At 36.3% G+C, this 72,089-nt stretch overlaps 4 protein-coding genes across 9 annotated transcripts in view; all 4 read right to left on the bottom strand.

The window, feature by feature from the left end:
- celsr1b (cadherin EGF LAG seven-pass G-type receptor 1b) overlaps window positions 1-18,831 on the bottom strand; it is a 119,253-nt gene extending 100,422 nt beyond the window's left edge. For both annotated transcript variants that reach the window (XM_056451503.1, XM_056451504.1), the window contains exon 1: window positions 15,145-18,831. In XM_056451503.1, coding sequence (XP_056307478.1) covers window positions 15,145-18,622 — 3,478 coding nt within the window. In that variant the 5' untranslated portion in view covers window positions 18,623-18,831. The remainder of the gene's footprint in view (window positions 1-15,144) is intronic.
- A 7,007-nt stretch (window positions 18,832-25,838) lies between these two features.
- On the bottom strand, window positions 25,839-35,009 carry LOC130219743 (E3 ubiquitin-protein ligase Hakai). Of its 3 annotated transcripts, XM_056452200.1 has the most exons (6): window positions 34,911-35,009; window positions 34,178-34,336; window positions 31,170-31,270; window positions 30,964-31,047; window positions 30,804-30,877; window positions 25,839-26,974 (listed from the first exon to the last, which is right to left on the bottom strand). In XM_056452200.1, exons 1-6 carry the CDS (start codon window positions 34,921-34,923, stop codon window positions 26,023-26,025), a joined length of 1,383 nt encoding a protein of 460 aa, XP_056308175.1. In that variant the 5' UTR covers window positions 34,924-35,009; the 3' UTR covers window positions 25,839-26,022. The 3 variants fall into 3 exon arrangements, with proteins under 3 accessions (XP_056308175.1, XP_056308174.1, XP_056308176.1); XM_056452199.1 differs by lacking the exon at window positions 34,911-35,009 and having other exon boundaries at window positions 34,178-34,364; XM_056452201.1 differs by lacking the exon at window positions 34,911-35,009 and having other exon boundaries at window positions 25,839-26,959; window positions 34,178-34,364.
- Window positions 35,010-35,367: 358 nt separating this feature from the next.
- zgc:101783 (uncharacterized protein LOC447883 homolog) lies at window positions 35,368-43,103 on the bottom strand. 3 transcript variants are annotated; one of them, XM_056452292.1, is made up of 11 exons: window positions 42,933-43,103; window positions 42,557-42,750; window positions 42,446-42,484; window positions 40,148-40,252; window positions 39,448-39,519; window positions 39,124-39,238; window positions 38,967-39,025; window positions 36,370-36,420; window positions 36,180-36,264; window positions 35,964-36,090; window positions 35,368-35,855 (listed from the first exon to the last, which is right to left on the bottom strand). In XM_056452292.1, exons 2-11 carry the CDS (start codon window positions 42,573-42,575, stop codon window positions 35,769-35,771), a joined length of 759 nt encoding a protein of 252 aa, XP_056308267.1. In that variant the 5' UTR covers window positions 42,576-42,750; window positions 42,933-43,103; the 3' UTR covers window positions 35,368-35,768. The 3 variants fall into 3 exon arrangements, with proteins under 3 accessions (XP_056308267.1, XP_056308268.1, XP_056308269.1); XM_056452293.1 differs by lacking the exons at window positions 42,446-42,484; window positions 42,557-42,750; XM_056452294.1 differs by lacking the exons at window positions 42,446-42,484; window positions 42,933-43,103 and having other exon boundaries at window positions 42,557-42,839.
- A 1,751-nt stretch (window positions 43,104-44,854) lies between these two features.
- Window positions 44,855-60,111, bottom strand: LOC130219397 (interferon-induced GTP-binding protein Mx3-like). Its single transcript, XM_056451800.1, has 15 exons — window positions 60,009-60,111; window positions 59,420-59,581; window positions 56,551-56,747; window positions 54,226-54,303; window positions 53,664-53,756; window positions 53,393-53,547; window positions 53,158-53,296; window positions 52,864-53,062; window positions 52,499-52,577; window positions 52,241-52,363; window positions 49,834-49,966; window positions 46,045-46,188; window positions 45,824-45,900; window positions 45,538-45,747; window positions 44,855-45,460 (listed from the first exon to the last, which is right to left on the bottom strand). The coding sequence occupies exons 2-15, from the start codon at window positions 59,482-59,484 to the stop codon at window positions 45,236-45,238; spliced, it is 1,917 nt and encodes a 638-aa protein (XP_056307775.1). The 5' UTR covers window positions 59,485-59,581; window positions 60,009-60,111; the 3' UTR covers window positions 44,855-45,235.
- Between the last annotated feature and the right edge of the window lie 11,978 nt (window positions 60,112-72,089).

Genomic DNA, 72,089 nt, shown 5'->3' with positions numbered 1-72,089 from the left:
TAAGTTTACGGAAAAAAGTGAAAAGCTCTGCAGCGTTTGGATGCGATGTGTTTGTCTGAGGTAATTAGTCTGCTGTTACTGAAATGTGTATATTCCATACAAAGTGTGAAGCAGATTGGTTAGTCGTAATTACATTAATCGCCGTGCGCACGGGACATTTGGAAAAGATGTTTTCAATAGGTGTACCTGGGAAATGCGCGCATCCATTGGAACGACAAACTGACACCCTAAGCTTATTGGCTTTGCTTCTAAAATGCGCACTCAGCAGCCACAGTTTAATAAAACTATTGCGCTTCATACCGAAACTTCACACCGAACTTTTTTTATTATCGATATTGACAATGGTTTCAGGTCAATGAATTCCAATATCGATTTTATCGCCCAGCCCTAGTATAGAGTCCCTATTATTATACTGGGGGACCCACACAGACCGCAGCTTGAGTGCCCCCTTCTGGTCTCACTAGTATCAGTGTTTACAGTACTTGATTTCCCAGACATTATAACTGTGGTCATTTTCAATTGCAAAAGGTGTATTATTGTTAACGTTTTTAACATAATATGATGAAGAATGTTGGACAAAGGAGGAATATTTTTCTCAAGAGGAGATGATGATGAGAGGACAATCAAGTAATTATACCATAATTGTGACTATATCACAAGCAATATCACTGAAGGAAAAAGATGTGACCGAAATCTTCTTAAAAATAATAAATATACCAAAATCTCGATTGAATCTTCAATTTTGTGGAAAAATAAGATAAATTATTAAAGAATGCTACTGTATATGTGTTCATGTTTGTGGTTGACAGACGTCAAGAGTATAAATCTACCACTCAGAGCTTTTTTTTTGCCTTCTCATCTTTGCAATCTGGTGACTTTGTGTGTGTTCTCTCTATCCACCTTTTTATGCCCTATGATTCTTTGCCTGAATTATGGATAATTATGCCTTATTATGGATAAACGCGTCTGGCAAATGCATTCATGTATATGTAAGAGTAAAATTCCTATTATAATATTTAGTAAACCAAACATAAATCAGACAAGGTTGACCAATAATAAAATGTTGCAAAAGTTCACATACAATTGGACCATAAATAAAAATGTTGCTGACAATATGAATATTAAAAGTAATGAAAATGTCGATAAACGTATTCCCACCAGAAAAAAAGGTGTTCAACAAATAGACTCAAAGTTGTCCCAATCTTCTCAAACAGGCCTACAGGTGTGATGTTGGATTCGCTCCAGGAAAAACCTTGTACAAAAGAATGATAAGTCTCTAAAATCTGTCCATATACAATCACATACAAAAAAGAGTGTGATTAATAGTTATTTTATACAAGTGTGGGTGGTCTGAAGCAGAAACTGTATGAACTGTTTTCAGTGCTCGCAGAACAAGAACACAAAGCAAAACACAGTACGATCCTTTATTTCTTTATTTAAACTGGGAATTTTTTTTTAGAAACCACTGCGCGGCAGGAAGTACAGCTTCAGCAAATCCCTCAAAACTGAAACTGAGATTATGACAATAGCAGAATAAACTAAACTGAAATGTTCACAGTTTCACTTGGCAACACAATCCTTTGCAGGACCACTGAACTGTGACGGCGTTTACAGCCTCTGTAAAGAGTAAGTGTCAGGTTCAGTTTTCTTCTCGAACAATCTGAGGATGAAGACAAACAGATTATAACACGGTGTTTTCCAAGGGCAAACGGCCAAACAGTGATTCTGCAATTAATCAATGTGGCTTAAAAACCCTGCAAACGTGCTCAGTGGGAAGCTTAAAGCTTATCATCTTAGGGTGTTTACACAACAACAATACAAAAATTAGAAATTTTTGCATACAGAGGTTACAAAAATTCTCAAAACTGATCCAACGTTTTTCACACTGATCTGTGACAACAACAACAACAAAAAACATACCAGGCCAGTAGATGGTGATATCAATTTTTTTAGTGGTATGATACTTTTTCTTAAAGTTTTTACGATATCGATACCGATTTTTGCTCATTATTTTAAATGTGAATTTAGATTTTTTAAAATAATTTTTATTTTGTTAACCAAATATTTTTTTAATATAGCACAAATTCCACACAAAACTAATTATTTTATTTAAAAAATATAAGGTAGCAAATGTAATCAAAACATTTAGTTACGAAATAATAAATTATTAATTATATACATATATACATATATATATATATATATATATATATATATATATATATATATATATATATATATATATATATATATATAAACTAATAGACAGAATTAATGTGTGTGTATATATATATATATACTGTACATATATACACACATTAATTCTGCAGTTCTGTCTTGTTCTCGAATCTGATTGTCTATCATTTATTCATTTTCTTTTTGGCTTAGTCCCTTTATTCATCTGGGGTCGCCACAGCGGAATGAAACGCCAACTTTTCCAGCATATGTTTTACTCAGCGGATGCCCTTCCAGCAGCAACCCATCACTAGGAAAAATCCATACACACTCAATCAGACACACATTACGGACAATTTTGATTCCCTAATCATACCTGCCAACACTCCCATTTTTCTTGGGAGTCTCCCGTATTTCAGACCTATCTCCCGCCCATCTCCCGGAAAAACTCCCGGAAAACTCACGGAATTCCACCCCACTCCTCAGCTTTTTGGTTCAATCCCCATGCGCACCGAACCCAATGCGCAATCATCTTCATACCTGCTTCCCAATTCGTGCGCATCTTCACCCACGCTCTTCAGTTCGCGCGCACCCCCCGAATAAAATCTCCCCGATTTTATGATCCGAATGTTGGCAGATATGTAGCCAATTCACCTATAGCGCATGTGTTTGGACTTGTGGGGGAAACCGGAGCACCCGGAGGAAACCCACATGAACATGGGGAGAACATGCAAACTCCACACAGAAACGCCAACTGATCCAGCCGAGGCTCGAACCACCAACCTTCTTTCTGTGAGGTGAACGTGCTACCCACTGTGCCACCGGTGCTGATTGGCTAATAGCCTTGCACTCGTACAGCCTCTTCACTCGTCTGTATTACTCTGCCCACATAGAGTGACAGCAGATCAATAAACTCACTACAGTTTGACATATGTTGCTGCTGTTGGACAACATAATGTGATTTTGAGGCTTTTTTAGGTGAGAATGTAGTTGTTTAGATTGCAACTATGCGATTTATTTATAAGGATAGTGCCTATTTTCAATATTTATAGTTTTGGAGACTCAGCGTGTTGGTGGCCCTTACGAAAATCACCTGTTTTGTCATCACTTTAGACATTAAGCTAGAGAATCATTCAAATACTAGTTCTGAAGGGACGTTGGTAAAGTAATAATGGTTTCTGCTGTTCTGACGGTCAGCAGCAGATGTGAATGAAGGGCGGAAGAAAGTAGTTCCTCATACAAAAGGGTTTTTAAAACATCTGAATGGGAACAAGAATGAGAAGAGGGAATCATCAGCCAATAAAAAAAAAAAAACAAGAATCCTTCCCCCACCATTGTTGAGATATCTTGTCAAGATATCCATTCGAGAGACAAGTTTTTAAGCTATTCGTTTTAGATTTATTATGGTAAGGATATCAAGAATGAGTTACAGGACCTTTGGGTCTTGAAATATAATGATAATTTTTGGTAAAATGCACAGGCTTGGCTCTTTATTTTAATAAATAATATGCTCATATAACACATTCATAGCAGAAAATGTCCAATAATGTCCAATTTATATGGTTGACTTTCTGGAAAACATCAATGTAAACGTTCTACTAAACCTTTTCTTGCATCTTCCGTCAAAGAAAGAAATGCATAATAAGTGTTTGAATCAGCACGAGGTTGAGTAACTACTGACAGGATCATTATTTCTAGAAGATCTAATGCGCTAAATATGAAGAGTCATGCGGGGACAGCACAAAAAGCTGAATACAAGCACATCAGACGTATTTGTCTCTTTTCATTCATCTATTCCAAAACAGTCTTGAAAAAGCATGTGGGAACACTGACTCAGACAGCTGATTGGCAGTTGGTTGGTGTAACTGTAGATGACATGGACTGACAAAAAGCATCAGTTAACCAACGGCTAGACACATGTCCAGCTTCACCGGCAGTGGCCACAGCAACATCATTGCTGATGGCTGACCTAAATATGTGCAAAGCCGAGCCAACTGGTGCCCGTCGCACAATAGGCACAGATGAGAGAGGGGCTAGTGAGTGCACGGGGCAATACGGGCAGGGCTCATCTCTCTGGAAAGACATAAATGTTTTTGAGAGCTTACTTCCAGTAGATGACAAAAATTATGATATAAGGTAAAAAAAAATTATATAGTCATAATTATGATGCAGAAAGTCAAAAACATAAAAACATAAGATATAAACTAATAATTCTGCAAAAAAAAATAATTTTAGATATTTATCAATTGCTGATATTTAGTCATAAATATAAGATAAAAGTTCTAAACTGAAATAATAGCTTTTAATGAAAGTCTAAACTATTATTAATAATTATCATATAAAAAAAATTCTATGCTGATATTTGTTTTATAGTCAAGATTATTTCATATTTGTGGCAAAATGGTGTAATTTTGCCAAAAATATTCTTCATTATTTAAATCATATTTAAAATATAAAGAAGTTAATTAACATTTTCATGTTTCATACTGTAAAAATTATGAAAAAAAAATACACAGAATTATTTCCCCAATTTTTGTTTAACGGAGAGAAGATTTTTTTTAACATTTCTAAACATACCAGTTTTAATAACTCATTAATAACTGATTGATTTTATCTTTGCCACGATGACAGTAAATAATATTTGACTAGATATTTTTCAAGACACTTCTATTCAGCTTCAAGTGACATTTAAAGGCTTAACTAGGTTAATTAGGTTAACTAGGCAGGTTAGGGTAATTAAGCAAGTTATTGTATAACGATGGTTTGTTCTGTAGACTATGGAAAAATATAGCTTAAAGGGGCTAATAATTTTGACCTTAAAATGTTTTTAAAAAAATTAAAAACGGCTTTTATTCAAGCCAAAATAAAACAAATAAGACTTTCTCCAAAAGAAAAAATATTATCAGACATACTGTGAAATTTCCTTTGAAATTTGGGAAATATTAAAAAAATAATAATAATGAGTAATAATCATATAAGCCATAGTTTAAAAAAAAACAAAAAAACTCAAAAAAACTTTTTTCCTACTATGAATGTCAGTGGCCACCGGTCACCAACATTCTTTAAAAAAATAAAAATATATATTATTTTGTGTACAACAGAAAATAGAAACTCAAAAATATTTGGAACCACTTGAGGATAAGTAAATTGTGAGAAAATGTTCATTTTTCCCTTTAAATATCTAATGGTATCTGCTGGTGCTAACAAAACACTGCATACTGCAACACCACATATACTCAGTTCTTACAGAAAAACCTCTGTGGTAACTGACAGCATACCAGATTAATATTCCATTTCTATTTTCATTGTTTGCTTGTTTGTCTCTTGCTTGTTCAATGCATCAATTCTCCATTCAAGCCCTACATTCCTTCTTAAGGCCTATTAAAAGCTTTGGCTCTGGTATGGCTTGAGTGGAATGTGGTAAGTTGCACTCAGAGAAGTTAATGAACAAAGCTTCCTTCCACTGAGTGCATGGTCTAAGTGCTTGATAATGGAGACCACACCTCGACCGGCCTCCTCATGAATCTGTTGTGATTCTTGTTAACATCATCGGTGGCAGGTCTGCTTTGATCCCTTCAAGCACATCCATAAAACACAGGGGAGCGCAGTGAAATCAGCCCCGCTAGGTGTGGATTTTATGGGTTGAGCTGTTAATGTTGCCCAAGGCCGAGAAACATGTGAAGGGAGCTTCTGCTTGGTTATTCCTTTGTTTCTATTAGTAGAGGTCTTTGAGGTCTGAAGCACTTATATAAAATATTAATGCCTTATACACTTTAAAAGCCATTATTTAAAAACGCAGATGCCACCAAATATAGTGAGAATCTGAAAACTTCTGCCTTCATTAGTCTCTGCATTAGATGAGCTCATGCAAAGCTCTTCCCAAAACAAGATTGCTTGAGTTTAGTTTAAATCGTGTTACTAAGTAGCAAGGTAACCTGTTAGTTTAAGTACCATATCCTAGTAAGAACACTTTACCATTTTTAATACATTTAGCCAATCTCCAGGTGTGGCAGGAGTAACTTTAGCTTAGCTTAGCATAGATTACTGAATTGGATTAGACCATTAGCATCTTTCTCAAAATTGTTTAAAATAATTTTCTTATTTAAAACTTGACTCTTCTGTAGTTACACTGTGTACTAACACTGAGGAAAAATGAAAAGTTGCAATTTTCCAGGCTAATAGGGCTAGAGCTATGCCCTCATTATGGTGTAATTATCAAGAAACGTTGTTGCCGAACCATACCTGCAGTAATAATCCCCAGAACCAAACCCTACAATTGCACCACCAGTTAGAATCTGCGTAATATAATTGCGCCTGTTGCAGACATGTTACTATAGATTAACATTTTGAATACAAAAATATCGAAACTTATTTTTTTGCTAATGAGAAACTAATCCATTTCAATGATTTATGCTAAGCTAACAGTGAAAGTGCCAAGAGATCGGTTGAATGGATTCAAATATGGTAAAAATTAACTATTTAACTCTAGGGGAGTAGTAAAATATATTTTAAATATATTTTTCTATTTTTAAAATAAAAGTGGAGTGTTCCATTATCTAGTGCTTTATTCTTCGCATACGAGCAGGCACAGCCATTTGAAGCTATTTGAAGCCTTTTTGCTTGAGACTTTCAGTCTCATTCACTTACATTTATTTTTAGACGTTAAAAACAGGTCGTTATGCTGCTCAATGTTGCAAACTGGATTTTTCTTATTATATTAATCTGCTTTGTCTGTATAATCATGAACACACTTGTTTGTAGAGCCAGTAGTTTGTCTGTTTTCTGCGATTTATTATTCTAGTCATTCTTCCCATAGCCAGCTGAATTAGAAGTTCTAAAATAATCGCAAAAACGAGCACACTTGAAGAATAAAGTCAAAATAGCCTATGAGATTTGGGCTGCTTGTTAGTACTTATAAAGTAGATATTTTGCATTACCTTATTCTACATCCCTTATCCCACCTAATACATAATACTATTACCCTAAAAACGTTTAATATGCAGCAAATTATGAGCTAAAAGTCAAAGTTAATGGTCTAATAATAGGGAGAATTTAACTTAACGTAAAGTGTGGCCAGTATTGGTTCAATAAAAGCTGTCATTTTGTATTTACTTACATCCATGTCACTAAATGAATAATGTAAAAAGTATCCATTTATTAAAAGTTGCCCTTTAGTCGCAATTTACAGATGTTTTTCCCATTATTTTCAATTCCAAACTGCATTATGGAACCTTGATCTCTGCTCCAGCAACTTTTGATTTGAACATTTAATCTGCAGTTTAACAATTTAACCCTTTTTAGCATGTCTTGGTCACTGTGTGCTTTCACTGCGAATAAAAATGCAGCGTTAACATTCTGCAAAATATCTTCTTTTGTACTCCACAGAAGAAAGAAATGCATACAAGTTTGACCATATGTGGGTTAACAAATAATAGCAAACATTTCCTTTTTGGGTCAGCATTTAAAAAAATTGCTTCAGCCGAGCTGTAATAATTGCATAAAATATTTTAGATTAAGTGAAGAATTGGCCTTGATTGCATCATCATCATCTCAAGCCATTGTTAAGGAAGGAATTCAGGAGCAAAGCTTTAGCGCTAGAGAAGATAATGCCCAGTTTGCCCTTTGTACTCGTGCAGCCCTGTGAAAAACCTCCATTCCTGATTCTTTGTTAAATAGTGTTTGGCGTCCAATAGCAACTGCCTGAATCTGAAAAATAAGAACAGCTATTAATTCTGCAAAAGTTTTAATTACAAGTAACTCAAGTCTGCAATCAACACCACACATTGTGGTTTGATATAAAAATCTACTTTGTGCAAGTGATGTGATCGTGTTTTATTGTCACGCAGGAACACCGGCGGTCACAACACTCTATGCATGAGTGACAAGTTTTCCACTTGCTGTTCTGATTCATGTCTGATCTCTGCTCTTTCACCAGACAAGACACCGAGCGAGTACAGAAAAACTCTCTTCTTTCAGCTGGGTCCTTCCTTTACGGTCTCGACACACAAACAGCTTTGTCTTCAATGACAGAAATCTGCATGCGGACAATGCCTCCCTCCTCCTCGAATTTAAGAAGCCCCCCACATTTCGCCCCCTACCCTCCTTCTCACCCCACTTCACAAAAGGGGCCCGTGCTTCAACCCCCAGCTTGGTGCAAAATGCTTAAGAGCTCCACAATGCTCCCCCATCACCCACGGCAACCACAACGGAGGGACAGAGCTTTTCAAAACTCTTTTTCCCAGACTTCCTTCAGAGGACCACGAGGGATACCAATAGGATCCTTCCATTAAATTACCAGAGGATTAAGGAGGAGATCAGCTTGCTTAATGCAAGTTACTCAGTTGAAAAGACCAGTGGATGTTGTGTTTTGGGTGCTTGAGATTAGTTGCCCCCAAAATGAAAACTCATCATTCACTTACCCTCATGTCTTTGCAAATCCATAGGAAATTTGCTGACTTTTGGATCACAGATGAGGCTTTTAAAATCCCATCAATGCAAGATGTCCGAAAAGATACAATCTCTTTATATGAGGAATAGATTTAATTTAGGCTTTTATTCACAAATAAACATTAATCAGCTTTCAAATTTGGTATCGGAAATTCAATATTGTTGAAATAAATGAGGTTTGTTTATGTGTGTGAAGTATCACCAACAAAAATTGATCTTCCCCCTCACGCAATAATGGTTAAGCTTCTGTTTATATTTTCTGATCATTTTCTGATCAATATAGGTGAATAAAAGAGTATATTGAATATGCTCATCATATAAATTAAGTGTGTCTCTTTAGAACTCCAGGATTGCACTGTTTGATTCATATGGATGACTTTCTTCATATCGATATGAACGTTTCAAATGACACGTTTGGGATGAATAGACTTTTTAAAGGGGTGGTCCACAGTGTATTTTTAAGGCTTGATTGTGTTTATAGGATGCAAAGCAATGTGTGCTCAAGCTTCACTTGTAGAATATCAGGTTATTTTTTTATATATATCTTACTTTGATTATATACAGCTACTCATTTCTTATTTCCTAATTCTTTTGAAAGGCCCGGCCTTCAGAGGCTCTGATTGGTCAGCTAACATAATATGTTGTGATTTAGAAACCCCCTTCAACCATGCGCTTTTGTGCTGTGTAAACAGTCCAGTCAGAGCAGCTGTTAGCAGCGTTAGATGCCTGAATCAGACAGAAAATAAAGAGCACACAGCTGAACCTCACGCCTGCTCTCTAAAATAAAATCTGACAAGTGTCTTTCTCATATATTTGAAATAAGCATGTGTAACTAATATAAAACATTCTCAAATCTTTTGAGAGACACTGAGAGACACCGTTGTTTACATCCTTGTTGTGTCCTTTGGAAGCCCAAATACAGAAACGGAACAAACTCTGTGGAAATAGCAGGATTTGGACAACATTTTAGCTTTCTCTGCTATAACATTACAGAGCCTCTGGCCACGCCCCTTCGCTGCGCAGGGTGTGTGCGTGTGGTGAATGCGCATAACCTGAAGCTCTGTCTAATCTCACTAGCAGAAATGTATTTTTTTGTAGTCCCCAAACTTTGTTCGCTGCAGGCTTTGCTAAGCTAACTCTGTAAAAGCCAATGTCTCCCTTTACATTGAACTTTGAGCATATTACATTTAAAGATGTTGGTTATGTTCACACATGTACATTACACATCGACTAAACTTTAAAATATGATATCATAGTGGACCACCCCTTTAATAGACAGACCCGTGAAAATATCTTTATTTGTGTTCCAAAGATTACCAAATGACCAGGTTTAAGGGTGAAGAAACTTTTCACTTAGTAAAAAAATTAAAAGAAAATTGTGACTTTTTATTTCTCTATTCTGACTTTTTCCACAGAATTGCAAGTTTGTATAAAATTCTTTACATAAAATAATCCTTTTTAAGCAGCAAGTATATGAATATGTGGTGTTCTTCACAACAAATAGATGCCAAAGTGTACTAAATAGAACCAAAATCAAAAAGATACTCATTTAAAGCACTTATTCTGTACCTCCTTAAGAGGATACCCATGACAGAGCCAAACAAGATGCTTTGGTTTCATTACTAAAGGATTTAGAGGAACAGCAGCTTACTTACTTAATGCAAGTTACCCAGATGAAAAACTAGCAGACGCTCCCTTTGGGTTTCTTAACTAGCTTAACCATTAGGACTTTTTGGGACTTTCTTATCTTTAAGCTGTCATTTGTTTCTAAAACCACTCCACTTTTTTAAAGCAACTAACAAGAGGCCAATTTAGAATTGTGTCAAGAAAAATGCTATACAAATATTAGAAATTCTGCATAAATAGTCTAACACATAAAAAATATATATATTAATTTTAAGCATTTCCAAGCATGTTTTTATTAGACCACCACAAACATATAAACTAGCCTACAAGGAAATTCATGCTGATCTACGCTGGTCTGCGTCAGCAAAAATGTGACCTGAACAACAACTTGATCCCTGCTTTTCTCTTAAAAGTTCACAAATTCCCTGCATGCTTCGGATACTTTGAAATACGAATGCGAGATAAAGATTCTATACATAAGGTGATTTAGAATGTGCTGCAATAAGGATAAAGATATATGCGCTGCCATTAAGGAGAGAAATGTGCGCACCACACGCTTTGCATCAGCCGCTGCAGGAGATTTCACTTAAATGATGAAGAGAGGCGATGGATGAAATACATCAAAGGTTCAAAAGATAAAGATGAAAAGATCAAAGATTATGAGAAGTGCCCTACCTTTAAAATAAAACTATAGATCAAAAGTTCAGCTAAAGAATTAACCACAGATGGTCTTTTCCTGGCAGCTCGCTCACTTGAATTTAGATATCGAATTAAACCAAATCCAACAGCACTCTAGACAGGGTTTATAAATATAAATGAATGCACTGTTACAAAAGAAATACTTTTCTGGGATTTAGTTAAGTTTGTTGAACATAAAATAATGCACAATAGCAAGCGTTATTGACGTACTGTTATGCTGGAAAACAGAATAACCACAATAGTCAATGAGTATGTTTACATGGACACCAATTATTTGATTTTAATATGATTAAGACAATACTCTGATTAAGAGTCTACCATGTAAACAGCAATGTTTGATTAATTTATTCAGATTAAGGTCATAATCGAACTAAACAAAAATGAAATTAAGACATGTGGAGTATGCAGATTTTAGTCTTATTGAAGTGCAGTACAGACATGTAAACGCCTTTATCTAACTATTAACGTTGTATAGGATTTTTGTCGCATTTTGCAGGATATTCTATACAAACACAGCTGTTTGACACTATTCTCTGCACCTACCGAGTCAGTAAAGAACCACAAACACCTGCATCGTGAAATGCAGAGGTTTTTTTCTCATACAGCGTGCTGTATCAAATTCCATTAAAACTACACTCTTCCAGCAGTTCATACTCACATCCAATATCTCGTTTGTCACGGGGGCATGCATAAAATGTTCTTGAATGAAATTGAAAGTGCCAAACTGGGATTAAATTCGTCAAATTAAAAATGAAATACTCTAAATTACATGAAACTCTGAAGGAAATGTGGATAGTGTGGTGATGCAATGACATTAATCGAATTATGTGCAATAACATCATATTATTCTCTTATTCAGATTAAGGCAAATAATTCTATTACTGATGTCCATGTAAACGTAGTCAATATGAATGTTGCAAAAACTCATTTATATTAAATACTTGAGTAAAACTGTGTAACACTAACAAACATATAAAAAAAAAAATTTGTATTTTAAAAAAAATTATGGTGTCGGTACAACACTTTCCCAATCCCGTCCCCTCTTTCTCATTTTTCTCAATTTCTCAATTTCACATCCTATACTAAACTGTCCTGTCATAATAAAAGCCTAGATAAATATTTAAAAAATAATCATGGTAATCATGACTTGAAATTAAGTAGTACTATTGCAAGCAACTTACAAACAGCTCACTGTCAAATTTGAGGCATTTCAATAGGTTGTTTTCAATCACATGGTTCTGTTGATGTGCGAAATTCAGATGGAGGGCAGGAAATAAAAACTGAATGGGAGACATAGAGGAAAGTCTGTGTTTTTGCAATTTATACCATAATTCATAGGAGATATAAGTAGAAAATAGCCACATATGTGGGGCATGATCCTTATATCATGAAGAGGGCTGAGTTTTCTACTGAACAAAAATATATTTGCCTCTCATCGAGGTGGTAGATACTGTATAAGCTATTGGGTTACATGAAAAAATAAATACTATAGTGTTTGGAAGCATACCATAGATAATCACTTGATATTGTTGCTGTGGTACGACAAAACTGTAGTAATAAACAAATTATTCCATAGGCTATATTTATACATTATCAATGCACCACAATTTACACTCACGTTACTGTATTTATTACAGTTTATCAGTTTACTATACTACAATATTCTGTAGCATTTGTTAACAAAGAGTTGTACACATTATACATTTTATCATGTGATTCAAAAACATGTTTATGATAAAATACTTTAGTTTTTCTCCCAAGCGGATATTTTTCAGGCATCACAAAATAACAGATGAACGTGGAAAAGTGTGAATTCATAGTCTACATTATTATTTCTTTTCGTAAGGGGGAAAAGTGCTCCACAATAATAACCGTCTAGTTTTGCGCAAGGGTTGCATTTCTTTTTGTTCAGTCGATGAACTTACCATCAATGTTGTCCAATGACTTGCCTAACTAACCTAACTTTCCTTTAACCTAATTAAACTAGTTAAGCATTCAAATTGAATGGTGAATACTGGTATCTTGCAAACTAGTAAAATATTATGTACTGCCATCATGGTAAAGTTTAAAGAAATTAGTTATTAAAAATTGGTTATTAATATTATTACATTTCAAAAACATGCTTTAATCTCCCTTAAATAGCAATAGGGAATTGTTTGAAAAAAGATGCCTTCAATTGTATGTGTATCTGTGTGTATATATAGTTGAAATCAGAATTATTAAACTCCCTTTGATTTTTATTTTCTCTTTTAAATATTTCCAAAATGATGCTTGACAGAGCAAGAATTTTCACAGTGTGTCTGATAATATTTTTTCTTCTGGAAAAGTCTTATTTGTTTTATTTTGACTAGAATAAAATCGGTTTTTAATTTTTTAAAAACTATTTTAAGCTCAAAATTATTAGCCCCTTTAAGCTATATATTTTTTTCCATAGTCTACAGAATATACAATAACTTGCCTAATTACCCTAACCTGCCAAGTTAACCTAATTAACCTAGTTAAGCCTTTAAATGTCACTATAAGTTGTATAGAAGTGTCTTGAAAAATATTAGAGATGAGTTATTAAAACTATTATGTTTAGAAATGTGTTGTAAAAAAATCTTCTCTCCGTTAAACAGAAATTGGGGAAAAAATAAACAGGGGGCTAATAATTCAGGGGGGCTAATAATTCTGACTTCAACTGTATATAAAATAGTCTTCTAAAGAAAACTGTCACTGCATACTTTTAGAAGTTCTTTGTCTTCTCATAAGCAGTGGCACATGGCATTCCTCAGAATGAAATTAAGTGGCAGTCTCTCACTGGAACCACATGATAAAGGGCATCTATGCTAACTGGCTCATCCTGATCCTCTGTAAGCTGTGACATCTATTAAACAAAAGTAATCAAAACAACACAAAACAAACTGTAGAAGTACCCAGCCTTAGTAGGAGTTTCAAAGGCTCTAAAATTAATTCCCAACATTTTCTTGTCAAATGTGACATCTTATGAGAGACAAACAAGTTTTATCCCTGTGAATCTATGAGAAGCTATCACTCTGTGCGCATCATTTCTAATCCTGATACCACGTGATACCTTGTTGGGACATGTAGCCTGGTTTTCAAATTAAGGATTGATTTCAGTTATTTTAGCTTTTTTGTTTTGTTTCATTTTTTTCATAAGTTCACCCCGGGGCATGTTATAGCTCAGGGACACAGAATATGACTAAAGACTAACTAAAATATAAATCAAGTAGAAACCTCCTTTGACATATGATCACTCACTGTCTATCAGACACTTCTGTAAGTTTTGGCTCATGGGAAAATGTACATGAAATGAACAAACCTGACAGGTAAGAATGACATTAGATTTTTTTCCCGATTCAAAGGGAGAAGGATTCACTAACTTTTATTCATGTTAGTGCATGATAATTGTTAGGGGATATGTTTAGGATGCATGGATATGAGGAATGCAGGGTAAAATCAGCAACTGTTCATCTGAAAGAGGCTGGAGAGAAGCAATTAAGACAATTGCATCTCACTATCAAATCAGTTGCAGTAAAAGGTAGACGAGACAGACCCAGGCAAAGTTAGAGAGGGAGAGAAAATTACTTGATGTGACCTGCAACATGACCAAGCAAAAATATATTCAAGATGCTTCTGGTTCACGGTAAAAATATTAGAAATGTTAAAAAAATAAATACTCAAAACATGAGATTTGAAGTCACTTTATAACTAATTATATAATCCTGTGATTTTAAAATATGAAGGGGCATTTAAGGTCATTATATACCTCATAGTGAGGTTATGAGGACACAATTATTGGCTGAGTGTCAACAGGGCTGATGAGGCTTCACATATTCTTTAAATAATATCTTAAAGTCATAAAACTCAGAAATGGATGCAAACGTCAAAAGTGCCTCAAGTAAATAAGCTTAAAGTGTAATAATTGTGTGCACTTGGAAGTGCTAACAAATACTGTTGAGCATGGGAAGAGACACAGTATGGGTGTAAAAATTATTTAAAGATTCAGGGACTGAGAAACATCAAAAGGAGAAAGGCATGCAAGGAGGCAGATCACTATCACTAAGAGCATCAAAGTGTGAAAAAAATTAAACTTTCACAAATCCTCTACTATGTCAAGGCAACCTGCAAAGCAGATTTCGGTAAACACCAAGCAATGGAATGCTTTAAAGACAAATGTGATGAAATACAGCTCACCTGAAACTGTTACCCTCATCGTTGCCTCAAGCGGCCTGTTGTTATCCAGGTCCTTACTCAGCTTTAGCTCCCCAGTGTCTTGGTTGAGAACCAGAAGGTTGAGTTCATTTCCCTCAACAAATGTGTAGATAAGTTTGTCGGACACATCTGGGTCATGAGCAGGAACCTTCCCAATAACTCCATTTGGAAAGCTGCTGGATTTATTAGTGATGTAGTTGTTGAAAATGATCTCAAAATCTTGTAAAATGGGGTCATTGTCATTGACATCTACAAGAAGGACATGTACAGTGGCGCGACTGACAAGGGGTGCAGAAGTGGCCTGGACCACTATTACATACTCCATTTTGGTTTCATAGTCTAGGTCAGTAAGGGCAATTAGATCTCCGCTGAAAATGTCAAGCTGGAAGACCTCAGGAATATTGCCTTCAACAATCTGGTATAGGATCTGAGCATTGGTACCTTCATCTGGATCTGTGGCACTGACACGGGCAAGAGTGGAGCCTACGGCACTGTTTTCTTCAACATAAATGTACAACTCATCCTTTTCAAAAACAGGGGCGTTGTCGTTTATGTCCAGCACTGACACTTGAATGTCCACAGCTGCTTTGAGAGGGGGCACTCCTTTATCAACTGCAAATGCCTTAAGGGTATACAATGCAACATTTTCCCTGTCGAGCTTGCGGGCAGTTCTAATGATTCCAGAGTAAGGTTCGATAAAAAAGTCCCCCTCGCCATCATCCCCTCCCTGAAAGGTGTAGCTCAGCCGACCGTTAGATCCAGAGTCTCTGTCTGAAGCTGATACCTGGAGTACACTAGTGTACACTGGCGCATCCTCAAAGACTGTTCCCTGGTAGATGTCCCGGAGAAACTGGGGTACATTGTCATTAGCATCAAGAACGATGATTTCTACATAGGTGGTATCTGATTTTTGAGGAATGCCATTGTCACGGGCAATAATAGCCAGTGTGTAGGAAGCTTGATCTTCGTAGTCGATTTCAATCTGAGTTGTGATGGCACCAGTATCAGGATCAATCTTGAACTGTGGCACGTTGTCCTCCATTACATAAGTGATGCGGGCATTTTCACCAGTGTCCTCATCTGTGGCACTGATGACAACAACAGTGGAGCCTACAGGTCGGTCCTCGCTCACTAAAACTTGGTAGTTGGCACTTTGAAATACTGGTCTGTGAGTGTTGGCATCAGTCACATTAATAAAGACTTGAGTTGTGTCATGGCGTGTACCATCTGAGGCAGTAATTGTAAGTAGATACTGGCGTTCTTGCTTGTAATCCAGAGGTAATGCTAAAGTGATAAGTCCCCCTCCGCTCTGGCTGCTGATGGCAAACCTGTTCCGTGTGTTCCCACTAGATATTTGGTATGTTACCACACTGTTTACATCCCTGTCTACAGCTGAAACAGTAAGCACACTGGTGCCCACAACTGCATCCTCATTGACCTTTAGGTTATACAAATGCTGTGTGAAGGTGGGGACATTGTCATTAACATCAAGTATAGTGACACTTACACTAGCTGAAGATGACATTGTGGGAACCCCATGGTCTCTGGCCTCCACTCCAAAACTGTAAAACTCTGTTGTCTCCCTATCCAGTTCAGCACTAACTGTAACCCATCCTGTGCTGTTATTGATAACAAATGGAAAACCAGGCGATGTGTCGGTCAGTTTATATTCCAAGTGAGCATTATCACCTGAATCAGCATCAATGGCTTGAATGTGTATCACAGAGTAACCAACAGGAACATTTTCTAACACTGAGGCTTGAAAAGGTGTGCTAACAAACATGGGGGCATTATCATTAACATCCACCACCTGAATTACAACCATACCCGTGCCATTGATAAGAGGTGGTCGCCCTCCATCTTGTGCCTTCACTCGTAGTGTGTATTCTCTAATCATTTCATAATCTAAAGGGCTGACAACATCAATGACCCCAGTAGGGGAATGTATGTAAAACTGACCCTTTATGTTCCCATTTATGATGCTGTAATGCACTTTAGCATTATTCCCAGCATCTTTATCAGTGGCCTTCACCACAGCCACTTGTGTGTTGACAGCAATGTTTTCTGAAACTTGAACCACATATCGTTTCTCACTAAACTGAGGGTAGTTGTCATTCTCATCCTCTATAAAAATATGCACTGTGGCTGTGGCGGTACGTGGACCAGGCTCTCTGCCCTGATCATTTGCTTCAACAAAAAGCTTGTACTGAGATTTGACTTCTCTGTCAGGTCTGACTTTGGTTCTGACCAACCCATTCCTTGGATCAATTTCAAAACATGAGTTTACCTCATCATCATTCACAATCTTATAAATCATATTGGCATTTGAAGGGGCATCTCCATCTGTAGCTCTAATAGTCATAACTTCAAAACCTACCTCTACATTTTCACGAATATTAACCCTGTACTCATTCTGCTCAAAAACTGGAGAATGGTCATTAGTGTCACTGACTGTGATAGTGAGGTAGGCAACAGCTGATCTTTTAGGGACCCCCTTATCAGTAGCAGTAACTTTAAACACATGGGTATCTTTAACTTCCCTATCTAGAGGTTGTAAAGTAGTTATACCACCCGTTTCAGGGTTTATTTGAAATAAATTGTTAGACCTGCTGTCAAAAAGAGCTTCCATGTCGTATTCAACAACACCAGCATCTCCGTCATCGGCATCGAAGGCTTTGAGTGTAATGACACGCGTCCCCGAGGGCTCGTTCTCGGGCACTGATACCTGGTAGTTTGGCAGTTGAAACTGAGGAGCGGAGTTCACGTTTCTTTTTTGACGTTTAGCCCACGGGTCAAAATCACTTCCAGTTTGTTTTCTATTTAAATGTAACTTAACGTCGACATATAAAGAGCTATTCACAGAATTAGGCATTAAACAAATTAAATTCGCCTCATCTCGCTGATTCTGAGGTAAACATCGGTTTGTGAGGGGAGTAACACGCCGTTGGGTTTTCTCAACACACCTACCACGAAACATCTGGGAATTCCGCAAGGAAACAGGTAAACTTTCGTAAATGTTTATAGGTAAGGAGTCAAAAGACAAACACGTATTATATCCAGTCACGAGATACATAAAGGCATCTGGAGTCAGGTTTTTTCTTTTGTATTTGATGTAGCAGTTCTGACCATGCACGAATGTGTTGAAATGGAGCAGTATGAAGTTTTCAGAAAGCTGTGGTTTAATCCGCAAATACATTGGCACTGGATTTCTCGGCAAACGAGCGCAGTCAAATTTCCGCGCGAGTAAAAGAAGCCCATCACTTCTCCCGATCTTCAGAAAGTGTCGAAAAGACTTATCTGTGAGACGTCTGTCGATTCTGTACGTCCATTCTGGTCCGATTGATACATTTGCCAGGGTTGCACCAGGCTTGAGTGTTTCCGATAGATGCAGATCCAAGCATCCGAAAGGTGAGAGATGAACAAGTAATCCAAAGCACATCCATATCACGGGTAATTCCATGGCTCACGCGCATCTCATTGGGAAAATTAGTCCAAACGATCAAGAAGGTCTGCAGTTCGCAAAATTCCAACCATTCCTGTAACATGGAAGTGCACATTGGGTCAAGGCATGTTTCTGTGTGCAGAGCGGCAGGACCAGAGAGCTGCACTGATAACTTTTAATGAGTAAGATGGCTCTTCTCTTCCCCTCCCACAATTTGCATTGAGCTACTCGTGCATTGTGATTTTGAAATACCCAATGGGCTCAGCCGAAGAGCTTGCTTACTTGGCTATTGAAGTAGGCTACAATGCTCAAGTTTAAATGAAAGTTTTTTTCATGTTATCTTAATGTATGTGTTTCTTAAATAGACAACTAGAAAATCTTACATGAATTTCTGTTAATAAAATAAAAATCCATCACCAAAACCCATCATGAATTCTGTATACCAACTGAAAATCGACATTTGTAGTTATTTTTTAGGAATTCTATTTAAATAATATTATACAGTGCTCAGCATGATTGAGTATAGCCCATTTTGAAAATGAATTTTTTTATTCATGTCTCAGTGAATATAGGCAATGTAGTTTGGTGTAATTAAACAAACCAGATTTATTAAACTGATATATTTATTAAAATAATATTTTAGTCAACAAACAAATTTAGAAATTGAAAAATAATACAATTAAATTCAAGCAAAATATTGCAAAAAAAGTTACAACCTACAAAAAGTTTTGCTTCTCTTGATTTTTCCTCTTTCTTAAATTTGTATTTAATATTTTGCTATAACATATAAATTTGGGTGTACTAGTTTTTGGAACGTTATCGTAAGTTATTTTGTTAGATAAGCTCCAGATTTGGCTTCAGTGCCGACTAATCTAATGTATATGCACGAATATAATATTGTATAGCTTCCTATTAAAAATATGAATTCAAAAGATAGATTTGTGAGGGGTGTACTTATATATATGCTGAGCACTATATGCATTTTTTTAAAAGAATATAGCCTTTGTAATCCATGGTAGAATAAAAATGTAGTAATTATATAAAGTAACTGGTTGTCAGTTTCTAACATTCTTCAAATTATCTTCTTTTGTGTTCAATTGATGAAAATGAAGTGAAGGGCAGTTTTCAGCCATCCCTTTAGGGAAAACAAAATTTAGTTTTCTTTTTAATCACTGCAAAAAAACAGTCAGTGGGAATGAAAGGAATGCCTTTTTTTATCCAGAAGGAAACAGATTTCCTTTTCCACTCTTATTTTTAATTTGACATACAACTGCATGAAATGAAACTTAGTTTACATGTACCCACACATGATAGCAGTGAATCAATGCAGATCTTGGTTGAGTGCGCCCTCATGTGGATATTTAGTGATTTAATAATATTTCTCTCACCACTTCTACATTTTTTGGTTTGAACGCACAACCACAAGTATTTGAAATAAATAACATGGTATTAGTTTTTTAACTAAGTGGAAACTGTAAAGAAAGCACAGGCACACTTTAAGCAAAAATTGCACATAATAAACTAAATAACTGATGAAAATTGTGGATTCCTCTGTTAATGCGATGAACCACACCTATGGTTTCTCTTCTAGTAACAACTTGAAAAGCACTTAATTAATGTTAAATGGCTTTGAGACCAGTTAGATAAAATAATTAGAGAAAAATGGCTAAGTAAATTAAATGAGTTCTGCAATAAGGTACAAAATTGTTTATTTTATATTAGTGTGGTTAAAGTAGGTGCACTGAAAATAGACGCAGTGGTTAGGGGGAAACAACACACTTAAGTGTTAGTTTGAATAAAATATACAGGATTGCACTGTAAGCCACATGTCAAATTCCTTGACTTTCACTGAATAAAAAACTGAGTTTCCATCAGGTATAATGAACAGAAAAACAGGCAGATCTTGTTTTGAGCACTGAGCAGACAAACAGCCACAGACAGTATTTTTACAGCCTGGAGACTCCATTTGACATAAGTGATCGCTGGATGACAAGTGAGGAATGAATGAAATGGCACTGAAAAATAGCCTAAACATTACAGGTAAAACACGTGAAACAACGCCATAAAGAAAAATGACATTTTCATTGGGGCTGCACGATAATGAAAAAAAAACGTTTTTTTGCGATAAATATTGTGACGTAAATACAGTTTCACTAGATGAGTTGAACACTATTTAGAAAGAATTTAATTATTTTAGATTGATTGGGAGGATTCTGTGTAGTAGTGCATAACATTTAATAAACAATCTACAAGCATAGAAAAATTCAATAAATAAAAAGATACTAAATTAAATAAACAGCATTTATACCTAACGGACGCATTTTTTTCATCAGCTAATAAGAAATTGGATAATATATAAACCTTTGCTGCCAGAAAAAATATTTTACTTAATTGGATTAAAGATAAATCTCCATCAGTTAAAGGTTGGCACAAGATAATTTCTGAGTTAATTCCCCTGGAACATCTTACCCATGTTTTACATAAAAAAGAAATTTTTTTCAAAGTTTGAATTTCATATTTGGATTATTTGGAACCTATTGTTTGCCGTATCATAAAAAGAATATTGTAACTGTATTATTACCTGGAAAATAAGCAATGTTTTCAGCCCTTTTTCTGATCTGTTTTATTTGGGGTAGTCCAGTTTTATATATAATCTAAGCTTTTCGTTGTTTTTTTTTTTTTGCTTTTTTTATTTTTCCTTTTTTTCTCTTCATTGTTTTGTGTTGACATTTTTCTTTGTCTTTAGAAGATGTACAGTTATGTCTGTATTATTGTGAAAATCCAATAAACAATTATTTTAAAAAAATTAAAATAAACAACATTTTATTGTTTTTCTGAGTAGTCGAACCATTTCAGGTATACAGCAATCAAATGTAAAATATTACTGCATGGTCTTCGTTGTATAAACTATTCAATTAAATTAACTGTTATTAAGTTAAAAACAGTACAAATTCCCATTTGAAACCCTCACAGTCACAGGCCTCAAAAAACACAGCAAAATGCTAAATTATAATCCAGACTCAACATTGCGTATATTCACGTTGTGACTATTGCGAATGATCACATTGTGATACCGATGCTGAAACAGTATATTATGCAGCCCTAACTGTCCTAAATGGAAAGTAAAAGTTCAAATGACAAAAACTGATATTCCATGATAGATAGAAAGATAAAAAAAATATATACAAATAAAAACAAATCCCCATCTCCAATTCCACGATGTTCCAGAAATTCCAATGGCAGGCCCGTAGCCAGCCTAGTAAAAGACATGGTTCTTTTTTTTGTTAAAAAGTGGACCTTTTTGCAACTCTTTTTCTATTTAATTATGAGGTTTTAATACTGCATTTTAGTGAGATTTTAAGCACATTTTTGCTGAATTAGCTTGACGGATGGCCACACTTTTTGATGTACCAAAAACATTTTCTAAAGATTTAAAATAAAGAAATTTGAAGAGGTTATGATATACCACTGGGGAAAAATAGCTGTGGCCTACTGTAATTTAGGCAAATAACAAACTGGCCAACACATTCAACTTTCCCCAGTTTCCGGATTTTGCCATTTGAATGATATAAGTAAATAAATATACATAATAATGATAATGTAGAGCTAGATTCTTTTGTAAAAAAGTACATTTGAAAATTAATGGATAACAACAATAACCTAATAAGTATTAATATGGGCCACATTTAGTGTTTCACAACTTTTTACTGGTCATTTTGTCTTTCAAGATTAAAGTCCAAAATTTAGAATAAAAGTTACTTATAAAATGTTTTTTCTATAACAACAACACAAAAGTTGACTTCACTTGCATCAGATTCTGCTTGGTCTTAAAGCTTTTTCAATGGGTTATTTTGATAACTTATGATGGCATAGCAGTCAAAATAGGACAAATGAGCTCATGTATGGAAAAAATCCTGGACTTTTGTTTCTCCTTGCTGGAGTGGCTGGCATGAAGGTAAATAAATTACATTTTCATCTATTATTTTTTTATCATGGATGTTTGAACAGCAAAATGTAAAAAAAAGTTCTCCAACTTGTTAAGGATAACATTTTCATAGGAAATAATTGTGATATTTACTTTCTTCCATTCTTTAACACATGAATTTAATAATCATAATGCTTAAAGAGTTCATATTGAGTACTATAAATTTAAGTAAAAAAAGTGTGTTCTAGAAGGAACATTAATAAATCAAACTGTAGCCTCACACATAGCCAGACACACACATAGTCTCAAATAATTAAACTATTATAAGCATAATTTTAATTGCCTCATCTGTCTAAGTCATGAACTGCAGAGCTTGTGCAAACCTATCCATTATTTTATAATATGTTTATTTTGTTATGTGTGTGGGCACACTTACATTCATCTAAACTTCATACTAAGCAGAGTGCACTGTGCTTGTATATTCAATTGTTCAGTATCAGAATATCATTGTAAAGGTATTTGCAACTTCTCTTTTTTTACTACTGATCAAAGAACTTTACTGTGAGTATATAGTAGCTCTGAATCACGTTCTTGTGCATTACGAACAGTGCGCATACAGTTGAAGTCATTATTATTAGGCAACCTTTGATTTTTTTTTCTTTTTTAAACATTTCCTAAATGATGTTTAACAGAGCAAGGAAGTTTTCACAGTATGTCTGATAATATTTTTTTCATGGAGAAAGTCATTTGTTTTATTTCGGCTACAATAAAAGCAGTTTTTAATTTTTTTAAACTCCATTTTAAGGACAAAATTATTAGCTCCTTTAAGCTATATTTTTTCTCCATAATCTACAGAACAAACAATCATTATACAATAACTTGCCTAATTACCCAAACCTGCCTAGTTAACCTAATTAACCTAGTTAAGCCTTTAAATGTCAATTTAGGCTGTATGAAAGTGTCTTAAAAACATCTAGTAAAATATTATTTACTGTCATCATGACAAAGATAAAATAAATCAGTTATTAGAAAGTAGTTATTAAAACTATTATGCTTAGAAATGTGTTGAAAAAAATAATATCGTCTCCGTTAAACAGAAATTGGTGAAAGAAAATAAACGGGGGTAAATAATTCTGACTTCAACTGTAAATGCAAGCACAAATAATGATGGCTGCAGTTCACTTAACAAAAACGGGTGTCGCTAATAATAGGCGTTTCTAAATTTTACATATAGCCCGTATAGACCATTTCAATGTGGTAATGTCATTGGCCCATGAACACATCCTGCTTGTTATCAAACTATTTCATAACTGTAACAAGAGGCAATTCAATCATAACTTAATGTTAAAACAGCTATCACAAGCTTATTGATCAATATATGGTTCTTTTGGATTCTCAAAAGCTATAGAAATTTAAAAATATAAAACAGAAAATATGTTGGAAATATTGTTTTTGTTTACTTCTCTCAAAAATGCTCTATATCATCCAACGTTTCAATCCCCAGAGACATCTGATAATCTTTGGAACACAGATTAAGACATTTTAGATGAAATCCAAGAGCTCTCTGATCCTCCATATACAGCAACAATCCAGAGCAGTTCAACGTCCAGAAAACAAACCAAAACATTGTCAAAACATTTCATGTGTCTTCAGTGCTTGAACTGTAATACAAGTTCTGAAAACACTTTTGAGCACCAAAAAACTAAAAAATGGCTTTGTTTGCCATTGATTTATTATCCTCATCAGATCACCAGTGTGTATGTCAACTACAAGCAATACGACATGTTAAGAGTCAGCAGCATTACACACAAGCATCATATTCTACGTAGTAAATGCACACCAGGACCTGACAAGGAAGAGAAAACACTGCGAACAAAGTTGTTTTTACATTTATGTGGCACACAAAAGTGTTCCTGGAGTTTCGTATGATTAAGTCACATGGAATGTTGACAATGGTTTTGGCTCTTTTTCTGGACTTTGAACATCTTTGTAACAGTTGCTGCATATGGAGAAGGAGGGAGCTCTAGGATTTCAACTAAAAAAATCTTAATTTAAATTTTGAACGCTCTCAGGGGATTTAAATGACATGAGGGTGGGGAATAATTAACAGTTGTGGTGTAACGGATCACTGTTGATCTGTGATTCATATGGATCACAACCCACAGTTCGGAACAAACGTGACCCATGGATTATAATTTTTTTTTACTGGTAGATTAATCCTAAATTTGTAATGATCACAGAGAGATCGCCTCTTGGGTTCAAATCACATGTATGAAAGCATCTAGGATTTCCTGTAAAATATAATGATGACCGAAGAAGCTGTGGTAGGTTATTCGGGATGTTGAGGGTTTCATTTTAGGTGTTTTCTGCCACTGCTTAGCCTGCATTAATGCATTCAGTGTAAGCTGCACGATTACTCATTAAAAGATCGAGATCTCAACACCCACGCAACATAAATTATAAATAATAGGTTTTTGCATGCATTTATTCAACCTAATATATTGAGTCTTTAGTCTTTGGAATTAGTTATGAGGTTACAAACAGTTAAATAACACAGAAGTACTGGGATAACAGTTAATTGTTTAAATAAAACCAGTGATGCTTATGGTAAAGATTAAAATCGCCGTCATATGCATTTAACGACATTAAAAAAAGTTGTGGGCAGCAATTACATTTAACTAATAGGTGGTTTAACCAGCCATCATAAATATGCCACTTATTAATTCATCAAAACTGATACAGCTAGCAACGAAACATTAAGTTTTATGAGTGAAAAACCGAAACATTTATTGAAAATGAGACAAAAAACAAACATGGGTTGTACAAATTGTTAGATTTCTACATTTAGTGTTATCAGCAACAGTAGTAGTAACAGTGAATTTTTCACAATACTGAATATTTTACAATTTATTTTTATTCAGATGATTATTTCGTCATTTTATTTTTTAATAAAATGACAGGTTTTAAGTTCTGTTTGTTAAAACCAAAAGTGTCTTGCAGTACTGATTTTGTAATAAATGAAAAGCAAATTACTTTGTCTCCTCCCCTTTTTGGCTGATCCGAAACATGGTCCAATCCGTGACTAAAAATCATTAAGTGATCCGAACCGTGAGATTTGTGATCTGTTACACCACTAATTAACAGAAATGTCATTTTCAGGTGAATTAACCCTTTAACTAGTATCAATCTCTCTGCTCAAAAAAATTTATATAGAGTTCATATGATCAAGTTTCATTTATTGCAGTTGTTGGGTACAACATTATGTAAATGTTTCAAACAAAACCATGATAAATTATTCCAAACAAAGTGTATTTTTCCATTCAAGTAATAGTTTTTTTTTTATTCAATGGAACTGCCCTGAATGAGGGACACTAGTACAAAAAGCACCAGCAATGGTAATTATATCAAGTTATCATCAAACACACAAGGCCCGGTGGACCATATCCAATCATAAATGATACTTTGTGCACTCAAACTGTGACTGTGGCAAATTCTACTGGTAATATGGTCTATATCGTGACTGGTCTGGGTGGTGAGGCCCTGGCATCTGTCCCTGTGGTGGTGGCCCTTGCATACAGGGCTGATGGGGCCCACGTGGATTGGGCCAAATTCCTGGGCTCATACCGCCTGGTTGGGTAAAAGGTGGGCTTAGTGTGCCTTGGTCCTGTGGCATTGAGTTTGGGTTGTAGCAGTGTGAACTGACTGGGGGAATGGGACCAGGTGGAGGGTGGTTCATGAACGGTGGCATTGGGCTGATGATGTGTCCGGGTGGAGGGGGTGTTGACATTGGAGGTGGTTGGTTGTAAACCATGTGAGGTGTGGCAGAGCCCTGTGGCGGGTGTTGCATTGGGATACTGAGAGGAGGTGGTGGAGGTGGCGGAGGCCCGTAATGTGGTTGTTGTAGTGGAGGCATAATGTGATGCGGGTGAGACACCACCGGTTGGCTGGTGTAATCACCAGAGTGATGGTGTTGAGGTGGGCCAGGGGGTGTATGTGGGTGCGAGAGGCCAGAGCTCCCTGAGTCATCATGAATGGGCACCGTGATGAGGTTGCTATGTTTGCGTGTAGACAATGTGGCAATCCGGAAGGTTTCTGGGGGAAGGGGCCGTGGGGAAGGACCCAAATCGGAGGGTGAAGCTGGAGGTGGATGGTTGTAGGCATCGTGGCCTTGCAGTGGAGGAGGAATTAGAGGGTGTGATTTAGTTAAATGTGGAGGTGGTGGTAACCGGAAGCGGTCTGATGGGTCGGAGGCCCAAAGTGATGGATCTGGGCGAGAACTTCCGGTCTTGCTGGCCCTCATATGGCGATGGTTGATGTGTGCCTGCAGGTCTCGCTGTGAGAGGTAGGTGCGTTTGCAGCCTTGCACAATGTTGCACATGAAGAGAGAGCCACGCTGGCACTGTTCGATGCGCTGGACCGGGTCTGTGCAGCTGTACAGGGACAAACTGAACTTAAGAGTTTAGTAGAAGAAGTGGACGCAGATACATATACACTTTTATTCTATGAATAACCTATGATTAATTATGTCATAAACAAGGAAAGCACTTGGTTTTCACAATGACATCCAAAAGTTCACTAACTAGGTCTTATTTTGGATATCAGCCATTTCTTAGATTAAACGCATTAAAAACATGTTGACTGAATTATACTGAAGACCAATGTTAAATGTTGATTTTATAATAATGGTAGCATATACTGGTCATGGTCAATGTCCAGTCAGATTTAGCATTGCTAGGCAAAATTTAACTACCGAAATTCAAAAATCCATTCCATTCAATCCATATGAATCCTACTGAGTTTTACATGAAGGCAAAGAAGTTATGCAGGCAGAGTTTGCTCATTGCCAAGTTGGTAATGTGGCAAAGAAACACTTTTGAGCGCATCAGTTCTTTCTTTGACGCATCAGTTTTCTGTTGGTCAAGTGGCTTCATAAATTCGCAGGTCAAACATGGCTAATGGGATGGAGCAAAATGTGAAATAACTTTAAATTGTCCAAAAACCTGTTATTACAACATAGTTAATTTAATAATAAAATTCTGATCTGTGTAACCAGCTGTACTGTAAACATCTCTGCAAATCTTATCTAAAATGTTTTAGAATTATATATTCTATACCTGACCAAATAATCAAATGAATAATAATTAAAAAAAACTTATTTGTGGATTTGTATGTGGATACCGATGATAGCAAAACCCAAAGAAAACATTACAACTAAAATAAATTAGATGTCTGTCATCAGTTTAAAAAAACAGCTGCTTAATATGAAGTAAAATAATCTTAACATAATATAATAAGCTGGATAAACCACACACCTGTGACCACCTCTCAAAAGTGTTAGATCAATATTATGTTGCATTTATTTAAGAGACAAGAAATGCACCAAAACTAAACTATGCTAAATGCTATTGCTATGCTATATGCAAACAATTAATACTAGAAAATTATTTTTTCTTTTTAACAAAGCAGTGCATCTGCAGCACATAGGGAAAGCAGAAGCAGTACACACACAGTCTATCACATCAGCAGTGTCTGCACTGCGCAGCTGACTGGCGGCTGTTGCACAGATCGATCGATCTATCTATCTATCTATCTATCTATCTATCTATCTATCTATCTATCTATCTATCTATCTATCTATCTATCTATCTATCTATCTATCTATCTATCTATCTATCTATCTATCTATCTATCTATCTATCTATCTATCTATCTATCTATCTATCTATCTATCTATCTATCTATCTATCTATCTATCTATCTATCTATCTATCTATCTATCTATCTATCTATCTATCTATCTATCTATCTATCTATCTATCTATCTATCTATCTATCTATCTATCTATCTATCTATCTATCTATCTATCTATCTATCTATCTATCTATCTATCTATCTATCTATCTATCTATCTATCTATCTATCTATCTATCTATCTATCTATCTATCTATCTATCTATCTATCTATCTATCTATCTATCTATCTATCTATCTATCTATCTATCTATCTATCTATCTATCTATCTATCTATCTATCTATCTATCTATCTATCTATCTATCTATCTATCTATCTATCTATCTATCTATCTATCTATCTATCTATCTATCTATCTATCTATCTATCTATCTATCTATCTATCTATCTATCTATCTATCTATCTATCTATCTATCTATCTATCTATCTATCTATCTATCTATCTATCTATCTATCTATCTATCTATCTATCTATCTATCTATCTATCTATCTATCTATCTATCTATCTATCTATCTATCTATCTATCTATCTATCTATCTATCTATCTATCTATCTATCTATCTATCTATCTATCTATCTATCTATCTATCTATCTATCTATCTATCTATCTATCTATCTATCTATCTATCTATCTATCTATCTATCTATCTATCTATCTATCTATCTATCTATCTATCTATCTATCTATCTATCTATCTATCTATCTATCTATCTATCTATCTATCTATCTATCTATCTATCTATCTATCTATCTATCTATCTATCTATCTATCTATCTATCTATCTATCTATCTATCTATCTATCTATCTATCTATCTATCTATCTATCTATCTATCTATCTATCTATCTATCTATCTATCTATCTATCTATCTATCTATCTATCTATCTATCTATCTATCTATCTCTGCCTGTCTAGTTAGTTACTCGTCCATCCATCCATCCATCCATCCATCCATCCATCCATCCATCCATCCATCCATCTATCTATCTATCTATCTATCTATCTATCTATCTATCTATCTATCTATCTATCTATCTATCTATCTATCTATCTATCTATCTATCTATCTCTGCCTGTCTAGTTAGTTACTCGTCCATCCATCCATCCATCCATCCATCCATCCATCCATCTATCTATCTATCTATCTATCTATCTATCTATCTATCTATCTATCTATCTATCTATCTATCTATCTATCTATCTATCTATCTTTTATTATTACTTTCCATCTGCATGAAGGCCAGCAGCAACGTCCCCCCATGCTGTTTCCCTAACCTGTAAGTCTATACTTTACTAATTATGTAGATCATAAATAACTGTATGGTTCAAGCTCTATGAGAAGTGTCATTCGTGTCTTTACAGGTGCACTCAGACAAAGACTAGAATACACATGTCACTCGCATCTCTTTGAATGGGGAAATGTGTAACGGTCAATATATTGAATAAAGCCCCGTCTACTAGTACAGGAGCCAATCATCGATCACTACAGCAAATGGCAAATAAATCCTGCCTTTTAGTACAGGAGCCAATCATCAATCACTATAGACTGACGATACTCCGGGGGAAAGGCTCAGACCAGAAGCGAGTTTCTGCAGATTTTGTGTGATTTGGATGTTTAGAAATGAAACTAAGACAGTTGTTGTTTCATTTTATTGGTGATTTCTAATATGAAATTCAATCGTAAGCTTGGAAAGCAGTTTTAGAGAATTTGATGTTTCCCCATTCAGACAGAATGCCTGAGCATACTGCCCGAGAGATGTTTTAAAGATGGCCACCGAGTGAAATGACTTGCCTTAAAGGGACTTAAACAATAGCCTGTAATATCATGTATTATATCATTTTCTTTTTGATTGTCAGCATGATGTATAGTAGGAATAATATTTGTACAACATAGCATTAATGATATTTATACATAATCAAAGTGTTCACAACATAAGCAAAACTGATTTAAAAAATTGTTTGTTTGGGCCCAAACAAATATTTGTTGCATTTTAAATATTTTAAGCAAATTTTATTGCCTAAAAAAATCTGTGGATACTATTGATTTATTTATAGTGTAAAACTGCTACTTTTTAATGTGTCTAATGTGTTTTTTGTTATCATTAATGCACTGTCACTTTAACTGAGTGTACTGTAAGCCGCACAGCAAAAATACACCCAGCGCCGAAATGATCGCAGCTCTGCTTATGCGTGCGGTGTGAAAACTCTAATCTGTTAACATGGACATTGAAAAAAACATGAGCAGCTCACACTGTGCTTGAAAGAGGTTTGATATTTGTTACAATATATAAATAAATACTAGTTTAGGTAGGTGCAGTTTCTAACAGTATTCAGTTCATTCTTCGCATTGAACTCTTAACAACAAAGGTGGATATTTCAGAAAAGTACAGTATGTGCATGTGAACCACAAAGTCAGCTGATATCCTCTTATTCTAACCCATACAGACGTTACCAGGGAAACAGAACATGCTGCATTCACAAACAGAATTCAGTTAAACAAAGTGAAAACTCACCCAGGGCACATTTTGTCACACTTCTTCTCGTAATACACTGCACAGTCGTAGCAGAAAACATGCTTACAGGGGATCTAGTGGAAACAAAAAGCCTTGTTTTCAATGAAGGATCTCTAGGAGTATAAAGAATATTGTATAGTGTCTCGAAAGTTGTTCTTACCATTCGCCCATAAATTTTTATGGGCAGGCCACACTTGTCACAGAAATGGACTGGAGTGTCATCTTTTACTCCTACTAAGTTGAGCTGTGGAAACAAACAGGTCTCACTTATATTAAATATTTCAATACTTATTCAATTATTACTAAATGCTCTTTATTGTTAAAAAACATTATTGGTTTGTAACTAACTAAAGACAAACATGTAACCTTATAATCCCAGAAGATTGGATGAGGGAATCTGCGATGGTTTCCATATGCATCTCCTGATTTACACTCAAATCTTTCCTCTTGTTTATATCTGAAAGGCTCTAAAGGTCACAAATATTACAATTTTTAAAAGACAAGCAAATTAGACATAGCAAAAAGTCTGTGAAAACCTCAGCACTATTTAATGTTTAACCATTTCAAAAACAAATATAATTGTTTCATAATTCCCGGGTGTGAGCAGCTGAACGTTGTCCAGTCCATCCCGAATCTGCCGCGGCATCTCATCTCTCTGTAGTCGTTAAACGCTATCTATAATTTATCTTGTGTAGACCTATATCTAACAAGTCGATCTTTTGAATCTATTAGCCTACTTGTTCTCAGTTAACGTGTTTTGGCTTAGCGCAAAGATAAGTTAATATAGCTAATTTATGTAACCATGTACACGGAGTCCGCACGTTTGAGCCACCGCTTGCCTTTATTTCCTATATTGTGTAAACTTATTGTACTTTATACTTTTATAATTATTACTGATTATTATATTTAGCTAAGGAGACAGCCATTTCGTATGCACTATTTCGCATTTCCTCTGAAAATCTTTATTGTGTACATATAGCCTGACACTAAACACATATTACCAAAACCACAGTGAACCTTTTTCATAATTTTGAATAAAAAATGAAAGGATGCAGTTATTAGGCTTCGTTTTGTTATAAATTTGCATACAGTGTAGATGAGGGGAATTTAAATATGAACGTCTGAACATTTTTGGTGTCTGTTATGTTCAATTTGTTAATATAAAAATTAAAAGAGACAGTGCTTTATGTCATGTTTCCATGTTTTCAAGATTACATATGTTACATTTGAAGATTTACCCGAGGTGCCCTCACTTCCTCTGGAGTTCATTATAAACTTGCGAAGTCTGAACTTAAAAGGAAAGGTTGCAAGACTGAACTTTGTTGTACTTGATACTGAGGAAAAGCCCCAATCAGGTAGCGCGAATGTTGGCAGCCACGTCTCCGTTTTCAGATGTCTCCGTTTTCCCCCACACTGACATGGAGCAGCAGCGTTTTAAAAGCTGAAGAGGCCATTTTGCATTTCCAAAACGCTCTGTTTTTGGGGCTTGACAACTTTGTGTGGATGGAAGGCATAACCATAGCAAAACTTTGGCGGGGGGTGCTTTTAAATCTAAAATGTATAAGTGTAAACGGGGCCTTAGTATATTCGACTTATGTTCTCAATTATAGTCCAAACACCCAAAAGAAAAGTTAAAACACATATGCACAAAATTGCAGCCGAAAATAACTTATTTGTTTACATGTTTATTGAATTTTGTATTCAAGAAATAAATAAATAAAAACTGAAATGTAAATTTAGGCTTTACAGCATTACAAAGTACAGTATGAGGTTTTGATATTACTTTTAACAGTTTTTCAGACATTTTTAGGATCACATGTAAGCATCAGATAATGCATATAAAATGCAAAACGACAATAGGATAAACAATTCTCATTATTATTTTTTTTATTTTCTTCTCTTGCAGTATTGTGTTTTGAATTCAGATTTTTAATCTTTCAATTCTCAGACTTTCCTTAGAATTGTGTCTTTATTTTCTGCAACAGTGACTACGTTTACATGGACATCAGTAATCATATTATTTGCCTTAATCTTAATAAGATAATATTATTAAGGTGTTTACATAAGTTGCTTTTTTAATGTTCCTTTCATTATCCCATTTTACATGTTATCGGACATAATTCCATTAACATCATTGCGTCACCGTGCTATCCACATTTCCTCCGGAGTTTCATGTAAATTTGGGTGTTTCAATTTGTTGACTTTAACGGCAGTTTGGCACTTTCACTTTTATTCAGGAACATTTCATGCATGTTCCCGTGACAAATGAGATATTGGATGCAAGTATGAACTACTGGATGAGTGTTGTTTTAATGGAATTTCATACCAAACGCCATATGAGAAAAAAAACCCTCCACATTTCGCTATGCAGGTGTCTGTGATCTTTCACCTACTCGGTAGGTGCAGAGAATAGTGTTAAACAACTATGCATGTATAGACTACCTTATTGCAAAATGCGGCGAAAATCCAACACAACAGTATTAGTTTGATTAAGGTGTTTACATGTCTGTACTGCGCCCCAATAACAATAACTAGATTTCTGTTTAGTTCAATTATTCTGATTAAATTGATCAAAAATCACTGTTTACATGGTAGAATCTTAATCTGAGTATTGTCTTAATCATATTAAATTCGGTTTATTGGTGTCCATGTAAACGTACTCAGTGACAAATAAGAGTGCAATTATGAGAAAGATGTCAGAATGATGAGATATAAACTCGCAAATGGAAAATATTTTGAATTCCATGTTATATGGTAAGCTTAACTTAATAATACATTTAATTATTTTAACTTATTCATTAATTAAGCTATTATATTTTTATAATTATTTTATATTATGTTTTAGCCGTTCATTTTTAAGTCAACAGCATTTTGGGAGACTGAAAATTTTATAAAACGGTTAAAGGTGCACGTTTTTGGAAAAAATAGCAGATATAAAAGATATAAGAAGTACAATTTAAGAGTCATTATTTTGTGGATACATTAGACAGGGTGCTGTTGACAATGCTGTCATCTATATGCAAATTTTTTAAAAACAAGACAGATGAGTTCCCTTTAACTCAGAATTGCAATAAAAACGATTTTTTTTAAGTTAAAAAAGACACAACTATTGTTTTTAATCATGTGTCCATAACATATAGAGAATCTTTAAAATACTGTGTGAAAAATAACAGATATAATTTTATCAATTGCAGACTGACAGTCAGTCCTAAAGACCCGGCAACATTTCTCAAAAGCATCGTTAGCTAAGTTGATCATAGAGTGTACTGGTGTCAATTATTTCTATTTTGAATGATTTTAGAAAATGTATTTCAGATTTGTGTGTAGTATTAGGACCAATTTAATTGTAAAATACTTCAGTCACTAAAACCAACCTTCCTCTCTCTTTGAGGGCAGTCTGGTGGCTGGACGCTGAGGTTGGGCAGGTGGTTTGCCTCTCATTGTCTGTTTAGACAGTAACTTGATTGGGATCTGTCTGCGAACATCAAGACCTCCAAGTGATCCCGAACCATCAGTTCCTTGAAGGTCATTATCTGATGAAGACATAGAAGACATCCAAAATAAGTAAACTACGTTACACCTAACAAGCACACACTACATTAATGCTACATCATAAACATACAGTTTATCACTACATTAGCTCAGAATAAAAATAAGCACATCGTAAAATGAGGAAATCGATAAAACAGTACTGCTACAGATATTATTATAATTCAGTTAAGTTAAAGAACACATAAGTGTATTAACAAGCAAAACAAACTCAAAAACCCTGCAAGGCCAGTGACTTGTATTTGAAAACAAGAGTTAGTTTAACCACAACGCTTACAGAAAACTCTACATTTTAATTTATGAGAATATTGGTGTTTTAATACATATTAAAGACTAATTTGAATGTGTCTGTGTTTATGGCACTTGCATGTCCTGTCAGCCCCTAGTTAGCGGGATACTGACAATAAATGCGTTCACTGCCAACACATAGCGACACATAAATGGCACCAGGGGCACGCTGCTTTACTGGCAGGTGGTTGTCTTTCACTATGAAACGTTTTGTGTATTTAAAATGTAAAGTTGGCGTAAAATGCTTTATTATATTAGCTTGTAGCTCACCATTTTGGTCCATGACTTGACGCGGTGCATTACTGCGTTGAAGTGATGGGAGTGGCTTCGTGCAGTTTGCAGATCAACGCTGCGCACAGTTTACGCAAGCGTGCGATGTATGTTTTCGATTTGGCATGTTGCAAGTTGTTTGGTCATATATAATAGTTAAGTATCATGTATTCATATTTTTTGACACAGTCATTAATATTTCTTTGCCAGCTTAAGTCGTAATCATAACTAACAAAAGATAATTTATTGATTTTGATTACAGAACAGCATCATAAACCACATAGAGATAACAGCATAAGTTTCAACTGTACTTATTAAACTGGCGATGATTTTTAAAATAAAACACCCAGGGATAAAAAGCATAATTAACATAGCATAATTATATAATATACATAATCTATGATTGTTTTGCATCAACTTCTTTAGAAGACAGTCTGTGCAACAAAAAGTCACAAAAGACAACACATCTTTTTTATTTTTTGCCACTTTGCAACCGAAAATACAGATAACTGCCTCTTATTATTTTTACTTTACATCAAAAAAGGTTTTAACCCCTTATGTAGGCTACTACCACCTTTTTACAAAACACATACACAACTAAAACACCTGTATAAGTAAATGATTAGAAAAAAAACATTAAATATGATGAACTTTTTTATTTTTATATAAAAAAACACTCTTACACTCAAGTACAAGTTTCTCAACACATATTACCACATTTTGGTATCCAAACCAATACATACACATGGTTTTAATTACATCATTGGGTTGGGGTAAATGATACTCAAACATGGCAAAAGAGCTTCCAATGGCAGATTTAAAAGTGACAGGCAACTGTTCTTTGGAGCAGTAGGAAAATCAGCGTAATCTTGGTATGCAACCTTCCATCTCGATCATTTCTGGCCATCCGTCATACTTGTTGGTGTCTCGGTCATTCTTCATGTGCTAAAATAAATAAATAACTAAATAAATAAATAAAAAAGAGAAAAATGCACACATGCACCTGAAAAGTATTTTTATTACATGAATTGGTACTTTTGTCAATGGCATTACCTGCTCAAAATAGACTCGGGCTAAGGTTTTTTTTCCTCCCACAAAGATCCAGTTGTCTCTGAAACCGACTTTTGATATAAATGCACTGCCAAGCCCTGCAAGAAGCGCCCTTGCCTCATCATTTAGCCTACAATACAAGAAATCATATTAATTATGACATGACGAGGCAACATCATGGTAGGACGTACTGTACATATGAAACTGAAACTACTGTACTTTGTGGATGGATCATCAAAAGTGGCAATCAACACAAAAGAACCATCCTCGATTGAGTTCAGAAACTCTATTAACTCTTCAACCTCTGAAAACAACAGAAGATTGATTTATTACATACATGTGATCTGAAAATGCAAATCTGTATATACAAGGTAAGAACTTTGATCAATAACATGAAGATGAAACATACTTCCCGTCCACATATTGAAGCTGCCAGTTTTGACATGCTCACCCGTTTCTTCTAAATTTTTAAAACAAAGTAAAAAAAATTGCATTTATACAAACATAAAATAAACAGTAACATCAACAGTAATATTAAAATCAATGGTGAAGGAAGTACACAAGATAAATACTTCAGAAAAAGCACAGATACCCTAATATAATATATTTCAGAACAAGTATTAACTGATATTACAACCAGTGAGTTGTTGAAGAGAGGCTGGATCATTTGAAACAGCGAGTCATTGACTGGAAGCTTGATCTGACCAAATAATTTGAGAGATTATGAAAGATTTTTGAATTATTTGAATCAGTGTGTTGTTAGAAATCAGACTAATTCTGAACAGATCATTTCAACCAGTGAGTCAGTGACTGGAGAACAACTATGAACAGATCATGTAAACCAGTGAGTCATTGACTGGAGACTCACTCTGAACAGATAATTTGAACCAGTGAGTCATTGACTGGAGACTCACTCTTAACAGATAATTTGAACCAGTGAGTCATTGACTGGAGACTCACTCTGAACAGATCATTTGAACCAGTGAGTCATTGACTGGAGACTCACTCTGAACAGATCATTTGAACCAGTGAGTCATTGACTGGAGACTCACTCTGAACAGATCATTTGAACCAGTGAGTCATTGACTGAAGACTCACTCTGAACAGATCATTTGAACCAGTGAGTCATTGACTGAAAACTCACTCTGAACAGATCATTTGAACCATTGAGTCATTGGCTGTTTCTCAATTTCAAGAATGCGGAGAACGAACTTGCGTTCTTATGGAGACCGGTCTTGCCAGGTGTCCTCGGAAGAACGAACTCGGGTGACCACGAGGACAGAGAACGCGTCTTTAGAGAAATGAGATGCTGCGTTCTTCCTGATGGTCACATGACCTTCACGCGTTTTTTAATGGAATATTCTTGAAACATTACAGCATTCATACAACAATTTATTGTTTTTCCCTTTTTCAAAATATATACTATGCATAAAAACATAAATATTCATTGTACAATATGAATAAAACAGATTTTAATACGAATTTCAGCAAACAAACACCCTTAATGTGTTTATTCCTTTATTAAGATGTCCATGGTAATGTTTACTTTTACCGTTTCATTTAGGGAAATGTTATGTCTCTGAATTAATAATAAATCATCTAAATTATCTTTAATAATAAATCTAAATAAAATGCTGCGCTTCCCACCTCCAGTCGCAATGACTTCTGGGACTTCTAGAGCAAGATCAGTGCTCAAGTCTGCATCGGTGCTTCCTCGATTTCAAAAACACATCCGGGAAGTTTCACGCGTCCTCTGTTGTTGTGGCTTTGAGTATTGGAACTGAACTTTGGCAGCTGATGATAACGTTACACGAGAACACGAGGATGCAAGACCGCTGAAGAATGCATATTAAGAAACAGCCATCGACTGAAGACTCACTCTGAACAGATCATTTGAACCAGTGAGTCATCGACTGGAGACTCACTCTGAACAGATTATTTGAACCAGTGAGTCATTGACTGGAGACTCACTCTGAGCAGATCATTTGAACCAGTGAGTCGTAGACTGGATCCCAACTCTCAACAGATCATTTGAACCAGTGAGTCATAGACTGGAGGCTAACTATGAACAGATCATTTGAACCAGTGAGTCGCTGAATAGTGACTCACTCTGTCCAGATCATTTGAACAAATGAGTTGTTGATTGGAGACACGGATAAAAATACAATCAGGTCACTGCGATTTACAAATGAATTGTTTACAACCTATATATCATCTTAATCTGAAATAATTCATCTGGTTCGTAAATTGGTATGTGAAGTACGTCTCTGAGTGGATGACAATTTCTTCAGTTCAAAACAATGAGATGCTTTCATCAAATGTGGACTTACAAATATAGTATTGTTATTTTTGAATGTAGTGAAGTAGATGTAAAAATACAAATAATGTACTTAAGAAAATGCACTTAGGTATAATAAGAACCTAATAAGGCTGCACAATATACTACAAAATTATCTTGATAACAGTATATGCAATATCCGTATCGCAATTATGTGTGATAAATGGCATTTATTTTATGCATTGATTGTATCAAAATTTGACCAATCAGATGAGGCCTTACTAGCTCCCCAGAAGCTGTTTTTATGCTATTGGCTGAAGCGGTGAACCCAGAGCTGAAAATAAACACCAATGGCAGAAGTCGAGACAAGGTAGGAAAAGACAATCAATCAGAGTCTGATGAGGTTTTCACTTATTTATAGTGTTTTAAAGAATAAGTATTTACACCTTCACATGTTTTTTCAGTCTGAATTAGACTTAACTTGATCTGAAAAATAGATTTTACCCGTTTATTTTAATATCATAAAATAAATAAATTATTTAAAAACAGCTTATGGAAATAGCACTTTTGGAAATGTAATATCATAAGAAATATTTTTAAAATCGCAATACTTAACAATATTGCATATTTTTCCAGTATCGTGCAGCCCTATTATATATAATAATTATAAAAATATTTCACAATATACTGTAGTCATAAATTACTTACATTTTTTAGCATTCACTTACCATTGATAACAACAATATTAATTCCTTGCCAGTTACCTCGTGTCTCTTTCTGTATTAACCTAAAACAAAATAGCAGAACTAGTTTAAACTCCACTTGTGCTTTAAATAACACTTATGCCGTTTTAGTTAATCATGCATGACAAGTCAAAGTCCTTACATTTTTCCATCAAAGCATATTTGGGGTCCAACTATATTAGTTGCACCGCTGTACATCTTAAAGGCTAAACCACCTGCAGGACATGGTTTGGCCAGGCCACATTTGGCTTTAGGCACTACAAACATAAACAGAATAAAAATCAAGCAGAAATGGATACTTAAATGTGTACCTTTAACACCCATTAACATCAAGCACAATAACTATAAAGATATCTACATTATCGTCCACACCAACAAACAATATTTGTTCATTATAAGCAGAAGTAGCGGTTTTTATTGTTAATCAGAGTTTACAGAATAAAATAGTTGTTTGGAAATTTCTTACCATCAGGTTTGATCTCCATTATCTTCTTATCAGGTTTCGACGAGACCAAATGCATTTCATCCACTGACCTTTCTGTGTTTTACACAAATATACAATAGAATTATTAGCCCCCATGTTTATTTTTTCCCCAATTTCTGTTTAACGGAGAGAAGATTTTTTTCTACACATTTCTAAACATAATAGTTTTAATAACTCATTTCTAATAACTGATTTATTTTATATTTGCCATGATGACAGTAAATTATATTTTACTAGATATTTTTCAAGACACTTCTATACAGCTTAAAGTGACATTTAAAGGCTTAACTAGGTTAATTAGGTTAACTTGGCAGGTTAGGATAATTAGGCAAGTTATTGTATAACGATGGTTTGTTCTGTAGACTATAAAAAAATTTATAGCTTAAAGGGACTAATAATTTTGACCTTAAAATGGCTTTTAAAAAATTAAGAACTGCTTTTATTCTAGCTGAAATAAAGCAAATAAGACTTTCTCCAGGAGAAAAAATATTATCAAACATATTGTGGAAACTGCCTTGCTCTGTTAATCATCATTTGGGAAATATTTAAAAAAGAAAAAATGTTCAAAGGGGGGCTAATAATTCTGACTTCAACTGTATACACCATACATTGCATGCATTCGTAGGAAACTAAATAAACAAATAATTTAATAAATAAAATGTTCCTTAAACTGGCAACTCACCTATTAAATTTGAAAATGTTACTTCTGGATTAATTTGCAGGAGTTTGAGGACAAGGCCTATGGATATTATGAAGGCAGCCACCATCAAAATGAATTTCAACTTTTCTGTAAAAAGTAAATTAAATCACAATTATATAGAATTCAAACAATACTATAACAGTCATCTTTGTCTAAATAGATTTATTATTTACACAGTATCACATGTAATTGAGGAATTGAATTACATGTAATTAATTTGTACAGTGCTGGCTAGTAACTTGTTCCTTTTAATTAGAGTGCTCCTAATAGAATATATGCAGAAGCACTTTTAATTTTCAGTAACCTGCGTCAAGAGCTTCCAGTGAACTGTATGCCGTAACAAAATTTCTGTTTTCTTTAAAAATCAACAATCTCCACTGCCTGATTGATATACGATATAACGTGGGTCTCAGAATGTACACGGAGCACTAAATTCAATTCAATTCCATTTTCACACTCCATGTCTTTAAAATATGATCATTTATTTTACTCCAGTATTTTCAATGGTGTTTCTGCGCTTGCCTGCTGATCCTGACAGCATGTGTGTGTAAACGGCTTTTCATCTCGTTTCATGCTTGAACAACTAAATAAACGCTGAAGTATGTTTAACTGATTGTATTTTAATTACATTACAACATCGATGCTGTAAAAGGAACCGTATAAATTTGATAAAGTCCCATTAACAGTTCCCCGGAAGTTTATCTGTATGGGAAGAAACACTAGCTGTGCATATACCCTAATAGAGTACATTACATTTTAAAATGTTCATGATCAGATTACAGTTTTCTTTTATGCATTACATATTGTTTACATAATTACGGTAAATTATTAATCATTTATTTATTCACTCTTATTCAGATCTAAAAATTCTAATGTCTGTAATGTCGCTTAGATTCATTTGAATATTCACATATAAAATGACGTCCATGTAAATTACATGTAAAATTGCCATGTAAATCTATTTGCAATCTGTGATTCTGGGTTTGGGGGAAAAGCAAATTAACCAAAACACTACATCATGGCCATATTATTCAGTTGATTCTGGAAGTGTTGCCAAAAATATTTCAAACCTGGCAGATTTTGAACATGTAATATATTATTGTTCATATACTGCAGAAGTTACCAGTCATTTCTGAGAACAAACCACCTTTGAATAAAATGATTCATATAAAAAAGTAATAATAATAATAATAACACCCCAGGTGCTCCGGTTTCTGAATATACTATATTGAGTATAACTGACTATATTACGCCACGGCTAAATGGTCCGTAGTGTATGTGTTGAATGAGTGTGTATGGATGTTTCCCAGTGATGGGTTGCAGCTGGAAGGGCATTCGCTGCATAAAACATTTGCTGGATAAGTTGGCGGTATATTCCGCTGTGGTGACCCCAGATTAATAAAGGGACTAAGCTGAAAAGAAAATTAGTGAATGAATAATAATAATAAATTAAATAAATAAAAAAATACAACTATATGTATTGTAATAACAGTTGCATGTTCACAGTTCTGTAATGTTTACACTGACATGTAATAAGATATTATAAATATTGTTATCATTAGTTATTCACAACAGTTTGGGAAATTATTTTGCAATGTAATGTAAAATTTAATGCATTTTTGATGTTGATTTTCTTTTTGGTTGTGCTATATCAATATGGTATATTAATTAGTAAGAAAGATAAAACATTCAACAAAAAGCCTAAAGTCAAAATTCATCAGCTAGAACAAACATTTTCACAAAGTAATCTGTAACAATCTATATTTTCTAAGTAATTAATCCAGCATGGCTTGCTGCACATGGCATTTCTTTGATGGTATCTGTTTTTTTTTTTCCTATGCTGATGATGATGACTATGCTGGTCATTTGTGAGTTGCCTTATTTGAAGAGAGATTACAAGACCTAGACCACCTTGGAACAGAATCAAAACAGCAGTTGGCTTGTCACAAAACCAGTTTGACCACCTTAACCAAACATGACATGTTTTATCAGCAGGAACACAAAGCTAATTCACTACATTTAATTTATGTTCTTTCACATACTGTTCTAAAGTCTATTTAAAAGGACTGGGATGTAAAAAATAAAATACCCAGTTAGAGACAGAATTCAAATAGTGCTTTCAGAAATAGCCATCTATGCAAAAAATAAACTGCATTTACATTCACTTTCCAATTCGCCTTGTGCTGTAGCTATTGTGAATGAAAGCAATATAACCAGGAAAGTAAACAATGCACTGCTGTTCCGAACAAGACATCTCGTATGTCTTCAAAAACAACTTACTTCTGTTTCTCTGTCTCGTGTGTAGCACAAGGGGACCAACTAGAAGTAAAAATGTCAACGTAAACATGAAATAGAGAGAGAGAAAAGAAAGCAAAGACAAACGAAACCAACCTCTTCGAACGTAAATCATGATTCAATTCCTCTCACGGATAATGTTGATCCACTTTACAGTAAGCGAAGGTGAAGGGATACCAGTTTTTTAACACATCACACAGGTATTTTAATATTAGACCACTTCTTTAAATAGTTCAGCTGTGTTGTCCTTGCCTGCTAAACTGCTGGATAAAGTTGTAGACTTATACTCTCTAAAAGCACAAGAAGGCAGACTTATGACAGTGCAAAGATACTACAGAAGTATTCAACCCATTTTCTCCCCAACTCGATCAACTCGTTTTTTTTAGGATTCTAGTTTGACAACTTCCTTTGAATGAAACAGGTAATGGATTAGACTTCAGGAATAGCATAAAAATAGTATCCTGATTCTTACTCATTTTGAAGATCCCTTCGCATGTCCATGTAGCTTTTTCTGAAATTCTGCTGTGCATAAAACGTATTAGCGGTACAATGAAGGTTAAAAAAAAGGTTATTTCCGTTTGTGCTTGTAGTCTTTTAAATATTTGAGTTTCTGGCTCTTGGGCGCGTTACTGGGTTTGTCGTTCAGCAATTAGGCAGTAAAACCGCTAGGTGGCGCTGCCGACTACAGGAAGGAACACGTTTGTTTACACCAGTTGTGCCCAGTGCCCACACTTTTTCTATCATTATGAGCCGTGGGCCGAAGATAAATATACCAAACTATATTACATTAAAGTTAGGCATGGGTAATTTCTTAATTTAATTGATAATATTTTAAAATAGATAGAGAACATTACTTTTAATCGTTTTAGCTAATGCAGTAAAACTTTTTAAATTATAACATAATGCAGTAATAAAAACATAAACAATATTTATAACACAGTGGAGTTCAATGCTGAATAAACTACTGTAGTAAAGCAGAATCTGCCACTGACTTGTTTTAACATAAGTTAAGTAACATACATCTAAACAAAATTGGATTCATTTGAACTGATTTATTGAAACATTTAATTTCAGTTAGCTTTTAACAATATAACGAACAGAGAGTTACATTAAATTTGAATTGACAATCTCGAAACATACACATCATTCTTTCGCTTTTTTCAGAGGGATGATAGGCCCTACTTTGGCCATCAGTGGTTTACACATTGTATTGTTGTATTCATGAATATATATGCTACACTTATAATTTTAGGATGGCAGTATTAATGTGTGGGTTTGAAGCCTCACCATTTCTGAACTATCGACAAATCTGGCTTGGTTAGATATCCTGCAAGTTTTATTCGGAAAGTCTCATGAACAAACGGGAAATTGGTGTCATAGCATCTGAATATCAGTGAAGCGTAAAGGGATAGTACAATCAGGCTTCCTCCTTCTTCTCCTCCTCCTCTTCCACTAAAGAAATAAATAAATGTATTTTACTTACCACCACCCAGGAGGTGCTTTTTTAAAATGCATACAGGATAAATTAATAAGCGGCACATGGCTTTTTCACAGTGTACAAGAGTTTGTGTTTAGGAAAATATCTAAGGCCAGCATAATATCTAGGCCAGCATAACCATACATATATATATATATATATATATATATATATATATATATATATATATATATATATATATATATATATATATATATATATATATATATAAAAAGTCATAATTATTACCTCCCCCCAATTTATTTTTTCCCTAAATTTATGTTTAACAGAGAAAAGATTTTTTAAACACATTTCTAAACACAATTGTTAACTCATTTCTAATAACTGATTTATTTGATCTTTGCCACGATGACAAGAAATAATATTTTACAAGATATTTTTCTAGACACTAGCATTCAGTTTGAAGTGACACTTAAAGGGTTAACTAGGCAGAATAAGGGTAATTAGAAAAGTTATTGTATAACCATGGTTTGTTCTGTAGACTATGGAAAAATATATAGCTTAAAGGGACTAATAATTTTGACTTTAAAATGGTTTTTAAAAAATTAAATACGGCTTTTATTCTAGCTGAAATAAGACAAATAATAACAAAGAAGACTTTCTCCAGAAGAAAAAAATATTTTCAGACATACTGTGAAAGTTTCCTTGCTCTGTTAAACATCATTTGGGATATATATATATATATATATATATATATATATATATATATATATATATATATATATATATATATATATATATATATATATATATATATATATATATATATATATATATATATACATAACCCTTTGAGAACCATCAGAATACAAAATTACACAATAAATAAAACAAGAATGTAACAATTTGGATAAAATGTTTTAATTATCAAAAATAATGGACAATGAAGTGGATACAAATTGCCACCTTATTATAATAAGCAAGATGAAAACAATAAAGATGTGTATTCTAACAGAAGCAGAACTGATTTAATACAGATTAATTCACTTGCAAAGCTAAAACAACCTACTTTTTAAAGTTATAACATATATAGTATAACTTGAAAAGCAGAAATCAAGCAACATATATATATAAAATCTAAATGTAATATGCTGAAGTTATATTAGAAAGATTACAATTATGACATCATTTCAAGTAACATATTTTTTTGTGGATCTCAAAAATAAAACTGGTGATATTTTAATGAAATCTAAATATATAATCAAAAGTTTTTTACCAACATTACTGAAAAAGTTGTTAATGGAAGTTTTAATATGTTATGCAGTTATCCTTATCCCTCAAATAAAATTGTTAAGTGCTTCCTGAGCATCAGTCAGGCGTCCCAGGCAAGCTCGTAGTTCTGTGCGCCTTCTGCTGACCTCCGTGTCCTCAAACAGGAGCTTAATCACATTTGCCCCATCCACTAAACTCAGCATTTCAATAGACAGCATCTCAGCAGTCTGCTTCAGCATGAAATTAGTGATCATCAAAGGTAGCTGGTCAGTCAACCGTTGTGCTACAATCTGAAAAAAAGATCACAGAGGTAGATTCTTCCAAACACCACAAGCACTGCAATTTGTTGCTGAACACCAGGATCTACCTCGTAATATGTCTCAAGCATTTGACTGTATTTGCAATTCTTGTCAATTAAGGGTAACTCCTCTTCTGAATATCTCTCATTGGTAATCTCATTCAAGGTCTTCAAGAAAAGTGGGTCTTGAGTGAAGATTACGTTTTCCATGTCAAACTGCTCTGAGATCCTCTCCTCAGTCTTGTACTGTTGACTTGACTGAATGTTTTCAGCTTTGTCCTACAATGAAGTGAGGAAATAGAGCTTGATTAAAGTTGATTAAAAATCTTTGCTACTAATCAGGAGAAATATTTACCTTGGCAATGTTTTGAAGGACAGGGTAGTTCCTGAAACAACGACTGACCATGTCAGTTAGATGTTTATTGATGATGCCTTTAGGAGAAATACAGAAATCAAGAAGACACATTTGCTAAAACTATAATTAGTCATTTAGATAGCGATCTTTATCTATGTATAAAAATGTATATTGTAGAAAGTTGCAAGAAAGCCTTTGAACACAAAAATGTATGATGGTACCGTTTGTTTTATGAAGTAAGTCGATTGCTGGCTCCTTAAGTTGGGCCACATGATCCTGCAGAATTGTTTCAAACAGTTTGTAGTTTAAGAAGCCATGCAGTTCTCTTCCTCTGTTTTTCTTCATCAGCTCTTTCACATTGTTAACTTTTTTTTTTTAGAAAACAAGATAGATTCTTTATTAAATTTATTGACTGAGAACAGGTACAAAAGCATTTTGAAGTGACAATTGGTCAGTGGCCCTTGGTGATTCGTATATTGCTAGTCAACAGCTACCAGCACTGCCAGAGTAAAATATTTACAGACTGAACCAAATGAATACCTGAAACACCTGGGGCCTCATGTACGAAGACTTGCGTTGAATTCATACTAAAACATTGCGTACGGACAAAGGTAAAAAATTTAGATGTATGAAACCCACATCTGAATCCCAAGCACATTCTCTTTGTACATCCGAATTAACGTGAAACTGAGCGCATGTGCACGAGCGCAAAACCCCTCCCTGCCTCCTCCTTCTAATAAATATGGTAATGACTCTACTTTGGCAAAACCAAATGAAAAAGCAATGGCAAAAGCAAGCAAAAAGAGAAACTTTGAACAGAATGTGAATTGGAGGTGCTCCTATCAGAGGTAGACCAGAGAAAAACTGTGTTATTTGCAAGTTCGTCCTCCAGAATTTATAACAAAAGAAAAAAAAATAGAGTGGGAGAGTTTAGCTGACGCGGTTAACGCAGTGGGGACTGAACATCGCACTGTGAGTGAATTAAAAAAGAAATGGTCTGATGTAAAGGTGTAAAATTTTGTAGTGCCTATTTAGGCTAAGTGCAAACAGTACACCTCGCTGGAATGAACTAGTTGAGTGATTCCTGCCCATCACCGTTTGATTGACAGAGACAACATAACCAAAGAGAGCGCTAACAGCAGCGTGAGTGGCGTAACTCGTAAAGCACATGGAAGCATGTTTTGACACGATCGATCATGAAACCGGTTTGAATCCAGCATTTGAAGAACTCATTCTTCTTTTTTCCCCATTACATATCAAATTTTGCCTGCTCTTCATCACAAGGAAGACAAGTAGGAATCATTAATAAGTGTGTACTATGTTAAGCGCATTTGAGCATCACATATATATTTGCACATTTATTGAATGGAAATATTTCTGATTCACGTATGCAAATTCGTCTTCAGATAGCGCTTTTATAGCAATGTGTGTGCAGTAGATCGCTCCTATTACATTGGGAAAATCGGCGATCGCAGCAAATTGCACTTTAATGTTTGGCTGGTCAACTGCATTGTATAGAAACCTTATATACCTTCTAGACATGCGGATGATTCCATCCCATACAGCTGCCATTGCACAGCTCAAAGATACTTTGTAGTGTGCAACTTAACACAGTTGCCTCTAGGAGTTGCCAATGGAAATAAAACAAACACACACAATAATGCACGTACGCCAGGCATTAAGTTGGCGTGGACCATCGCACTTTCTCACGTTAATTTCATCGTTAGTAAATCCAAACATGAGCGTGAAAGTTTTTGTGCGTATGCAGCGTTGATACATAAGGCCCCTGATGTCTTAAGAAGCAAAATGATTGTTCTCTACATGAACTATCGCTAATTATTGCCACTGAAAAAGTGTCCATTCATGACAAAAGAGGGAAAAAAGGACTTCAAACAGATTTTGAGTATTTGTTACAATGGTAGCCAAAATTAACACCTGACAGATCTGAAAATACTGACTGTTTGCCTACAAAATGTCATGTTATGATTATGTTGCTATAACTTTTTAATTCAAGTTTATTTGTATTGTAACTTTCACAATAATCATTCATCCAATGCAGTTTTACTAAATATTGGAGTATTACATCACAATCAAAATCCTAAAATTTAAGGTACGAGGGTGGACAGTATAGCTGTCAAGCATACACATAGTTAATCTGCAGTTATAACATTTAAAATGGTTGCTCTGAGCACAACATTTATCAGTCGTACTACTTTTATCTTTAATATTTAGTATATTCACCTTTTGCAGCTACCAAAACAGCATTTCTTTTGAATAATATTTTTCTTGCATTGTACAATTTGTAAATACATTTTGATGACATGCTGGGGATACAAAAATGTTCCCTGTTTGAGAAAATGTTCCCAGCAAAAGTCAATCAAGATTGTCAAACAAATCAACCCCAAATCAGAAAAAGTTTCAAAAATTTACTATTTAATTGCAGAAAAAATAACAAAGATTGTTTTATGTGTTCCTCATGATTTTTTTTTTAAACACATATTCCAATTTTGATTCTTGCAACACATTAAAAAAAAAAAACGGAACAGGAGCAATGTAGGGTTTAGGGCTAGTAATCGGGGTAAATTGGTTAAATGATGTGATTTTAAACATGTAATTATAACAGGTGATTGTAATTATAATTTGGTACAAAGCAACATTCAAGAAAGGTCTAGTCCTTTAGGAGCAAAGATAAGCCGAGGATCACCAGTTTGCCAACAAATACATAAGAAAAATATTGAAATGTTTAAGAATCATCGTTCATGAGAGATATCACCACATGGGCTCAGGACTTTGGCAAAGTACCACAATACATTTACATCCACAAATGCCAGTTAAAACTGTACTGTGCCAAAACGAAGCCCTATGTTAACAGTGTCCAGAAGCGCCATCAACTACTCTGGGCTTGGAGGCATCTGGGATGGACCATCACACAGTGGAAACATGCACTGTGGTCAGATGAATCAGGATTTCAGGTATTTTGTTATTTTTCTGGACCACAGATGAAAAAGATCATCCAGACTGTTATCAGCAACAAGTCCAAAAGCCAGGGTCTGTCATGGTATGGTGTCAGTGTCTTTGGCAAAGGTAACTTGCACTTCTGTGATGACACTATTAATGCTTAAAAGTACATAAAGATTTTGTTGCACAATAAAGCACAAAACATGACAACGGAGACCCTGATACTATTGCCCACCTTAAGACTTGTTTGCAGTAAGAATGGAACAAAATTACACCTGAAACACTTCATCGCTTGGTGTCTTCAGTCCCTAAACTTTTTTAAGTGTTCTGAAAAGGAATACAACACTAAAGTAGTGAATGCTTTACTGTTCCTACTTATTTTGAAATGTGTTTCAGTAACCAAAATTGGAATATGTGTTTATTTAAAAATCATTAGGAACACATTGAATAATGTTTGTTGTATTGTCTGCAAGATATACATATTGTGAAATTATTAATTTAACAGTCAATGGTTGGGTTCTCAGTCCAGAAGGATCATCCAGATTTCATGAACAATAAAAAAGCAAAAGCAAATGTTCGTCGTGAGTTGGGGAGCAACAGAACAAATTGCATATGTGATTGCAAATGTGTGCAAATGTACCATGACATGGAGGCAAGATGCCTTCATGATGTCTTTCATAGGAAGTCTATGGATATTACATTTTTTGAAGTTAGGGTTGTACCAGATGTGCTAAACCTGTTTGCCACTATGTCATTATACGACAGTACACTCATTGTCATGATAAACAAAAGTTAAGTTTCATGCTCAGAATTATAATTTTGCTTCATAAAACTTCAATATATCACCAAGAAAAAAGATATTAATTTTGTAAAGTGCAATTCATGACACACTATGCATTACATTTTTAGCTAAAAATCTTCTTTTCCCAGTGTTCTACAGAAAAAAATGGCCTGGGATGTTTGTTATTGAGTAAATTAACAGCAGTTTTAATTTTGATTGAACTATCCTTTTGTATGTATAGTACTTTTTGCCAAATTTTAAATATACTGACAGCGTGATTTTTTCTGGTTAAGAGTATAGTTCCACTTCCTGAATTCTCCCCGAAGCTCGGCCAACAAATTTTCCTCAAGCATCAGTTCTCCAGATGATATGGATGTGACATTACTATTGAACTTTTTTATGGTCTGTGAAAAAAAAAACAGGAAACAAGTAAAATATATGTAATAAAACAATCAAGAAAATTGTATATATGTATGTATATAAAATATACATACATATATAAACATATATATATATATATATGTCATGGGTAGGGCCAGACGGAATCTGCGGACATTTTTTGTTAATTCTGCGCAGAATTTTGGTACAAATCTGCGGATTTATGCGGAATGATTTTTGAGAGTATCATAACTAAAACCTTCATTTATGAACTAAAAAGTAATATGTTCTTAACTTGTATTTAATGTCCACAATGCAAATCCAATTAGATCCACTTTATTTGGTAAATAAAGCATGTCTCTCATATAATATCTCTACTTAAAGAAAGAAAATATTACATTACAAACGATATTGTGAATAAATCTTATGAACATTTTTATATTAATCAATAATATTGCTGAAGTTAATTTAAAAACTGAATAAATATGAATTTACACAATGATGGGCTAAAAATCAGCAGAATTCTGCGCGTGCAGATTCCGTATGGGCCTAGTCATGGGTTTGTTGTTCTGTTGTTTTTACATGAGTTGACAGTACAGAAGAAAAATAAGACTGTTGCAAGGTGTGAGTTTCAGTTGCTACCCTTAAATGTAGTTTGTTTGAGGGCATGTTGTTTTTTTGTTTGTTTGATTTACATTACATAAACAATTACATTCTGTCAAAAAAGCCATGTATTTCATAATCAAAATTACACATAACATTAAAATCTATATCAACATGTGTATGTCAATAAAAGTCTATAAACATATAAATATAAAACTATATAAATATTTATTTAAGTGTATAAATAAAATGAATAATCATATGTGCTTGTTAAAAGTCATTACTTGCATTGATTAAGTGTCATGCATTTTCAAACTTCCATATTTACATATTTTAGTTTTGTCCAGCATTTGCAATAAAAGATAATTGTCTTTGTTATATGTGTGTCTTAAACTATACTTTATGTATAAATTACTCCCTGTTCCAAAGTTGTTGTTATGACCTTTTCGAATGATCAGTGGATGTTTTTTTTAAAGGGCACATAGTTTACTTCTTTTTTATGATTTAATATTAATATTATGGTTCTTCTGAGTGTGCCAGTTTAGGTTCAGTTCAAAACACAATTCAGATTTTTTTAATATAATGTGTTAAAAAGTGTCATGTTGGGGGCGTGTCCACAGTTCGCTGATTTATGGGTGTGTTGCTTTACATGTAAATTAGTTTCGGCTTCCCGCCAACGTAACAAGGGGGCGGGGCCATGAGCTCACCCGCTCCGCGTTTGCAATAGTCTGACAGGCAGACGGAGAAGGAGAGAGAGGATCTTACATGTACGACTCTGACACAGACCAAGCAGAGAGTACAAAATCATTTGTGTTTCAAGTGCCGAGCTTGTACACAGAAACTAATAACCACGCACACTGAATTAACTTTGACTGAGGCACCGGATGCGCCGCTCGAAGCCGCGACACGGCACACCAGACACTCTCTGTAGCGTGGCAGAATCATGTGTCCCGAATTGTCACGCCACGCATCTGCAGCGGTCCGCGGCGCCCAGCCGTCGACTTGAGTGCACCCTGATAGAAACCTATGTTTAGAATTCTAAAACGCATGCTAGTTAAGATCACAGGGAGCTTCTGGGATCGCGAGAAATGCAAATGGCTGAAGTATAAGGTAGACTCAATGAGAAGTACACATGTTTGCAAACCTACCTAAAGATACAACCAATAATTCCGATTAGAGTGATAATGTGGAGAATATTGCTCTTGTGTTGAGCCCAATGAGTCTTGCATCTAAAAATAGAGCTAGGGTGTTCCTTTAGTGATATCGCTTCGACTCATGCTGAAAATGGCGGACGTGAATTAACAAACTGAGGATATGATGACGCGCCTGTCAATCAATATTGGTGGGCGGGGGGACCGCTCTCCTACGTCAGGTAGCAGTTGATTTGAAAACAGCTCCAATTGGTCCACCGTTTTTTATGTTGTTAAATTGAAAAAAAAAAGCACTGGGTGTGCTTATATCACCCCAATATGACAGTCTATACACCATACATGCACATATGTCTGTCCAAACATCTTGAAAAGTAGATTTTTTACCATAGGTGCCCTTTAAGTTTAACTGACCTGTTTACCTTACATATCAGAGAGACACTAACATTTCTTTTTAGAGTTCTCATCTACCCCATTGGACACCAGCCATACGTGGAATAATAAGCTATGAAAAATCTGTGAAAATGAAGTGATGATTTGTGTTCCTACTTTAATGAGGAATTCTTTGGCCCCCTTGGGGTCTTGTGGTGATCCACCTTCACATTCCTTGAGCTCATTTCTCACATTCCACAACAGTTTTTTGACCTGCTCATCAAGCCGTGGCAGTGAATTCTGATTTAAAAAAGAAAAATAGTCAAGCTCAATTCAGTGAAAGTATCTCAATCTATCCTGCCACAAAGTTTATTGTACCATTTAATTCATTCACAATATCAATAGACTTTTAGGTTGAGAAGTTTAGAAACTTACTTTGATGTGATCAACAAGATCTATGGTCAATTTCACGGCAAGACATTTAATAGTTGCTTTATTCTCTGACAACAGACATCTGTCAAAACAAAAATCATAATGATAATAATCTTCAGGGTCCTGTCAGTAATGTAATTTGTTACATATTGGTACTGTAGCACAACTACAATTTTACTTTGACGAAAGTTTGAAATATTTTTCCTGAATATTATTAAGAAATTTAGCATAGATACATTTCTGTATTTACATCATAACAAAACACTATCTTAAAATACCAAAGAGAGGTGCACGTGGTATATTCAACATGAAATGCAAGATATGACCATAGAACACAATGTAACAAAGCAAACTAAGGATTTTAAAACCTAAAGATGTCATGGTTTTGGAAGAACTCTTTCTCCTCTTCTAGCGCTTCCTCCAATGGAATTCTGTCATCGATCTGCTGTTGTCCTCTGCACTTCACCATGGTGTAACCTTTGCGGAGATGAATCACTTTGTTGTGGACAACTTTTAGAATGCCTTTCTCTGTTCCCTTATCTATGAGGTCTGGCTTTGTCAAAATTGCTGTGAGAATGAAAAATGTATTTTGTAAAATAATTATAAAATAACTACTTATTTGTTGATATAGTAGCTGCTGTGTGGATCATTATTTGTATTACCAACAGTTCTGATACCCTCAGGGTCTACGTTTTGTGCCATTTTTAGTGCTTCTGTTGTTGCGATGTCGATATTACAGGGGACAACTACCAGGTTTATAGTCTCATGTTTCTGAATGTATTTCATGATCAGACATTTGATCTACAACAAATAAAGCATAGTTGAAATCCTGGACTAATACAGTACAAATTTGACACTAAATGTTCCATGCATGCAAAAAGACTTTGCATTGCTCACCTGATCTCCAATATCCTCTGGTTGTCCTGCTACTGGGACTCGAACAATTCCTGGTAGATCAATCAGTGTGAGGTCACACACATCTTTTGACATGACCTCTAAAGTGATGAGCTCATCACAGATCCCAACCCCTTTTCCTGCAAGCTCATTCTGGGCTGTAACACACGTTACATAATAAACTGCTCATAAAGAAAAATCTTTCTTTAAAATGTGAACTATAACACAATTGTCAAACCACACTGTTAGCTTAGCATCATGCAGTTTTACTGACCGTCTGTTATGTGTTTTTCAACAATGGAAGAATCTTCAAATTCAAATTTCTTCACATTGTTACCATGTTTATCTGGCCTTGATTTCACAGAACCTAAAAAAAATTTGGGTTAAACAGATATAATATCAATAATGTTGTAGATGGGCAGCCTAATGGCTAGAGCAGGGGTCAATAATCTTGGTCCTGGTGGGCTGGTGTCTCTGCAGAGTTTAGCTCCAACTTGCCTCAACACACCTGCCTGGAGGTTTCAAGTATAATCAGCAAGACATTGATTAGCTTGTTTAGGTGTGTTTGATTAGGGTTAGAGCTAAACTCTGCAGGTCACTGGCCCTCCAGGAACAAGTTTGGTGACCCCTGGTTTTGAGAGTTGGACTTGTGATCCAAAGGTCACAGGTTCGATTCCTGTCACTGTCAGGTATTGTAAGTCATTCGAATGAATAACCAGCGCTGCCTTCCACTTTTAATACCACAGCCTTCGGTGAGTGTCTTGAGCAATGCCCAACTGCTCCCCTGCTTAATGTTGTGAGCTAAGGATGAATCCACAAAATATATTTTTTCTTACGGTAAGTTAAAACAGCCTTCCACTTTACTCCTGTAACCTTCCTCAGCCTCAGCTCTAGAGGACATCTGGTGACAATTCCTACAGCAAACAAAGTTGAGTTAGTTAAAAGGAAAACCAATGGTGGAAAATGTCGGTACAAGTGTATCATATTTAAAAAAGTACAGGGGATGGCTGAAGAAATCAATCTCTTGACTTTAACACATAATTACATGCACTTTATCTATTCTTTATCTAATAGAAAGTTTGCTGAAATTAAGTTGTTTGAAATCCTATTCCTGACAAGCAAGAAGGTATGATAGGTGGTCAAAGCCCGGAAAGGGCAACTTATACTTCTGCTTTGAATTATTGGTCAGCTTGACACAGGTGACAAGTGTGGGCAGGGCCGAGAGCCATAGGGGCAGAACGAGGCCAGTGGCACAAGTGATGAGTCCTGTGGAAAAGCTCCAGTTGGATCCTCTTTCTTCCTTGAATGACTACTGTAGCATTATATGCATAAAAACACTGGAGAAGAAACTTGACACAGTGGACCATAGAAACCTACTAGTGTTTGGGGGTGTAGTCACACCTAACTAAAGTTGCATTGAACCGGGCCGAAGCACGCTTGTCCCCCCTCCCGTCTCCCCCGACGGCTCCCACTCACATTACATTCGGGGCTGGGCACGCTTACGGCATTGATGATGCACTGTTCAGTAGAGAAGCGCTCTCGCTCATTTCTTTAGTTATATCATTTAGTTTGGGATCCATGCAGTGACATATTTCACCGAACAGATTAGCCACTTTTGACGCTCATAAACAATCATATAGTCCTCGTGCTGCTGGAATTAGGAGGTTTGCTGACGGTGCAGCTTAGGGGTTTGCGTGTTTAATAAACGACGACAGTTTGTGTTCATTGAACAGTAAGAATGATTAATAAATCCATATCAAACAGTCCCTTAATAGTCATGTCTCGCTTTTAGGTTCGGGCTCAGGCGTGTTTTGCACTCACACTACAAGCGTATCGCACCAGAGCCCAGTGAACCGCGCTCTGGCACACCTCTGGCCAGGGCATGGTTCGGATAGCATAGTGTGAGTACGCCCTTAGAAGTGTTATTGTTAGAGCAGCGCTGGCAGAACACAAGTATTAATCCTCACAATGGCAGGGGCTATTTGCAAGGTATGCACCATGGGGCATGGCAATTACTTGACACAGAAGTATAAATCAGCCTCACTCCACTGACTGTGAGTGCGATTGCCTTTAAAGTATGGTACTAGCAACAGAGTGCATTCACACCGGATGAAGATGAAACATAAAGTGCAAGTGATTTACATATGAAGTCAATGCAAAGACGCAATTAGACATTCGGCGGTTCTATTCGCATGCATTAGGCGTTTTGGACGTTTGACAAGCTTAATATGTAAATCATGCGAATCGCTCGAGTTGGAAAATCTGAATTGGTGTCCCAAGTGGAAATCCTCCTGCCGACATGGGACAGCAGCTCATCAAACTGGTACCGGTCCAGTTGGAAGTACAGCTAAAAGTGGCTATCATTCTGGAGGAGTTTATGAACTCACAAAGCTGGTAGCACCTCGGAAGGACCCAGACATGGCACTGAATGAATATATGCCATTTATCAGTCTTCATAAAGCACATAAAGAACTGCTAGTCTCAATAAAATCCATGTTAGCCATTTAGCAATGAAGCTGGAGTAATCAGGCAGACAAGCAAGCAACCCGGACCCGGGGGAGAGGGATGAACGTCTGCTTCAATTTACTTTAGAAATATCTTTACTGTGCTATTCAATTAATCTAACAAATTTAATGCTTAATACATTGCGACATGTGTCTCTTAATTGCTCTTTCTTTTTTCCACCATTTCTGAGATTTTGTATCTTGTCTGAGGCTGAGACGATTCTCGGGTTGGTTTGAACTAAACTATCTTGCTGTGTTTCAGTGTTATTACAAAAGAGAGGCAGTCCATAGCATTCCTCAGATGCAAATTCATGACTGACAGTGCAAACCATTTGTTTTTATTGCATTTTCATATTTTGTTTGTAAATGGGACTTCAGCAAATTCAAAGTAGACCTCATTGCTTTACAATGCAATACAATGGCCTCCAAAAACATGCTTAGTGGTTTAATGCTTAGACCCTAAGTTTATCTCAGATACGTCCCTATCAGCTGATATGCTGCCATTGGTAAAGTACAATGATCATGTGCTGCTTATGTACTGTTTGTAAAACCGGTATCAGTTAACAAATATTCTCTGCATAGGATGTAGCAGCTGCGGGTGTGAAGGAAATCTGTATGCGGTTGCAGTAGCAAATGAGATTTAAAATTTGTTCTCACCACTTCCTCTTGGCAGTGCAACTCCGGAAAGAGCTTCAAGCACAGAGCTTTTTCCAGAACTCTGGTCTCCGATCACTACAATAGTTGGTAATGACACATCATTCTGAACGCCAACTGATCTCAGAGTGTCGATCAAGTCAATGTATGGACGAATGTTCTCATCTAAATGATGGTGAAACTCTCCTTCCATCCCTTTACTGTGAAGATAAAAATTTAAATTTTTTTGTAAAAGTACACTTTACTTTTTGCATTCAATTTATATCCTTGCATGCACATTCTCTTATTTAATTTAATCCATTTTACATTTAGTCATTTAGCAGATGCTTTTTTCAAAAGCGACATACAGTTGGGGAGAATTTAACAAGAATAGGCAATACACTCAAGAAGTGCGAATCATGCAAAGTAACTTGTTTGTGCTCAGAGAATTAGAGAGAGGAAGAGAGAAAGTGCTTTCAGAAGATGGATGTTTAGTTGTCGTTTGAAGGACACCAGTTACGATGATTATTTAAAATTATAATGTCCTTTTTAATTGAAAAGCTTATTTTCTAGAGTATACTTTAATCATACATTATCCATACTATCTGCATGATGTCATTATTACCTTCGGAAGGTCCACAGGCAATTGTGCAAACTCCAAATATTCAAAATCTCAAGTTTGTAAGGCATTATTTTAGTAATAATGAAGATTTGAGTGTGTTATGACCCGTTATTATATTTTATCCATTTGTTGCTGTGTAAATGATAAAGCAGTTTCAGCCATTTTTGTCTCCAGATAAGTAGTTGGTGAGCGAGCTGAGACACATAACAGTACTGAAACAAATGTTGAAACTAGCAAAGGTTTTCGCGCAGACCAAAACCACCTCAAGTTGATCACTTCTGGTCCCGTCTGCACATTTAACACCAAACAGACAGCAGTAGATTGAAATGAATGTGCTTGTTCTGTACCTGTGTGGGAGGATGTGTCTTTATGCAGTTGTTTGTTTTGTCTTCACACAAAAAGAAAATGGAACGTTGAGGTGTACACATGCAAACCATAAACAAACCAGTATGTAGTATCAGTTTACAGTACTTGTGTCTTGGAAAGTTGTCATATTTATCTAAGTTGTTTTCAAAATAAAAAAAAGAAAGAGATTCTCAAAGTGCCAATATGTCCTTATGGCCAGCAAGACACAGTCAGTCAAGTGTCTTAAGCAGGTCACACACCAGAAGCGCCGCTTGGCAACACACATCGTCGCGCCACGCAGCGCCATGCATTTTAGAATTGTAAACAGGTTTTTATCAGGGTACACACACCGGCCCCGCAAGTCGGCGGCTGTCCCAAGTTGGCGGCGGGGTGCCGAAACCCATTATGACACCAGTACCTTTGTAACCGGTATGCACCTGACCAAATCAGCATATGAATTTCAGTGCCTAATTCCGGTGCCACTGGTGCTGTGACAAGTCAGGCGTTTGGTCTTGTTGCTTATAGAAGGCAAAGCGCGCAGTACGGCGCATGCGGTAGGCGACTCCCTTCATCAATATGCATGATCGCAGTTATCTAATTTGCTTAAACTAAGCATTCTAAAGTATGGCTATATTTTACGAGCAAGGATTCTGACACACCAGCATGCAGCAGATGCTTTACAAAAGTTGCGTGTAAGAGGGGGGAACACGTCAAGCTTATGAAATTTGAGGGCTCATGGAATCAACTTAAAGGTGAGGAATGGACTGTCTTTGACAGCTTGTGACATCATCTGGCACTTTCAGTGAGTACGTTTACATGGACACCAAAACTCTGATTTTAATATGATTAAAAATCAGACAATACTCTGATCGAGAGTCTACCATGTAAACAATGATTTTTGATTACCCAAAAGCAGTGGCGGATTTGTACACAGCACCTTATAACCTGTATATTTATAACAAATCTGTACATACAATTCAACTTCCAGATCTTTTTGACTAACTGCATCTCTGTTTAATGTTTATTGTCTTTTTCATATTTATGTCATGTCACGTTATGTACACTGGAAGCTTCTGTAGCCAAAACAAATTCCTTGTGTGTGTGAAGCAACACTTGGCAATTAAACTGATTCTGATTTAGGCATGGGAAATATTGGGGAGATGGTAAAACGTGCCTCGGTAAATGTGGCCCTGTAAGCTTTGAGGTATGTTTTACTTTTTGCAAGTGTATTAATCCCAAGAGTGGTAATGCCAGAATAAAGATGTTAGTGGCCATTCACATTTGGCATCTTTTGCACGCACAAGTTTGTTATTCTCTATGTGCAACTGAAATAAAGCTCATTAAGTAAAGCACATTCCTGCGCGCCTCCTGGTATGAATCCCGGTTGTTTACATGCACCATGATAAATATGCACCGTCCAAGCGCTCTGAAACCAGAGTAACAGCCTGTTATGTTACTTATGACATGAGGTGTCGGCTCGCAGCGAGTTTTGCTACTTGACAAAATTGAAGTTGATATAATATGATGATGATCTTATTTTGACTAAGTATGGCTATAGAAGCAGAAAGGATGGATAATGAGCAGAGTTGTAAGACTTCATAACATTAATTCTTGGCCTTGAGTCAAGTCAATGAACAGATAATTGTCAAAATTATTTGTTTTTCAGTTACATTTAGGATTGATTTCTGTTATTTATTAATAGTAATAATTGTATAATTATAATAATTATTATTATTAGATTTATTCATTTTGTTTTTGGCTTAGTCCCTTTATTAATCCAGGGTCGTCACAGCAGAATGAACCGCTAACTTATCCAGCACATGTTTTACGCAGCTGATGCCCTTCCAGCTGCCACCCATCTCTGGGAAACATCCATATACACTCAATCACACACATACACAGACAATTTTAGCCTACCCAATTCACCTGTACTGGACTGTGGGAGAAACCGGAGCACCCGGAGGAAACCCACGCGAAAACAGGGAGAACATGCAAACTCCACACAGAAACGCCAAATGACCCAGCAGTGGCTCGAACCAGTGATCTTCTTGCTGTGAGGCACTACCTACTGCGCCACGGCGTCGCCCTCTGTTATATTTATAATAGAAATATGTTTTATAATTCAAATTCTGGTTTGGTCCATATTTTACCCAAAGTTAGGGTAAAACAACAAACATTTTTTCAGAATGTACATGTTTAATAGTTGTAGCTGCACTGGCCTAAATAAAATGATAGCCACGCTTCATACTGATGTCTTTGCTGTTTATTTGTTTCTCTCTCTCTCTTTGCAGAAGACACCGTGAAAACTACAAGAAATTAAATATACAACATTCAAAATGTACATTTCTCAGAGTCCTTTTCACAGTCTCTCACTTAAATGTCTGCTGATCTGCATATGAACATGTGCGACAACTCTGAATCCAGTAACATCAGTCTTTAAACACAGCATCATTCATGAAAATATTACATATTACAACACTATACACAAAATGTAACAGAATTAAATATAAATTACCGTGTGCACCCTCTTAGACTATGCAGATTAATGAACTCTTTCTCAGGCTCTGTATTGTTGGCTTCTTTCTGCCACCGTGGCAGTTTCACCCATAATGCAGTGATCCACCACTTCAATCAACTTAAACATGTGATCTGTTGTGCTCCAATAGCAACTCTTTCTTTTTCAAACCCATAACTTCCTACAGTTTCTAGGATGAACATTCATGAAAATAAATGTTATATAATGCAATTTAAATTAATTAATATAATGCAAGAAGGAATCTGATAATGACAAAATTCTAATTTTACCAGTGAAACAAATGGTCTAATGTATGGATGTTTCCCAGAGATGGGTTGCAGCTGGAAGGGCATCTGCTCCGTAAAACGCGTGCTGGATAAGTTGGCAGTTCATTTCGCTGTGGTGACCCCTAATTAATTAGGTGACTAAGCCGAAAAGAAACTGAATGAATGAATATTCTGATGTCATCATTTTACTGTGAATTAACAAACAGGACATAATGAAGTCCACCATAATGACTGTACAAAATTTAGCATTTTAAGCAACAGTAGACCTACATAAAGGCCTAATATTATTATTGTTGCTTTACCATATGTTTGAGAATTGACAATAATAATAGGCTAATCATATATACCTTTATTTTACATTTACAGAGTCGTGAGAAAATCGTGATCTTGATTTTAAGCAAAAAAAATCGTGATTCACATTTTTGCCAGAATCGTGCAGCCCTAGATGGAAACATAGCTACTGTCAACGGAACCTAAAAAGCAAATCACACCATGCGTGCAACAAGCCAGGAGATTGACAACACAGAAAGCACCATTTTGTCTCATCTTTTCTCACCACAGTTGTTGTAGACTCCACCTGCTGTTATGATGAACAAAGTGCTTGCATTCTCATTAAAGAGATTTTAGTTCTGAAGCTTATACTGAATCTGTGCACAATTGCAGATATTCTGTTGTTTTAGGAAAGGGTTGGGCTCGACCCTTTGAAAGTTTAACACACTGTCTCTTAATTATAAAGTTTTAGTTTTGAGTATTCTATTTATTTTGTACTTTTTTATCACTAGAAGCTTTTTAGTTCAAAACACTTTTGCCTGTTCAAAATAAACTAAAAAACAAGCACTGGGCATTTGTTATTATTTCTGTTGTACTGAATCATATCATATCGAACTGTGATCCCAAAACTGAGGTATGTATCCAACCAGTGCACTGTTGTATTTCTAGTATTTAAGCAATTCATAGGTCATCACTCATTTAGAATTTTGTTTTAAAGCAAACAAGATCCTTTGAGTCTCTGTGCTCTGTGCACTTCTACCCTTTGAAAACAGTAATTGCATTCAGTACCAGTGCCACATTCAGTTAAATCATTTTTAAATGCTGACTAAGTCAAGAATTGCATTTTAAAAACTGTCTTTGTTTTTTATGTTTAGACATTAAAGAAATATTTCCTACTAATGTTACAAGTTAATGTATTTTCTTAGAAAATATTTAAACAAATATATTTTAAATGCTTTTAAATATTTAATTTTATGTACAGAATTTTTAAAAATATGTAAAAATACAGAAACCTGTATTTACAAAACATGTATTTGCTTAAATATATTTTTAAAATTATTTATATATATATACTTTTTTTTTTTTTTTGCATTATAAAAAATAATTGTAATAATACATTTGAAAACATTTCTTACCATATGGTAATACATTTAGCTTTTGGTTTGGTCTCAGGGGTTTAGGAGTCTTCGTCTTCTTCACTACTTTTAAATTGCCAATGATTTAATATCGCTAAAATCTCTGTAAAATACTCTCCGAAAAAATCATAAATTTAGGACTGATACAGTAATTTTAAGATTTTCTGCTAAATTAGGAAGTTAGGGGATACTTTTGGACCTTCTTTACCCAGGTGGATTGGCAATTGTGGTTAATCCTACAGTTTGCCATTACTTTGAACGGTTGTTTAAAACTCTTGCTCAAAGTGTGTAGGTTTTTGAAGCTCTGAATACAAAAGCACAAACCAATAATACAGTTACTAAGGGATGCCAAGAAATTGAATCTTCTTGATCAACTCTTGTGGTCTCTTGGGATCTCTCTGTAGTCCTAGTGGGTCTGACTCTTTTGCAGGCATCGCTTGGAGATTCACCCGGTCTCTACCTGGTTGTGGTAGGAATGTGGTGTGGAGTTTGAATGTTCCATTGCATGTTGCATTCACGTGGGTTTCCTCCAGGTGCTCCAGTTTACCCCACAGTCAAAAGACATGCGGTACAAGTGAATTGGGTAGGCTAAATTGTCCGTAGTGTATGTGTGAGTGAGTGTGTATGGATGTTTCCCAGAGATGGGTTGTGGCTGGAAGGGCATCCGCTGCGTAATAACATCTGCTGGATAAGTTGGCAGTTCATTCCTCTGTGGCGACCCTGGATTAATAATGGGACCAAGCCGAAAAGAAAATGAATGAATCAATACATTTTTAAGTGTCTTCTTTAAAATGAAACTTACCTTAGGTCTGTTTTCCAAGGATTATATACCTTAAAATAAATGTACTCACTAATTACATTTTATTTTAACATTAAGCAAAATGAAATGTATACTAACATTTTGATTTGAGAACTGTTGCGATCTTCATTATCATGAGCACGCCTACAATCTGTAGATGAGAAACTGCCTAAACTGGACATACTATTGAATGTGTTTGAAGTAGACATTTTCTGGAAAAGGAAAAAAGGCAAAAACTTAATCTGTTAGTTTTAAGAATATGTCCTTTAAAATTTCTGCTTGATGAACTGCTTGTGTTGATGCTGAAGAGAAATAAATTAAAATGTTTGTCAGACAGAGAATGAAACTTCTTTAAAGTTCAAATCCCAGCCGTTACAAACAAAACATATGCCAGTAGCCACATATTAAACATGTCAGACAGGTTGCTTTATGTCAGGGTGGGTCAAGGGGAGGAGATGATGACTCAAATGCAAAGTAATGGGTTTTAATTCCATACAAACAAAGAGGAAACAAAAAGCCAAACCTGGGCTAGACTGGCAATGCTTTACAGGGAACGACAAAGGCAGATACAACCACACTGTAAAAACAATAATGATGGACTGACCCCATATTCCAGTACTTGTTTTTTAATTGGCAATTTGCAGTCTTAAATAGAACATTACTACCATATGGGTTACAGATCGGAGATTTATATCCCTATTTTCCAGATCAGATAAGCGGACGGAAATGCATTCTCTATTGAAGACAGGTCGGGACTGCAGGCAAGCCAGTCAAGTACCTGTATCCTCCTCCTCCACAGCCAGGACTTTGTAATGTGTTCAGAATGTGGTTCTGCAATGTCTTGTTAAAATATGTATGGGTGTCCCTGAAAGAGAAGGCAGCATACTGTACTTTTTAGCATTAATGGTGCCATCACAGAAGTGCAAGTTACCTTTGCCAAGAGCACTGACCCAATCCCATACCATGACAGACTCTGGCTTATGAACTTGTTGCTGGTAACAGTCTGGATGATCCTTTCCTTTTTTGGCCCACAGCATCCATTTCTCCAAAAAAATACCAGAAATATTGATGAAATCATCTGACCACAGTGCACGGTTGCACTGTGATTGTCAATCCCTGGACACTGTTAACATATGGCTTCCTTTTTGCACAGTACAGTTATAACTGGCATTTTTTATGTAACCAAGTATTGTGATACTTGACAAAGGTTTGTCAAAGTAGTCCTATATTTGTTTTTTAATTTAACAGGTAAAAAATCCATTAAGATCGAGGTCTCATTTACAAGGGTGACCTGGCCAAGAGGTCTACAGCACAAGACTTAACGAATAAGAGTATTCCAGGATGAGGGGGCAGCATGACTAAAAGCTCACTTCCCTAATTCAGTTCGAACCTTGAAGTTATTAATGTAAATAGATAATAACATAGGTCCTAATACTGATCCCTGAGGCACTCTTTTGGGCACCCTTAAAGATAAAGAAGTCAAACCAGCCATATGGACACACTATGTTCTGCTGTTAGCAAAAAATAGTCAGCAAACCAAGTGGCAGCTCTGAGGCAATGTGGTGATATTGCATATAGATATATGATAATTCTTGATGCAGTGCCGCCTGAGGGATCGGAGATCTCGGTTGTTCAGCTTATAGGCTTGCACCCTTGTCATTTATGCACTAAAATTTCTCCAGATTCCTTGAATCTTTTAATTATGTTATGTACTGTTGATGATGAAATATCCAAATTTCTTCCTATCTTACTTTGAGGAACATTGTTTTTTTTAACATTTCAATAATTTTCTCATGTATTGGTTAGCAAACTGGTGATCCTCAGCCCCTCTTTGCTTTTAAAGGACTAGACCTTTCTAGGATGCTGCTTTTGTACCAAATCATAATTACAATCACCAGTTGACATCACCTGTTTCAAATCACATCATTATTTAACCAATTTACCTGATTACTAGCCCTAAATTGCTCCTGTCCCAACTTTTTTGGGAATGTGTTACAGGTCTAAATGACAGGTGTAAATGAAAGTAAGTAGATTTACAAATTAAATGAATTTGGCCAGACAAAACATGAAATATTTTATGTTCATGTTGTCTGCAATGAAAACCAGTCAAAGTAAATTTGGAAATCGCTACTTTATTTGTTTATTTGCATTGTACACACTGTCCCAAGCCTATTCAAGGACACTCATTGTTGACCGAACAAAATAATGTAGAGCAAAAGATAAAAAAAAAAAAAAAAGCAGAGCAACCACAGTGATTTACAGTTTGCCTTGCATAGACTGTATGGCTGATTGTGTGAACAGTTTTAAACTTGTGGTTTAAGTACTGCATGATACATGATACTTGATACTTGTTAGTGGTTAAAAAAAAACTAATCCATCATGGTATTTCTGTTGTACAAGACTTTTGCTCTGGCCAACTATTTGCTAGTTATGCATGTACAGCTATTAAATGGGAAAAAATCATATTTTTAAGCTTAAATACAGTACCGTTAAAACTTTAAATCAGAAATAAAATGTGATAAAAAGGGTTTTTGTGTTTGTTTATTTGTCTTTACTATAAATTGTCATTTTAAATTTGTTTAATTTATATAGCTAAAATCAATTAATTGGGAATTAGTTATAGTACACTAAATATAAAAAATGAATAGTGGCATTATTCTGATTTATCACAGGATTTTCTGAAGGATTCAGAGTCAGCTCACTGTTTTTCATGTTGTTGGCATTCTCAAAAAAATATGCTAATCATCTTGGTGTTTCCTGTTTAAAAAGGAAGATGTCTCCTGCTAACTAATTACCACTAGGAAACAGAAATAAAACCTTACCAAGCCGCTTTACGGAAACCTTGGTATTATTTAAACAGTTTTGAACATTTACAGGTCAATTTAACACTACATTTCTTCAGTTAAATAAGTGTATTTTTAATTTTCAAAATGTTAAATTTACAATGGCATGTGAATTACCAAAACTGAGGGTTGTCCATCGCTGCATCGGAGGATGGGCTGTCATTGTCTGATGAGGATTCGAACCCGCTCGCTCCCTCCCTCCGGGGTGGAGAGCGCGCCGTTGCCATCTAAAAAGCAGACATGATGGCCGTGCTTTCTCGGGCTGCTTCGGGCGTGGGTCTGGTGATGGTTTATCCCCCAGCCCCGCGGCTGGACCGACTAGATGGGTGTTATGCGGAGGATATAAGGAGGCAAGAACTTCAAAGCCTCTCGTCCCTTTCTTCCCAGAAGTTCACAGTAAACTCACACAGTCTTGAGGGCACTTTTTTCTGCCCGGTCTGCGTGCGCTTTCATCCTCACCATCTTTGGAGGGTGGGCTGTCAAGGTCTGTTGAGGATTCGAACCCGCTCGCTCCCTCCAGGATGATAAGCACGGCATCGAATCTAGAAGCAGACTTTGTGGCTGTGCTACCCCAGGCTGCTTCGGCCGTGGCTCTGGAGATGGTTTATCCCCCAGCCCCACGGCCGGACCGATTAGAGGGGTGTGATGTGGAGGATGAAGGCAAGACCTTCTAAGCCTCCCCATCCCCTTCTTCCTGGATGGGCAGAGTAGGCTCACGCACTGTTCCGCACCGCAACAGACTATGCTCTTATTAAAAAAAAAAAAGTCAGCTGTGTGTGCCCTGGGAAGGACGATGATCACATCCGTGATCCAGGAACGCCACCTCAGGCTAAACCTTGTGATTATGCGTGTTGTTGACAAAGTTCGCTTTCTTAACTCACTCTTATCCCAGGCTGGCCTGTTTGGCGACGCCATCGGTGAATTCGCCCTGGAACTCACGCGGGTGATGGAGCAGTCGGAGGCGATGGGCGATATCTCTATCGGCGGGATTGTATGACCGCTCCCTCCTGTGTCCGCCCCTGTCTTGCGAGAGGAGATTGCTGTCCTCCTGGCGAAGGATGCAATCAAGCCCATCGTGCCCAAAAAGAGCGGTGGGCTATTGGCCAATCCTAGATCTGCATGTTTTGACCCACTGCCTTCACAGGCTGCGCTTCAGAATGCTTACGCAGCAATAGACCTGAAGGACACGTATTCCATGTCTCCATACTTCCATGCCACAAAACTGTGGTTTGCGTTCGAAGGTCAAGTATAGCAGTAAGGGTCCCTGCCCTTCGGGCTTTCTCTGTCTCCGCGGGTTTTCACCAAGCTCGTGGAGTGTGCCCCCATGCCCCTTCGGCTCGTGGGCATCCGCATGCTCAATTATCTCGATGACTGGGTGATTTTAGCCCACTCTCGGGAGCAATTGATTATGCACAGAGACAAGGTGCTCCGGCACGTCTGCCCGCTGGGGTTTCAGGTCAACCGAGAAAAGAGCAAGCTCGCCCCCGTGCAGAGCATCTCCTTTCTCGGGTTGGAGCTGGACTCAATCACCATGAAGTCGCGCCTCTCACGAGAATGCGCCGAGCTAATGCTGAACTGTCTGAGAAAGTTCGACAGAAAAAAGGTTTTCCCCTTAAAATTTTTCAGAGGCTCCTGGGTTATATGGCAGCCGCGCCGCTTGGATTGCTCCATATGAGACCACTACAGCATTGGCTTAACGATCGGGTCCCCAGACGCGCATGGCACGCGGGCACACACCGAATGACTGTCACTGCGCTGTGTCGCCGCACCCTCACCCCCTGGAAGGACCCCTCAGGCGTCAGGCGTCCAGGCATGTTGTTGTTTCGGCAGATGCCTCCAGTACGGCTTGGGGGGCCATGTGTAGCGGGCATGCTGCTGCGGACCTGTGGAAGGGAACCCAGCTGCATTGGCATATCAACTGCCTAGAGCTGTTGGCAGTGTTTCTCGCTCTGTGCAGCTTTTTACCGGTGCTGAGGGGGCAACACGTGCTGGTCAGGATGGACAGCATGGCTGCGGTAGCGTATACGCTCCCGCCGCATGTCTCAGCTCGCTCGCCGTCTGCTCCTCTGGAGTCATACGCGGCTGAAGTTGCTGCTTGCTATTCACACCCCGGATGGGCTCAACCGTGCGGCCAACGGGCTCTCACAGCAGCTCCTTTCCAGGGAGAATGGCGACTCCACCCCGAGTCTCGGGGCATGCGTAAGTATGCGTTTCCCCCAGTGAGCCTACTCGCGCAGTTTCTGTGCAAGGTCAGGGAGGACGAGGAGCAGGTCTTGCTAGTTGCGCCCCCTGGCCTAACCGGACCTGGATATCAGAACTCTCCCTCCTCGCGACCGCCCCCCCTGGCGGGTCCCTTTGAGAGAGGACCTACTCTCTCAGGGACAGGGCACCATCTGGCACCCTCGCTCAGATCTGTGGAACCTCCACGTGTGGTCCATAGATGCGACAAGGAAGACTTAGGTTACCTACCGTTGGCGGTGGTTAATACCATCACTCAGGCTAGTGCACCCTCTATGAGGCATGCCTATGCCCTGAAGTGGAGTCTGTTCACTGAGTGGTGCGCTTCTCGCTGAAAAGACCCCCGATCTTGCCAGATCAGTGTTGTGCTTTCTTTCCTTCAGGACAGGTTGGAGCGAAGGGTGTCGCCCTCCACACTGAAGGTTTACGTGGCCACCATCTCCGCTCATCATGATGCGTGGATGGCGGCACCGTGGGGAGGCATAACCTCATCATCCGGTTCCTCAGAGGTGCGAGGCGGATGTTTCCACTCCGCCCCCCTCTCATGCCCTCTCGCGGTAGTGCTACGAGCCTACGTGGGGATCCCTTCGAACCACTCTTCTAGGCGGGCTCGTGTCTTCCCTCCCCGCTAACGATCCTTATGCAGGGACTCCCCATTTCTGGGCTAGTCCTTAGGTTGTCACCAGGTCTCCCCTCTGGATAGCAGGTGAGCTTCGCACTGGCTGTGTCTTTATAGCATGACTGATTGTCATTGATGTCAGCTGTGCACGCTGACGCCGCCAACTCATTGGCATTTCATTGGCCCGTTTTTATACTCTTTCAGATGATTGGTTTCTGACGAAATCCCCATATTGGAAGTTTCCACATAGCATTTCCATTCCCCCCCTCGGGGAACGAAGGGTTACTTTGGTAACCGTAACGTTTCTTTAGTTATCCCATAGTTACTATTGATAAGGTTCAAATTAGGATCATGTTGACACTGTTCACTACGTGTTTTTTTCAGGTTGGAGCAGTAATTCATGTATATGTTGCGATGTCAGTTCGACGCATGCATTGCATTATGAAACTATTCTTGTTGACATCTTGGAGTAAAAACATAGACTGAACTTGAGGCCGGGTGATCTGGTCCGATAAACTCACTGCACAGACAGCGTCAGGCCCAGATTGGCTAACTGGGAGGACCGGGAGAATTCCCGGTGGGCCGATCCGTTTTTTGGCCGCGAGGACCGGTGTCCCTAGCTGCTTGCACTTTCAGCAGTTGCACTTTATTTATTTATTTGGCCATAGCCTCACTATTATTTTGCCGCAGCCCCGCTTGTTTTATTTTCTCGCAGCTCCATGAGCAAAATGCAGCCTGCAGGTCATTCGCCCTCAAACAGCGGCACCTTGGTGAAAATAAGAATTCGAATAATTAAAATTAATGAATATTATACCTGCTCAATAAAAATTAGATGATTCACTACATTAATAAATCTGAATTAACTAGATCAGAAATCCAAAAAGGGGAGAATAAACAGTGACAGTACAATACTTATTTTTGGTTCCAGACACAACATATAACAGTGCTATTGTGGTCCACTGGTCAGCACGTTGCGTTACGACTCAGCTGACCTGTGTTTGAACCTCACCTGAATAATTTAAGTATTTTTTTAGTGTTAAGACATATAATACTGTTTTGGTTACTAATGTAGGTTTAAATATTTTATTTGTTGTGCGATAACCGTTACAAAGGACTGGATATCCATAAAGAATTTAGCACAGAATATATATTCAAATATAGGAAAGGACATTGTGATGTTTTAAAGAATAGTGTTGGAGATTTAGCTATCCTTTAAAGGGAACATAGTTTACCTCTTTTTTATGATTTAATATTAATATTATGGTTCTTCTAAGTGTGCCAGTTTAGGTTCAGTTCAAAACACAATTCAGATTTTTTATTATAATGTGTTAAAAAGTGTCATGTTGGGGGCGTGTCCACAGTTCGCTGATTTATGGGTGTGTTGCTTCACATGTAAATTAGTTTCGGCTTCCCGCCAACGTAACAAGGGGGCGGGGCCATGAGCTCACCCGCTCTGCGTTTGCAACAGTCTGACAAGCAGACGGAGGAGAGAGAGGATCACCATTCAGTCGTACATGTACGACTCTGACACAGACCAAGCAGAGAGTACAAAATCATTTGTGTCTTTGTACAGTTTTACAGCCAACTGTGTGCTAGTTTCAAGTGCCGAGCTTGTACACAGAAACTAATAACCACGCACACTGAATTAACATTGACTGAGGCACCGGATGCACCGCTCGAAGCCGCGACACGGCACACCAGACACTCTCTGTAGCGCGGCAGAATCATGTGTCCCGAATCGTCGCCCAGCTGTCAACTTGTGTGTACCCTGATAGAAACCTATGTTTAGAATTCTAAAACGCATGCTAGTTAAGATAACAGGGAGCTTCTGGGATCGCGAGAAATGCAAACGGCTGAAGTATAAGGTAGACTAAATGAGAAGTACACATGTTTGCAAACCTACCTAAAGATACAACCAATAATTCTGATTAGAGTGATAATGTGGAGAATATTGCTCTTGTGTTGAGCCCAATGAGCCTTGCATCTAAAAATAGAGCTAGGGTGTTCCTTTAGTGATATCGCTTCGACTCACGCTGAAAATGGCGGACGTGAATCAACAAACTGAAGATATGATGACGCGCCTGTCAATCAATATTGGTGGGCGGGGGGACCGCTCTCCTACGTCAGGTAGCGGTCGATTTGAAAACAGCTCCAATTGGTCCACCGTTTTTTATGTTGTTAAATTGAAAAAAAAAAAGCACTGGGTGTGCTTATATCACCCCAATATGACAGTCTATACACCATACATGCACATATGTCTGTCCAAACAGCTTGAAAAGTAGATTTTTTACCATAGGTGCCCTTTAATGTTCTCATATTAAGTCATTTTTATGCTTTATATCCTGATATGCCGTTGTTTCCTATTAGTTTTTCTTTTACTTGATGCATTCGTTATTTAATATTTGAATACTGAAAAACATAAAAGCCATTGTTTAATTTTCCCTTGGCTATATGACACTTCATAGGTAATTCTCCTTTATTTAAGGATGCTGTACATTATTCGGCAGTTTTCCCCCAATGCGTTCATGATTTGATTCATATCCATCATATCCAAATATTTTTGTTTTTATTATGTCCAATATTTGTAATTCTTTAGAGGATTTCAGTAGCCTATAAATTATTTTATCTAGATCTATGACATTACACGTAATTTGTAAAGGTTGTCATCAGTGTTTCGATAACGCATAATAATTGTTGGGGAGGAAAGGAAACTGCTAGGCTATAGTTCTAATTTTGTTCAGTAAACAATCCTGGGTGTCGGTCAGGACACAATAAATGAGAAGACTGGAGCTTCTTTCCAAAGTGTATTGATGTTAGTCTAGAAATAACATAACATAAAGAACATTAGGATAAATGAGTACAGTTGAATGGGTACATGTACACTAAATAATCAGTCTCTGCTTAGTTAGGTATAATAAAGCATACAAGGTTGTCCTAAATAACAATTAAGGCTCTAAATAATATAAATCATACAAATAATGATACATTAGAGCAACAATTTGTATATACTGAATGCAATATAATGCATTCAAATGCAATAATATTGATTAACACTGAAGTATTGATAATTTCAAACATTTATATAGGGACTGATGAAGCATTTAACTGTCTCTATATAGCTTAATGATCACCCGATCGGACATGAAGCATGAGCCATTGCATGTCTGGGCATGCCTATAATGATGTAAATGTATACTAATACACTTCAACATGGTTAAAACATACAGAAATAAAGAGAAACTTACTTTGTGGTCATGTACTAACACTTGGAAAGCTCAAAACACCAAACGAACATCAGGAGTGACCGGATTAAAATTTAGCTGCACAGCCGTCTGACTTAATAATGAAAGCAGCAAAAAGCAAACTATAACTATAATGCCTCCTACTGGAAGTATAGGGAAATGCACTCTAAGTTTTCAGAATACAAGTCTGTTAATAAAAATCTAGCCTTCCATGGAGCCTTTTCTACAATAATCTTTACACCACATTAAAGGCACAGCAGCCACTAATTTTTAACTGCCAAGAGTTTTTGTCAAGTTTAAATGGTGTTTTTGTATGCAAGAAGTTTAAATACAGCATTTCGGTGATATTTTCTGAAATGTTTTGTGCTGCATTAGCTTGTCGTCTGCTTAGCCAAGTGGATTGCTAAAATTATACGCACACATTTTAAAGGCAGCGGCTGTTTGCACTAAGTGCAAACTATAGAGCAAATAGCAACAGCGGCTATTTGCACTTAGTGCTATTTTCTATTTAAGAGATGCTATTTAAACTATTTAAGAGATGCTATTTACACTAAGTGCAAATAGCAAGAGATGCTATTTAAACTAAGTTCAAAAAGCATCGGATGCTACAAAATATAGCAACAACAAGTATGGTAGATGCTATTTGC

This window comes from Danio aesculapii, chromosome 25 (assembly GCF_903798145.1).
Source record: "Danio aesculapii chromosome 25, fDanAes4.1, whole genome shotgun sequence".
Classification (NCBI taxonomy): domain Eukaryota; kingdom Metazoa; phylum Chordata; class Actinopteri; order Cypriniformes; family Danionidae; genus Danio; species Danio aesculapii.
This window is presented reverse-complemented; position numbering and strand designations above follow the sequence as displayed.

Coding starts and splice junctions, on each gene's coding strand:
- LOC130219743 (XM_056452199.1), bottom strand. CDS start 34,358: ATGTCTTCTATGTCTTCATCAGATAATGACCTTCAAGGAACTGATGGT. Junction 31,271..34,177: donor GCCCTCAAAGAGAGAGGAAG/GTTGGTTTTAGT, acceptor TGTGACCTTTAG/AGCCTTTCAGATATAAACAA. Junction 31,048..31,169: donor CAATCTTCTGGGATTATAAG/GTTACATGTTTG, acceptor TTGTTTCCACAG/CTCAACTTAGTAGGAGTAAA.
- zgc:101783 (XM_056452292.1), bottom strand. Junction 40,253..42,445: donor CACGAGACAGAGAAACAGAA/GTAAGTTGTTTT, acceptor TACTTTTTACAG/AAAAGTTGAAATTCATTTTG. Junction 39,026..39,123: donor ATATGCTTTGATGGAAAAAT/GTAAGGACTTTG, acceptor ATTTTGTTTTAG/GTTAATACAGAAAGAGACAC.
- LOC130219397 (XM_056451800.1), bottom strand. CDS start 59,484: ATGTTCTCCCTGTTTTCGCGTGGGTTTCCTCCGGGTGCTCCGGTTTCT. Junction 53,297..53,392: donor CAGAGGATATTGGAGATCAG/GTGAGCAATGCA, acceptor TATTTGTTGTAG/ATCAAATGTCTGATCATGAA. Junction 49,967..52,240: donor CCAAAGAATTCCTCATTAAA/GTAGGAACACAA, acceptor TTTTTTTCACAG/ACCATAAAAAAGTTCAATAG.